The sequence below is a fragment of the Vitis vinifera genome, chromosome 4, assembly GCF_030704535.1.
Source record: "Vitis vinifera cultivar Pinot Noir 40024 chromosome 4, ASM3070453v1".
Classification (NCBI taxonomy): Eukaryota; Viridiplantae; Streptophyta; class Magnoliopsida; order Vitales; family Vitaceae; genus Vitis; species Vitis vinifera.
In genome coordinates this window covers 18,433,115-18,495,358 of record NC_081808.1, presented here as the reverse complement: position 1 = coordinate 18,495,358, position 62,244 = coordinate 18,433,115, and the positions used below count along the sequence as shown (strand labels likewise).

Genomic DNA, 62,244 nt, shown 5'->3' with positions numbered 1-62,244 from the left:
ATTGTAATTAATGTGATGACATTCATTACTTCAGTTATAACAATTTAATATATATTAACTTGATGTGGTTTTATTTGATCTTATTGGATTCATCAGGTTGACATCTTTTTAATAAAAAAAAAATGTTGGAACAATTGTGACAAATTTGTTTAGTAGCTCAAACAACCTCACTTAACATCAATTTGGTTTGATTTAGTTTTAATTTGGTTGGTCTGGAATTAGGCATCTATGTTTTTCACTTTATAATTGTCAAAAAAACTCAAAGGGTCAATATTATCATTCTATGCTCAATAATGAAAATTAGGGGGAAAAAAAATGTGTGAATGAATCTTTAGGTCACAAAATTACTAGAAAGTGATACTAATTATTAGTGTCGGTGGTAAGTATTGTGTTAGTTATCACACTCACAAATCTTAATATCAATTATTATTATTATTATTATTATTTTGATTAATTTTATTTACTTCCTATGATGAGGTTTTAGCTAAATGTACCTAACCCCCATCTCATTGCATTGCATCAATATGTAGGTGCTAGCAAAGCTCATTTATGTGTCTTGCTCATGTCTAAAACCCTACATCATGTTCCCTTGGTGTGGACAAGCTCGAGACACATTTTCCTCTCTAACTTGAGTCATGCACTCTTCTCTCTTGAAGAGCATTTTAAACCATTTTTGAAGTATATGGGGTAAACATTAAAGGTGCTTTAGGAGACAATGATTTTTCATTACTTAAAGAAAATCCACAAAAAAAAAAAACAAACAAAATTTTACTTGAAAGCCCCATCTCAAAGCTTCCTCTTCAAGGAAGAAAATAACAACATTCCAAAATTCAACATTTGAATTTTGGTCGAGTTAAGTTGTGTCATGTGCTAGATTGCATGTTGAGTCAAATGCTAGAACGTGTTGAACCAAAGCCTCGTAAGATGTTCTTGACCGCATGTTGAGACGTCGTGAGCCAAGTGTTGGGTGGTGCTCGAATGTGCCAATAACATATGTTGCACCTCTAATCAAGGATAAAAATATCAATAATTATGGATATATTGGTACTTCAATTTTACGAATATATTGGATATATCGGCGGATATTTTGGCACAAAATATTGATGGACCTCAAATTGATCAAAACTTATAAAAATGTAACAAAACAAAAACAAAAACAAAAATTCTTAAAAATGAAATTAGAAGTATAATAGATATTTTAAAATTATTTTATTCAAGAAATTGATATATGTATAATATAATTTATCATATTTCATAATAACATTGTATAAGTTGATAAAAAAAATATATAAATTTCATAAGTATACATTTATTATTAAATTATTTCAAATATTATTCGATAATAATGTTGTGATATTTGATTATACTTTGTCTAATTTAAAAAATATATTTAATAATAAAATTATAATTCATTTAATATATGTATAATTTTTAAAATTTAATTAATATATTAATGATATTAAAAACACTATGAAGAAAATTATCATGATAATTTTTATATTTTTGGTGATTAATTAAATAAAAAATCTCATTTAATTATAAAATAATTATAATTACTTTGTTCATTAAAATATTATTTTAATATTATGTTTATATGATGAGTTTTAGGTTATATATGTTTGGTGCGAAACATGTTATAAAAAGCAAGTGGCCCAATGGTTGGCCAAGTTGCAAGTTGGATCTTTTGGTTGGGGTTCAACCCCCCTAACTGCAAAAAAATCAGGTGAGCAAAATATCGCAATAAATTGTCGAAAAATCGATAAAATGACGAGATATCGACGAAATTCATGATATTTTTTAACATATATCCAATGTAATTCTTTGATAATTGATTTTATATTATCACTAATTGAATTATTGAAATCAATGATTATGTAATCAAAGATGAACTTGCATTACCAACTATCAGTAGTGTCGTAGGGGGTTGGTTTTCATGAAATCGATGATTATGTAATCAAAGATGAACTTGCATTACCAACTATCAGTAGTGTCGTAGGGTTTTCATCTCACAAACATAATGATAACCACTAAAACCAATCTAAATCAATCCAATAAAACTGAGAAGTTTGAAAAGAAAAATCATCTGAACTCGATTTGATTTGTTTGGGTTGATCCATTTCTGACTTCTTTTTCATTCTGATCCAAACAATCAAATATTCCGTACAAACTTTCTTTGTCTTTCCTGGGAATTTCTTTAACAGATATGATCCGACGGTGCCCTTCTTCAAAACTCCATTATTGAAGTAGAATCAATGATGGGCTGAAGCTACTGATATTCAACCAAATGGGTCCCCAAAAGCTAATTCAAACCTGCGGTTTCAGCAATATTTCTCAAGTTTTCATGGATTGACAGTGTGATGGAGCCTCTGGATTTTCTTTACACAGAACTGAAGCTGATCAACGATTAATCCTTTGAAGTTGCAGTACTTCTGAGGAATGATTTCCAGGAGGGTACATTGGTCAAGGACGTCTCATTTTCATAGCAGAAAACACCAGGTACGTATGATGATTGGAGACCTAGAAAATATTAGGTGATAGGAACTTGAAGAAAATCTAATAAGAGAAAATGATTAGCAAGAGGGTCACGTAAGTTTAAATGAAGATGAACTTGCTGATATTCAAATAGGGCACGTAAATGTATCATGATTCATGTCACATTCATCTCCTCTTCCCCATCTCTCATACCAAGCTCATCTCTCATCATTTGGTATGAGACAAAGTGGGACTGCTTGTTATGTTCATACGTGTCATGCTTCTTTCCTTAATACTTTCCCTCAAAGTTTATGAAACCAAACATAGTCTAATTATATTTGTTTTTCTTTAATATTTTTCATACACCAGGTCAAATATGAAAAAATTATTTTTCTCAATAATTTTTTCCTTTACTCAGTACTTTATAGAAACCAAACATAACCTTAAATGTCTATTTCGAAACTTTAGGTAGCCATTTCTAATTTACTCCCAAACATATCCTAAGACAATTTAGGGTATAAGATATTGGGAGACCCACATACTTTTTTCAAGTAAAGTTTAGCATGAAGTCTGTCCAAAAAACATTCAACTTTTCCATGCATGTTTTTTTTTTTAACCAAAAGTTAAAACCATGTCAAAGAGCATTCGATATGCTGCAAAATCTGGGCATCAACCTGATCTCAAAAGGAAAAAACCAGAGCTTTGCTAAAAGTTACGGCTGTGTCAAAGAATCCATGAGAAGGACAAAAACATACAAAATATCTGCATTTTAGAATTGGAATAAGGTGATGAGATAAAAGGCTTCCATGATAGAGACACTTGTCCTGAAAAGGAAAGAAAAAGACCACCACATTGCCTTCTTGCCACAAATCCAAGCTTTTCACATTCACACTATGTATTTGTTTCTTTACCATCTGGGTTTCAACCTGGCAACTTGAGCTGCAGCTGCACTCTATATATTAGACCACAGAGAAGTAGAAGTAGAAGAAGAAGAAGAAGAATACGTTTCCAGTCCTGTAAATGTGAAGAATGGTGCAAATACGAATACAGCAAGAGGGAAAGAAAAGAACTGGCCAAATTCCAAGTTGAAACTAAAATGGAGGCTTCATTACCACAATATTATTATCAACATAATAGGGACCAACAAATCACACAAGAAATTTGGAAGAACAAAGGCAATTAAAAAAAAAAAAAAAAAACTCGGAGAGTTGGATTTTACAAAAATTCCAATTCTACCCACGCTAGAGAGAAAAAGGACGATTTCCCAGACACACTAATATAGCCGGGTCCACCTCTCCGGTCCAAATGAGACATCAACGACCACCCTACAAATCTTTTTCCCCCTTCTGTAGAGAGAAAAAACCATGAAACAGAGATGACGATGAAAAAAAATCAACAATGAAGAAAATCAATCAAAGCCAAACTAATCCCTTCCTCTCCCTTGGGATTATTTAGGAGGTTTTTCCAGAGACTTTTTTGTCATCTTTTCCAGGCACAAACCTTGGCAGAGTCAGAAGGGTGTTTACCCGAGACACTCCCTCAAGAGCAGACCATTCTATGCCTGACTCCGTATGAAACTCTTCCTGCTTTGATGCTTCCTCTTGGCTATCTTCTGGATGGATCTCTTTGCCCGTTCGAACAGTTCCTGAGCGGTCCAATCCAGTCGGGCCTAAGAGATCTTTCTCAATGCCAGCGTCCGTTTGTTCCAATGGTGTCACCTGCTCTTTGGATTTGGTGGAAGCAGTAGAAAAATTGTTTGTGTTGGAATTGAGGAAGAGGCAAACTACAGCACAGTCATCAACTTTGGAAGTTGGGTATTTGAGCCTCCAAGCTCTTACTGCAGTCTCAACCAGGGTTCGAGCTGCAGTGGAACGCGATGAGGCCGAAGCTACAATGTCTACCACTTCTTTGTTGGAGAGCACATCCCAGACCTGTGAATAAATATTCATGTAAACTTTAGTCCTGAACAGAAATGATAAATCCACTCAGCAAACTAAATGCCTTGCTTCTTTACCCCATCTGTAGCCAAGACGACAAATTCATCCTTCTCAGAGAGGCGCCGATAAGAAATTTCAGGCACAGAGATCAGACCAAAATCCTTGAGGCAGAAATCTCCGAAAGCCCGGGCCATGGCAAGACCAGGGGAATCATTGTTTGGCAGCCAGACTCTGGCAACCTCAGGTTCATCCTGAAGGGCAAAAACACGCCCTTTGAATCTTCGAATTCTCTCTGCTTCCCCTATAATGAAAGAACAAAAAGAATTATGCAAGAACTACATAACTAGGAGAGAGTTTTCTGACCATTAATGGATAGCTTTTACAAATAAAAAATAAATGAATAACAACCATCATTTGGCTGGGTGAGAATACAGGGTTATAAGTAGATTTTTTTTTTCCCTATCTTTTATATACTAGCATGTGCAGTGTCTTGTCTATGACAGACATGATCTAACTATTGGATTCCAAGCTCCTCTTGATGCACCTTCAAGTCTCTATTAGGCTGTATCTGTAACATGTAAACTGTACATTCTTAACAAGGAACCTCTACTGTGGAGTTTTTTCTCCCAATCTGTACATTCAGCCTATAATTTTCCACATTCCTTTTCATCATGATGATGTATAACTCAAAATATTTCAACACTTAGTTGCTTTAGTTGATCGGACCCTCATTGCTGAATGATGTATCTAATGCTGTCAGGTCAAATTCTCTCCTAACAGGGAGCAACCACTCTGTTCTTTCTGTATGTTCACAAGTAACATGTGCATGTGCTACATGTGAACCAAAGTATGACCAAATCTCACCAAGCTTCCAAGCCAGACTCCAATAATTCAATTTGGATGTATTCTCTGCAAAAGAAACAACCTTTCTTTTTGTCCTTTTCTCAGAAGCAACCAGGCTATGTTTTCATATGAAAGGAAATATGGCTGTGTTTTCAATCACCAATTACCTATACTGGTTTTGAGCAGCTCACTACTTACTAATCTTTAAAGTTAAAAAAATAAATAAATAAACAGTTGCAAGCATTTTAGTGGGAGTGAAATTGGATTTTATACACACAAACAGAGAGAGAGAAAGAGAGAAACCTGGAAGATTTGGTTTGAGATCGACGGTCAACTGAATGGCAACAAGATAACCGTCCTTATCTCTGGTACCCAATACAGCCCGGGAGTCCCCAACATTTCCAATGACAAGATCCTGACCCTATATAAAAACAGCCAAGGCAATTGTTATTAGGAAAAATAAAGTCCATGTCAGAGAATCCTATCTGAATCAAGTTCGGAATGCTTATGAGATCATACCTGCTTGACCAGAGTAACCGCTGTTGTCCCACTACAGAAGCAATCTATATTTGTATGCATTCTCAGCTCCCTGTCCATGACTTTGAAAGCCTTCAGAAATGATTCTTTCAGTGCCTGAAAGATCTCAGGCTGCTTTTCTGTTTCTTCAAGATCAATAGAGGGCCTGGATTCCTCATCGGCAGATATGAAGGCAGTATCTTCGGAGTTCATGCTTCCGGTGGTGTTAAGGCTGATCTCTTTGAGTACATCCTCATTGATATTGACTTCCCAGTGTGCACTCAGTTTTAGGGGAAGGGAATCCCTCACCCTCTTTGCAACCATATGACCATATGGACCATGGCCATCAAAAACGCCACAGAAAACCGTGTCTGTTCTTGAACCAAAATTCTGGAAAATCAGTCATATAGAATTAGCAACAAACATTATATCTCACAAGAACAGCAGAAAAAGCAATAATAATAAATAAAAAATGACAAAATTTTAATATTAAAAAAGAGAAATGTAATATTTAAAATCACAGAGCTTATAGGCAAAGCCCCTTTTAGTCAAATAATATAATAATTAGAGTGAGGAGTGAAGGACAAACAATAAATGTAAGAAATGAAAGAAACCAAAGAATTCTTATTGGGCTTTACGGACTGGCCTAGAAAAAACTAAGTCATATATAAATCTTGTGATCATCCTGCTTGAAAGGAGCAGCATCTTAACAGTTGCAATATTCTCTTGAAATACCGAGCTCTATTGAAATAATGAGCCCATCACTACACTCGCCGTCTTACCTGAGAATGTTCCCTATGTTGTGACGTTATGTAAATGAGTTATACTAAAACTACATCTTACAATATATTGAACAAATCACGGTTACATCACGCTTCTGGTTTTGGTCTTTAAAACACCACATCTAAGTCTCACTAGCTCCAACATATGCTTCTTTTCAAGAATAATACATCATAATCATAAGTAATTAAAAATGAACAAGCTCAGAAAAATTAGCAGTCAACATTCCAAAGGAAGACTGCAGTAAAAAAAAGGAAGGAAAACCATGAAGAAAACTGAAATAGGATGAAGTCAACTGGTATATATGATGGGACATCATACAAACAAAGAAAAGTCCCAAATACCCATAAGAAAGCTAGTTCTATGGGAACGTTGACTCAGAGAAAAGGTATAAAATACTCATACGACTGGAATAGCTTGTTCAATGAGAACTTTTGAGTTTATATGACAACAAAGGTGAGACAATTGTTTTATCATATCAATATCAAAAGCAAACTAGAAACCAAAAGCATCATTTGGTAAAGCATTATATCTCTATACCACAAAAAAAAAGGATAAACTAAAATTGAAAAACTGCATAAGTGAATATTACACCCATACACGAAAAAATATCAGTTAAGATTATCAAAAGACACCAACCCTTATTCTATATGTCATGAGCTATGCAAGTGTTAAACATTAAAATAGTGATTTTGGGGCAAGGACAGGCATGGAACCGGGGAAAGTGCCATTAACACCGATATCCAAACAGCATCCAAACCTTGTTGGCTACTCCTAACTATGCAGCAGCAAGAACAATAACAACAATATGGAGAGCACATTATTTTATTCAACATATGGAAAAAATGTTAAATTATGGAGATTTGAACATTTGAAAAGATAAAGAGTAACTTGGAAGGAAAGAAAAGAGCTCACCTCCCAAACAATCATGGCATCCTGGTTGGTTCCTTTCTTGCCCTGCTGTGTAAACAAAGAGGCGAAATCACTCGCCCCATTCAGGAACATTCGCCCTGGAATCTTATGCAATTGTTCTTCCCTCCTGGAGTCGAAGGAGGAAGTCCGAGACCCCAGTCGTCTCTTGGAGTTCTTCCTCCTCCTGACCCCTAAAGAACCCGAGGGCGAACTGGGGAGAGGGCGACTGCTTTCAGCAGACAAGCAGGACCCCATTCTCAGGGCCCTGATTATATTTAATATGCACTCCAGACCAGCCAGACAGTCACACCCCTTGTTTTCTGTAGACGGATCCGTCAGAACCCGCCGATAAATCCACCAAAAAATTCTTGATTTCCTGGCCTAATTTGCAGGATTAACCCACTAATTTGCCTTCAAATCTTTCCAATTAAGCTCTCAATTTCTCAGCTTAATTACCAGACTAATCCACAAATCTCCCCAATTATGCAATTCTGAAATCGATCACTCCAGAATTCAACTCCCAAAAGCTTAAAAACTTAACCCAAAAACCTAACCAACAGTACTTTCCAGAACCCTTTTAAAGCTGAAACACAAGGATAACAATCATCACCCTTTTTTTTCCTTTTTTCCAATTAGAAATCTTAAAATATTCACAAAAAGCTAAAAAGGGGATACAATAAAGAGCAGATCTATGCAGAATAACAAAGGCATACCCCAAGATTGATCCAAAAGCACTCAATCTCGAATCTGCAAAAAATCATTCAAGTTCTCCAAAACCCAGATACAATTTCCGCAAATTGTCAACAAATCAAGCCTCAAATCACGCCCGAAGCACCAGAACCCACCGATTTTTCCTCAGATCAAGCTCCAAATTAACCCAACAACCAGCCAGAACAACCAAGAAACAAAGAAAACATTACAGCTGCAGCGCTTTAATGAAGAAGAGCCCAATTGAGAATTGATGGTTGAGAGAGAAATGGATGAAAAAAATGAATGGGGAAATAGGGACAACCACCACAAATAAAGAGAGGTGGGGAGGAAAAAAAACGCGGTTCAAAGAAGGCGAGCTTTCTAGAAAGAGAGAAATGGAGGCTTTTTCTGAAGAGTTGGTGTCACTTTCAAATCTGGGACGTTCTTAATAACGGAATAAAAAAAAAATGATTCCAAGCCCAATCAATGGTGGGGTTTTGGAGATAATTGGTGGGTTAATCTGCAAAATTTGAAGAATTCAGGAACAAGAAAGAACAAGGAAGAAAAAGGGAAGAAAGGGAAAATCTTTTGGGTTTGTGATGTGGGGAGATTATATAGAAAAAGGTGATTGAATGACTAGTGGATATATGTATGCATATGAGGAAGAAACAAATAAGCAACCTTAGATTTTGAGCCTTCTGCTGGATGCTTTTCCCATTTCTATCCTATGGTTTCTGTTTTTTCTTTTTTCATTCTTCATTTTTTTCTTTTTTATATTTATTTATAATTTTTTTATATAAAAATATAATTTGGAACCTTTCTCTTTCCATTCTGGTATCTGGGCTGTAATACCCCTGCTTCATTTTATTTATTTATTTATTTATTTTAATTTCAAATAATTATAATTAATATTAATCATAATTCATTATATTGACTATATAATACTCTTATTTTTATAAAAAGTATAATTTAATAAGATAATTTCATTTTTTTTAAATATAATTTCTTTTTATTTATTTATTTTAGTTTTGGATAAAGATAATATTCATGAGTGAAGTCTAAGGGAATTATCCTTATATATTTATAATATATAAATGTTTTTTATTTTATAAAATTTTATATATATATATTTTTTGGAAAATTATAAAAATAAGATTAGATAAATAATTTAATTATATAATAAAACCATTTCAACATAATTTCTTCTAGATTTAATCATGTAATAAATGCAACACAAACCCTCAAGGTATGCTATTAAATTTATTTTTAATTAAAAAATATAAAATTAATATATGAAAATAAAAAACTATTATGTGTCAATTGAAATTGTTAATTACGTGGTGGTTGAATAAAAAATGCACATTCAATAATACTTTGAATATATTTTATTTTATTTAGTTGTTCAATGGCGTACAGAGAAATTAAGAAATTATAATTTTATCTTATTAAATTTTTTTTTCAAATAAGTAATTTAATAATATAATAATTCTAGATATAAGTATGGTATTTTAATTTTTGTTTATTTCATGAAAGGATAATAATTTTTTTATATACTAAAAAAATTTACATATTATATAATTGATATAATGTTTTATTTTATCTTTGTCGAGTTGGGTGGATGCCCAAATCAAGTTAACTCAACCCGATCCAATCAAGAGATCGGGGAAATTGTAAAAAATTGTCCAAAAAGAAAGTGAAAGGCTTTTGTACTTTATTTTAGTATAGTTCCACTCATAATTTGGGATGAAGAATTAAACGGTAAAACAACTGTTTTTAGATAAAGACAATCCCAAGTTTTCCTATATTATCAATTAATACATTTTTTTAAATTTTATATTGGATAAATATACCATTTTAGATATATAATATTTTCATAGTATTTTTTTTTTAATCAAGGCCTATAATGTATAAATATTAAAAAGAATATTTAATACAAAAACTAGAAATCAGCACACTCTTCCTAAGTTTTTGTTTGTAAAATAATTAATTTTATATCTAAAATAAAATTATAAAATTAGCATATTAAATTTAAAATTTTTCATTTAGTATATATAAGATAATATTTTTAAAATTTTAGCTTATCATAATTTTTTTTTTTCCTCTCTACTTTTCTTTTCTTGAAAATTTATTTGGTTTTAGATTAAATGTTTAAAATATGGAGTTTTTGACCATAGCTTAGTTTTTATAATAAGATAACATTTTTAATAATTCAATAAATATTGTCAAATAAAAAAAATTAAAGGGAATTTTTTGTTTTAGGTAATGATAAATAAAGTTTTTTTTAACTTGGATAAGAAAAATGTCATATAAATGTAGACATAGATATTGTTAATCATATTAGAAAATTATGATTATTTTTTTAAAATTTTTTTTTATTAGCCTTTCTTTTTTTTATGATACTAGATAAAAAAAATTATCTAATAATAATAATAATAATAATAATAAATGATTAACTATGTAAAAATAAATTTTATTATTTTTAAAAAATAAATTTTTTTTCCAAGCAAGTTGGTTTGGGTGGGAGTTGACTTAAGTTTTTTTTTTTTTTTTTTTGAGTTTACTTATACTTAAATAAATTAATTAAAATTTTCAAAAATAGGTCATAATCTTAATTAACATTTTTATGTGAAGCCTTTTAGACTCAATTTGGAACATGGAAAATATTAGAAAATTTTAAAACGTAAGAAGAAAATTCAAACGACCTTATTTAGTTTTCCTATAAAAAAACTAAGAAAAATTAAATATAAAATTATTTAAAGACATGCACATTTTCAAATATGTTTTTTCATGCTTGATATAAATGAGGAAAGGAGGCAAATATATTAAAAAACGTTTCTCATATTCTTACTTATATTCCTTTTCTTGCGCTTACTTTCAAACTTTTCAATTTAAATGAAGATAGTATTTGTTTTTTTTCATTGAATAGAAAAATATCAAAATATTTTACTTTTTTTATTTAATTAAAAGTTAACTTGTTGATATCAACTAATATAACTAAACTAAACTTCTTATCAATATATTTAATTTACTTACGTTGTTGATTACTTTTAACGGTATAGAAAAAAACAAATATCAATTAAAAAACAAATATCGCCTTAATATGATTAGTCTAAATCACATATTTATTTCCAAAATCTAAACTTATGACAAAAAATAATTAAAAGTAAAACTATATATATATATATATTCTTAGAAATGAAAATAAAAAAATTTATATTTAAAATAAAAAGTTGCTGCATGTCAAGCCTAATTAGTTGGCCCCATAGGAAGGTGGCCAAGGCTTGGTGGACCATGAGCCAACTTGATTCATGAGGTAGTACATAAAATAAATTTCAACAAAATGATGATCATATATTATTACGTTTTTATTATATTATTAATTTTTAATTAGTTCACTCTACAATGAATTGAAAGATAATAAATCTTTCTTAATTTTCATGAAACATGGTAAATCTTTATTAATTTTCTTTGTTGTTTTTCTTTAATTGAAAGGATGCAAATAAGATAACTAAAGTCGTCAATCATAACGTTAATATGAAATATTTTTAATATTGGAACTCATTGGAAAATATCCTAAATTCATAATTAATATATATTCTTTTTTGTAAAGAATATTGTATAAAATGTTTTTTAAAACAACTGTTATTATAATATTAGATTTCCTTATTAAATAAGAAAAGTTATTAGAAATATCTTTATAAATATTGAATGTCATAAGGCAAAAAAAGTGATGAAATGAAGATGAGTTTGTATAGATTATGCTAAGTGGAGGGAAAAATGGAAGATGTCTCATGGAATTATTTGTAGTATTCTCTATGGTATAATTGAATCTTTGTAGTATTCTTTATGGTATAATTGAATTATTTTCTCTTATTTATTTTATCTTTATATTTTTGAATTAATATATTTGTATTAAAACTTCTATTGACACAACGAATTAGTTATATCATACAAATAGAATTAAAAAGGCATACTATAATCACTTTTTCCTCATAAGAAAATTCAAGAATAGTCAAATTCTCTATGTCACAAATGAACCCAAGAATAAGAAAATCAAAGGATATTATTATTGTCTTGTTTCAAGTTTTTCTTATATTCTATATTTTCATTGTACAAATCTCAAATCAGCAACTACGTTACTACATAGAAAACTATGAGTCATTTGAAAATTTTTGTTTGTTGACAAAAATAGTTTTAAAAATGGGATTGTTAATTATTTTGATGCACGTTTTTCTTTCTTGTACAACTATTAGGACTCGAGTCTTGTCATTATGCCCACATTATGAGCTGTTTGGAAATCTCTTTCAAGATGGATGATAGTTTGTTTTTCAAAGGAATTAGAAAAAAAAAATGCAGACAAAGAGTGACCCTTCTTTTTATTAAGTAAATAATATGTAAAGGGATGTGGATCTTTTATATATATATATTATACTTTTCCTTTTAACTTTAGGTTTTTCATAGTACAAATCATAAGACAGGTGAGATCTTTCCATAAAATTTAAAAATGATCTTTCCATAAAATTTTAAAATTTAATGCTCAGTTTGGTTTTGAATGTTTATCTAAAATGAGGAGAGAAAAAAAAAAGGGTCAATTTCATTTATTTCCCCTTAGGTTTCGACTAAATACATCTAATTAAGAATGTAAATAAAGTTGATTTAATCGATTTTTGGATAAAAAATGAATCAAACCAATATAATTAGTTTTATATGTGATAAAAACTAAATTGATCATATTTGGAAAGAAAAAACCAAACCAAACCAAGTCTTTTGAGGTTGGTTTGGTTCAATTTTTGTGTCATCCAACTTAATAATCTTTTTTAGTCTTCAACCTAGTTATAGATTTGTTTTTGTTTTGAGTTCAAATCCTATTAATTTGAGTTTATATTAGGCCTTAAGTTTAATTTGTTTTTAAAATTAATTAAAACCAACTTGGATTTTATGTTAAAAATATATTAAATGCATTTAGAATTAATTTAATCATAATATAGAAACAATAAATTATTTTAATAGAATCTAATATAAAAAAAAATATCAAATATCAAATAATTATATATAAGTTTTAGAATATCGGTTTGATTCAGTTTTTATCGGTTATGAGACAAGAAAATCGAAAACCGAATCAACAAGATCGATTTTCAAAATTCTCAAATCGAATCAATCTTTTTTATTTTTGAAAATTGAACCAATATGATCAATTTTGGTTGGTTTGGATCAGCTTGTTGATTTTTTCAGTTTTGCTTACATCACTACATCTGGTCCTTATAGATTTGAAATTTTATCAAATATTTACCTCATCATTTTTATTTCTTATTTTCACTCACCTCTAATCTCATTCAAAATATAAAAAAAAAGGTGCATGATGAAATTTTAAAACTAAATGGATTTAATCAAAACCTTAAAGAAGGGAAATGAAATTAACCCAAAACAATATTGCCATTCTTGATATAAATTTTCTTTCCCAATTATAGTATTTGATTGTACGAATCTGAAACATGCATCATGTCATTGTGTTAGGGATTATGAATTGATTGAATGATTTGATTTAAACTTGAAAACTATTCAAGTTTGATTGTAGGTACACATTGGCCCTCGAATTGTTGTCTTTCACTATATTCAAATTCACATGAATCACACAAAAACATTTGATGAAATAAGCTTTAATTTTTTGTTTTAATAAAAATATGTATTTCATTTAAAATTCACAAAATTGCTGCCAAGCAATAATTATTTGGCTCCATGCATTTAAATATCGACTAGGCTTGGTGGATCATCGTGGACTACACATAGCCTAAATTTCAAATACCATTAAAATTTTGATTTAATTACATAGATAAACTATTTAGCTAATTATAAATCCACACGAATCAATACATGTCTTCATATTTTTGTGTTGCAATGCATTTAAGTTCACATGAATCACAACATAGATTAGATTATTCCAAATAATTTTTTTTTTCTATTTAGTTTGGTATTGAAAATGAATATTTGATTTAAAAAGTCTCCACAAGTAGAGCATGCAAATATTATAACATGAATGTTGAAAAAAATATGTCTTGATGTGACAATTAGGTAGGTGACTCACTCTCACATGGTGTTTGAATGATAACATTGAAATTATAGTTTAAAGCATATGGTTTGAGAAGTCCATTATTTTAATTTGGGGGGTGGACTTGGACATTGACCATGTGAAGCATGCCTTAGTAACAATCATTGTTACTATGTAATGAATACAATTTGTGGATGAAAGAATATTACCTAAATTTCACACTACAAGTTGAATTTGTCATTTGGACATTCCTCGAAGTCGTATCATTGATAGTTTCATTCTCAAGGGTGTTCAGTATTGTATCTTAACCTCAATTCTATTGAAAGATTGACATTTATTTATTTTTACTATGTTATACCTACTCTTAGATGCTCATTTACGATGGATGTATGCCAGAGGAAAGGTTCTTTCTTAATTTGGTATAGAAATATTACTTGATATTGTGAATGAAAGAGTTATATTGCTATGGTTGAGTAGGTGTTAAACAAGGTTTAAAATATCGGTAAATACGGATATATCGATACTTGAATTCAAAATATTGGTGGATATTTTTACACAAATATCGATTGAACATAAATGATTCAAAATTAATGAAATTGCTTAGAAAACTTTTTAAAAAAAATGATAAAATTAGAAACATTTTCTAATATCACTACCAAATGCACTCAAGCAGTGCGTTTGATAGTGATTTTAGGAAGTGTTTTTAGTTTTTCTAACACTTGAAAACTTTAATTTTTCAAGTATTAGAAATACTATAAACACTTCTCAAAATCATTGTCAAATACATTCTGAGAGTCCATTTAATAATGATTTTAGAAAACGCTTTAAATCTAAAAAGTATTTTTGTTTTGGAGCATTAAAAGTGTATTTAATAGTGATTTTAGAAAACGTTTATAGTATTTCTAACATTTGAATGATAAAAAATTTCAAGTGTTTAAAATGTTATAAACATTTATTAAAATTACTGTCAAACGGGCTCTAAAAGTTCGTTTGACAGTGATTTTAAGAAGTGTTTTTAATATAAAAAATGCTTTTGTTTTGGAGTATTAAGAACCGATTCAACAGTAATTTTATGAAATGTTTTTAATTTAAAAAGTGTTTTTGAAAAGAAATAAAGTGATTTGCAAATTTTTGGAAATATTTTTAAAAAAATTTTAAATTATTTATAATATCTTTTTTTTCAAAAAGAATCACTTGATGGATGATTCTTCTAAAAAAAAACTTATAAAGAAAACGCTTTCATTAAAATATTTTGAATGGAAACATGGTGAATGGAAACATGGTCAACCACACTATAAATATTAAAGATGAAGTTTCAACTTAAAACCCTTTTTCATTTTACAAAAAGTAATGAACTTTTTTATAGAACTTTTTTACAGGACATTAATTTTATTTTTTATTTTTTTTACAAAAGATAATAATGTTAGCATGCAAAAATATTTTTTTTATTACAAACACAAATATTCTTAAACAAATATTTTATAAACATTAATACACATTAAAAAAATACCCTTAAATTACACAAAAAAAATATCGATGAACCGACATAAACCCTAAATTTTTATTAGAAAAATCCCTTAAACATATCATTTCCTTTCTAATATCAACAATACAAGAAGAATTTTGAACAAACAAAAAAAACACATCTTACATAAACCTTACTTTAAAAATATGAATACAATGATCTTCATTTTGTATTTCTATTGTGGATCAACAAAGATCATCCACTACGAAAAAATTAAATAAAAATTTATTAAGAGCCTGTGGGAAGGTATCCATAACTTTATAATAAACTTAGATTGAGTAAACTTAGGAAAAAATATATATGTATATCTTAAGATGATATCAAATGTACATAGAGATTCTCTCATGTGGTAACACATATTGATGTCCCTATATATGGATAGAGGTGCATTGGCACTACATGTTGGGTAGTATTAAATTTTAGGGTATACCCTAAATCAACTCATGTTGTGGGGTCCTTGTATAAACATTCTTGTTTTTATTGTTTGGTCTTCCCACCACCACATGGTCAACTCCTTAGCCTTCATGGCAATAATTACAACTCAAAACTACTTGTCAAATTCCACCATTTTTTACTGCAATCTTGTAATAGACTCAAGGTTTTTGGGTCATTTGAATTTGTGCCCAATTTTTATTTTTATTTTTGTTTTTTTGGTTGGAATAATTCATGGGTTTTGACTCCTTCGTTCCAACAGACAAAATTATACAATAATGAGTGAAGACTAAACTCCACTCCACAGGGTGCATTTTTATTTATTTATTTTTTTAAGCAATTCCACTTATGTTTGGTTAACAGAAAGTCAAAAATGTAAATAAGATTTCTTCCTCTTTTATAATCGCTGGAGATTTTTCTTTATCAGCACATTATCTACGACCAAACTCAAGTTCTATGATGTCCACCTTTAATTCTGGTCCTTCCAGCTTCTTTCCATCCTCTCCTGTAGTATGGTCAAGCTTCCAACCATATAAACTCCTGAAAGTTTTTTGGCAAACCTCACCCCTTAGCACCCCGGAAAAATGCAAGTTTGGATCTATGGAAAATACAAAAATAGTAATAATAATTAAAATTAGTAAAAAAAACTTTTATATCTTTAAATTATTTAATTTTTATAGAAGTGTTACATAAATTAAATGAGTTTAAAGTGAGATATTAAAACAATTTATTGATTTTAAATTTATTTTTTATTTTTTATCTCTCTATTTTCTTTTTCTTGTATATTTTTCTTATTTTTCATCTATTTTTATGAATATATATTTTTTTTTACAAACTCAAAAAATAATTTTTTGGATTTATTCTTTATACGGATAATATTTTGTGATTACTTATAATATAAAAGTTCTTGAAGTATTTTTTATATTTTCGGTTGTTTTTTTATAATACTTTAAATAAAAAAAACACCTATAAATACCTTAAATTTATTTTAAAAAATATAATATATTTTAAAATAAATTATAGAAAACTATTTTCAATTAAAAAAAATTATCAAAGGTGTTTTCTAAATTTAAAATATATATATAAATTAGTAACAATTTTTGTTTTTTGTTTTTTTTTTAAGAAAAAGGTCTAATTGCAAATTGTTTAACACAAACATTAATAATAATAGTAATAATAATAATAATTTCAAGTAATTTAATTTGGGATTATTTTTGCAAGTCAATTTTCACTCACGGTTGCCATGAGAGATATGATTGAAGTCAACAAGCCATCAATGGCAATCAACATCATCAAATAAAGTAAAACACTTTTTAAAATTAAGTCATGTGAGAAATGCAAGGCTTATTTATTGGTTTACTAATTACTATTAAACATTATGGAATCCAAAGTATGTATTTCACTTTCATGCTTGCTGAGATGTCAACATTCAAGCACTTAACTTGACACCTCCTTATAATTTTACACTTTATTAAATTATTTTAAAACCTATTAATTTCATAAATATAACAATGGTAGGCCCAAATACCTAAGATTTTTAGCTTGGTTTGAAATTTATGTTATAATAATCATTTTTTTTTTTGCCATGTGGATGCCATGTTGTTATTTTGATATAAAAAAAAATCAAATGAGAGGAAAAAATTCATACTTGAAAATTATGATGGTAAAATATAAAAAATGCATTTAATTCCCAAAAAACTTGAGGAAAAGAAAATTGAGAGAAAAAGTAGAAGGAAAATGAAAAATAGATTTAAAGTCAATAAATTATTTTTATATATTTCTTCAAACTCATTTCATTTTTTTTCCATTATATAAAGATTAAATAATTTTAAAATATATACATTTCTAATTAATTTTAATTATATTTTATTTTTTTATTGTGAAATTAAATATGAAAAAACTATTTTTTTAATATTTTCTGAGAACCAAACATATCCACAAATTAAAAATCAATATTTAAATATTATGGTTTTTATTACAAATTTAAAATCTATAATTTTGAGAACCATATTAAAAAAATATTAAGAGATTTGTAAGAAATCAAATTTGTTTTAAAGGCACTATTTCTAGATGTGATTCTTTTTTTCTCCTTAAGACTATGTTTAGTTTTTGAAAAATATCAAGGAAAAAAAATACTAAGAAAATGATTTTTTTCATATTTAATTATATCACAAAAATAAGAAAGAAAATTAAATATACTTAAAATAATAAGAAACTTATATATTTTTAAATTATTTAATTTTTATATACAAGAGTTAAATAAGTGAAACAAATTTGAAATGTGATATAAAAATAATTTATTAATTTTAAATCCATTTTTTAATTTTTTTCACTTTTTTTTTATCCTTTAACTTTTTCTCCCTATTTTCTATCTCTCACATTTTCTCCCAAACTTTAGGGACAAACATAGCCTAAAGATTTCTATAGGAAATGTATTTTAAAAAAGAGTCAACGCAAACCTGCCATGAAACCAATATTACAATGAATGAAATACTTTCCACTCATTTACAGCTAATATATAACACTCTTAAAAATCACATACCACATAAATTGTAGGTATCATGAGAGTTGTAGACTTGTAGTTGTACTTTCTATTGTAAATGTCACAAATTGAGAGTCCCCTTTGTGGTCCAAAACCACTAACATTTCTTAACCAAAATGCCCCACAATGGACCACCACCCCACCTCACCTCCTGCTTTTAAATATATATGTATATTTTCTTTATAAAAAAATTAATATTAAAAGTTTTTACAAACTTCATTAAAAATTGAATTGAATCCATTGCCAAATTATCTTCAAAAATAAATAAATAAATAAATAAAAATTCAATCTTGGAACATTAGATTCTAGTAAAAGAATTTCTATGTTAGCAAAAACATTGTTTTGCTATGAATATGCTAATACTTGTTAAGGAAAAAAAAATTATATTTTTCCTCAAATATGATAGAGAAAGCATATTTTAATTTGATTAAAAATTTTAAAATGTCAAAATTATTCTAATTTTTAATAAAAGTATTTATCTCAAAAATAAAATCAATTATATAATAAAAGTAATATTTCAATGGTGTTCTTTTTTAAAACTTAATTCTGAATAGAACTTAAAATTAAATAGTATTTAATAGTGTTAAACATTAAATGGTTTATTTTTATAATATTTTATTTCTATTAAGTATTAGAAAAAAAAATGTTAATTTTTTTCATTTAGAAAAGATCAAATATTTTAATTTTTTTATTCAATAAAAAATTTATAATAAATCATTAAAAAAAATAGAAAAACAAATAATTTAAAGTATAAAAGTACATTATGTTTAACAAAAACTTAAAAAACAAACACTCTCTTCCTTTCCTACTTATAATGCTAAAAGCAAAAGTTAATTGCTATACTAAATGGTGGTGGACATTGGTTTAGGTTAGCTTGTCATCACATGCTTTAAATAATGTCAAGGGTTCTACATGATTATCTCAAACCCTAATAAATTTTTTTATTTATGGTAATGGACTTTTGGGGGTTGGAGAAGATGGGTGGTCCATAGCTTGTATGGTTGTTGTTTTCATTTATTTAGTTCAACAGATTTTCAATGGCTGTGGAATCACATGACTGACTAGGGTTTTTCACCTACATTTCAAAACTTGACCCCAACATTTAAGATTTTAAAGGGTTTTCTGCATTAAATGATGTTAGGATGTACTCGATATTACTTAATTGCATCTGAATTTAGATGAATTGTGGTTGTCACATTATGATGTTCAGATGTCATCATTTGGATTTAAATGATGTTAAGATGAATTATTGTTTCATGGGAATTTTGACCAAAAATAGTCCATTTTAAAAATATAATCCATAAACTAGATTTACTTAGTGCATTTTCACTACATAAACATCCATATCATAAAATTGCAGTTAGTAACTATATTTTTGAATTTTTTTTAAAATGATCAAAATCGTAGTCATCAATTACGGTTTTAAACTTAAGCTTAAAATATTAATTTGTGGCTACGGTTTTGAATTAAACTAAAATATTTTAAATGAAATAACATAATTTCATATGTATAAAAAAATTTGAAGTTAAGTTCAAAACCGTAATTACTAACTATAGTTTTAAGCTTTAATTTAAAATTGTAGTTAGTTACTATAGTTTTAATCATTTTAAAAAATATTCAAAACCACAATCATCAACTACAATTTTATCACAGGGATGCTTATATGGCATAAACTTATTAGATTGGGAATTATTTTGAAACCCAATCTAGATTTCGAATTTTTGTTTTTGAAGGAAGTAATTTTTGCTCAAAACTCAATTTAAAGTCCAAAGTGAAAATGAAAAACTATTTTCTATTTTCAAAAAGATAAGTAAAATGGTACCAACCATATATTTGACAAAGTTTTCAAAATAAATCACTTTTAGAAAACCTTGAAATTTCATATTTTATGATATGAAAAATAAAAGCATTTTAATAATTAAAAGTGCCTATTGTCAAAATCAAAGTCCTGCCTTCAAAACCAATTTCTATTTTTCCTCCCACACACACCCTTAGATTCCAAAATTGTGTCACATCCAATAATAAACTTTAGCCCATTGTTTCCATAACATCAATTTCACCCATGTCTAACCCCCTCAAAAGACAATAAATTGAAATAATATTAAATACATATTTGACGATGTTTTTGAAATACATTATTTTTAGAAAATCTTTGAAAGATTGTATTTTATAATTTGAAAAACAAAGCACTTTAACCATTGTAAGTGGTCTATTTTCAAAATTAAAGTCATGTCTACAAAACCAATTTTCATTTTCACTATCAAATACATTCTTTCACATCCAATAATAGATTTTATCCCATTGTTTCGTAACATCAATTTTAGACATATGTAAGTCACTCAAAAGCAATTAATTGAAATGATTTAAAATACATACTTCGTGATGATTTTAAATAGATCATTTTTAGAAAACATTAAAATATTGTATTTTATGATCTAAAAAATAAAACACTTTAACAATTAGAAACAATTCATTTTCAAACTTGAAATCATGTCTTCTAAACCAACTTCCATTTTCATTATCAAATACAAGCTTAGATTTCAAATTGAGTCACATCCTTTGTAACATGTGTAAGCCTTTTAAAGGGAATCGAAATGATACTAGATAGATGACTTTTTTCAAAAAAGAAAATCATATTTTGAAAAAATATTGTATTTTATGACTTGAAATATAAAATTAGTTTATTTTCAAAATCGAAATCATGTCTTCAAAATCAAATTTTTTTTTTCACTATCAAATGCAACCTTAAATTCCAAAATTTTGTCACATTCAACAAGAAACTTTAGCCCATTGTTTGCATGACACCAATTTCATAACATGTCAAAGATAATTAAAATGATACTATATACATATTCTACAAAGTTTTCAAAATAAATCATTTTTAGGAAACCTTGAAATACCATATTTTATGATTTAAAAAATAAAACACTCTCACAATTGGAAGTGATTTATTTTCAAACTCGAAGTCATGTCTTCAAAACCAATTTCCATTTTCGCCACCAAATACTCCTTGCATTCCAAAGTATGTCACATCCAATAATAAAGTTTCGCCCATTGTTTCGATAACATCACTTTCATGCATAGACACCTCTCAAAAACAATTAAAATGATACTAAACACATATGTGAGGATTTTTTAAAAATAAATCATATTTAGAAAACCATCTTATGATTTGAAAAATAAAGCACTTCAACAATTAAATGTGGTCTATTTTAAAAATCGAAATTGTGTCTTCAAAACCAATTCCACTTTTCACAACCAAATATTCCAAAATTGTGTCACATCCAATGATAAACTTTAGCTCACTGTTTCCATAACATTAACTTCTTGCATGTTGATGTGTAAGCCTCTCATATCGCCTCCCTTTCTCACCAACATGTTGTCATTAGCTGGCTATCTACCCATGTGCCTATGACTTTTAGTTGAAGAAATATGCTATTTCCACTTTCTAGATAAAGCTAATTCATTTATTTTGCATGCATGGAAATATAAAATCCCCCTAACGTTTGATTTTCCATGAACTATTATTTTCTTGACGACCAAACAAATCACTATAAAATCCTAATTTAAAAAGAAAATTTTAGGTTGTGAAGAAAATAAGCATGAGATATAAGTTTTAGAGATGATGTTAAATTTAGAAACGACTTTTAAAAATGTTTGAATAAAGCTTTCGAATGTAGAGTCTCGTATAACTCGATCTTATTAATCAATATTTTGAAGAAAAAAAAAATATGAAGACTTTGTTTTGGATGTGTTTTTGAAAATAGTTCTAAAAAAACAGTTTTTTAAAACCATTTTATAATATTTTGTAAAATAAAAATTTGTTTCAGATCTTAAAATGTTTTAACCTATTTTTTCTATATTTTTAGATATATCTTAAAAATAACTTTTATGTATAGTATTTTACTTTTAATTATTTTTTCTTATTTATATAATTATATTTTAAAACAACATAAAAATAATTAAAAAATATTTTCTAAAAATACATTATTTTCTATTTTTAAGAATAAAACATTGTTTTTTTTGTATATTTTGGTTGTGGAACTTACTTTTAAATGTTTTTCATATTTTTAATTATGTGTTAAACCACCTTATAAAAAAAAACACTTAAAAATACATTAAATTTGTTCTAAAAATTAATGTATCTTTAGAATAAATTTTTAAAAACTGATTTTATTATACAATTTTTCAAAATTGTTATTCAAACTAAAAAATTATTTTCTTTCTAAAAAATTATTTTCTAAGATAAGTTTTAAACATGCGGTTAAAATTCCAGCTGCACAGCCAGAAACTTCTTTGTCTACTTGTGATCTTTTCAAGAGATCCAACAAACTCAAAGATTTAATGTTAATTTTAAATGAAATTGAAATTTTGTCACTCTCAATAAAATGCAATAGTGGACTTTGAGGCCAATTTTATTCTTTTTTTAGTTCTCTATGGGGTTTCTGCTGAAGTCTAGTCACTAGATTTGAATCACAAGAGAACATGAAAGGAAAATAAAGTCGCTTTATATGAGAGAGAGAGAGAGAGAGAGAGAGAGAGAGAGAGAGAGAGAGAGAGAGAGAGAGGTGGAAATTGGAAGATGCATTGAATTACTATTCCAGGAAAATGATGGGGGGAAAAGGAAAATGAAGATACCCATAACTCAACATGTGGCTGAGTCGGGTCTATAATTTAGGCCTTTTCTTTTTGATGGGGGATTCTCATGAGATTTTTGCTTTGCCTGCTCCACATTGATTAATTGCAGAGAATGATTCTAATAAATTGTGGATTTTTCCATCAGAAAATTCAAAGAAATGGGTTTATGCCACATGTGAATGTAGTTAAAATTTGACAATCTTAATAATAATAATAATAATAATAAAAAGAGAAAAGAGAAATGGATTTGGAAAAATATATAGGAGAAATTTGTTAAGTTTAAGCTTTTATTTTTATTTTTTCACCTTTTTTTTTTAAAAAAAAAGAATAAAATATGATTTTCCAAAGTTTAAAAAAAAAAAATTTTACTAATTTTCAACTTGAAAATAGTTTTTTTTTTTTTTTCAAGAATTTCTTTTGAAAATAGAGATATTTTTTTTAAAAAAAAAAAATTAAATTCCTTAAAACAATTGTTTTAAGAAATGTTTTCAATAATTCATTTTTAATAGTTGAGTTTGAACCATCCAGATTTGTTTGATAACCTTTTTTAAAATAGTTCTTAAAAAAATAATTTTTAAGAATAAATTTTAAAAACAATTTTCAATTACTTTTAAGAACAAAATTTTGATTAGAAATTCAAATATAAAAAATAATTTTCTTACCTTATTCTCCGTATGAAAAGTTTTTAATCATTTTTTAAATTATTGTTTAGAATACTTTGCAAAAGACAAAAGAAAAAATATTCCGTAGATAACCTTATTTCCACGCTAGTCAGAAATTCTTGATGGTATCGAGCTGGAACAACTTGCTCTTCATAAATACCCGATCCAATGCCAAAAATTTACTTAACAACTAATTTTTTTTTTTAAGAAAAAAAAAAGTCTTAAAAAAAAACCTATTTTATGCATACAGTACGCAATCCCATTCAAGCCCTTTGTTTTCATTTTCTTTCACCACAATCCTCAGCCTAGCCCACCTCAATAGACTAAGTCCCTTTTTCTTCCCCACCCTTAATTGGAACAATTTTAGTGAAGCATTGAGGCTAAGACCTTCCTACAATCCATTATAGTATTGAATTATCGTCAAACAATTTTTTTTATTATTTTGCTTTTACCTAATCAAAGGCCAAAAGCATCAAGGCAGCTATGCTTAGTTTCTAAGCGATTAGGGTTTCAAATGTGGGTCCTCATTCATCCTATTGACCACGTTTCAAGTTCTAGTTTTGATCTTTCCATGTGCAATCAATAGCACTAATCATTATGCACTAGAAAGTTTTGTGTACTCTTTTTTGGATTAATTTGTTCATTTTCCATATGATAATCAAAATTGGTTTAAGGCATAGAAATTTTGACCAAAAGTCTAATTAGATTGACATCACTAACATGTTGTGTAAACGTAAACTCAAAAAAAAAAAATATTTTGAAAATTAGAAAATAAAAGATATATCCAAATAAATCCTCAAGTGATGTTTAAATATATTTTCTATTTTTTGTTTTTAAAAATAAAAAAAAGACTTTTAAGAAACATAATATTCTTATACAAAACCTAAGTATATTTCTTGTATACTTGAAAATATTTTTAAAAATTTTTAAAATTTAAGAAATGAATTCTTATCTTCTTAGCCACGGACCATGTTTCTTAGTTTTTTTCTAATAAGTAACAAATGAAAATGAAGGGTTACAATACTGAAGACTCTCACTCTCCTCTCAATTACGATCACACTCCATTTTTTTTCCTAAAACAAAACCCTACTATATCATAAGAAGGTTAAAAATACAATAGGGGCAAATTCGTCATACTTTTTTTTTCTAAAGGGTGCTGCCCCCTTAAAGCCCCGACAAGCTAACCGGGTAGCTCAATCTCCGTGATCTCAACCGGGAGTTTGACCCCCAACATCTCCTGTGAAGCACAATAAGACTCCTCTGTGATTGGCAGCTGATCTGGGGCTTAATCAGAGAGGTCCCAAACACAGTGCTTTCTGGTACCCCATACTTCATCCCTCTAATTCTACCATGGCAAACTTCTTCAACCTTATTAACTAGAGCCTGCCCCATAAAACCATAATCCTCTATATATAATAAATTCCATTAGTTAAACCAGAAAATGCAGTCCCCTGCCATGGGGACTTCTTCTTCAACAACTCACCTCCAAGCACCAAATTCCTCTATATAATATACTCAACCTGTTAAACCAGAAAGAACAGTCCCCTACCACAGTGACTTCTTCAAACATTTTAACAAAAGCCCATCCCAACCTAACAATCTTCAATATATAACAAATTGAACCTGTTAAAACTAGAAAAAACAGTCCCCTACCATGGGGCTCCTTCAACCTTTTTAACTAGAGCTTTCCTCAGAACCCCACAATCTTCTGCATATAATAAACTCAACCTTTTAAGCTCTAATGAACAGTCCCATGCTTCACCTCTTCTATCATAGCCCTAATTCTGCCTAAAAAAGAAAAAAAAAAAAACACCCTCCTCAGATTCAGACAATTGGGCAGCTGTCACAAACAGCTTCCGTGGGCACCAAATTCTAATAGGTAGACATCAGAGGCAAAAGAATACTAATCCAACTCAAAATGAATACTAATCCTCAGCCTCAGTTTGTTTGAACAGAAAATCAAATCAAGGAAAATGGGGGTGGAAGTGTGTTGGATAAGTCATGTATAGTTATGGTTTTAGTTTTGGTACAATCACATTGTTATTGCTAACATAATGGAAATGAATGAGACAATGAAGATAATATTGGTTGCATTTATGGAATCTTTCAAAAGAAATAAAATAAAATAAAATAAAAGTTCTATGTTTTTATTTTGCAGACCTAATATTGGTTGCATTACTTCAATTAGATGAAGATAAGTTTAACATGGATTGGAAAGCCACAAATGAGCAGGCATAATGCCCCACCAATGGATAGAAGTTATGACTTGTAAGGCATGACATTTGATGATAATCATGATGAGTCAGAGATGGGTACAGAATCAGCATCCTTGTTACAACCCTGAGGCTGACATATGCATTAGGAATATGCATATGAGCAGGAGGCTACATTATCAAAACTTCTAACAATCCAGTACTAACTTTACCTTCTTTTTATTTATGTTTGTAGGAAAGATCTAGCCTATTTAGGCATTCATTTTTTGTGGGACATGGGCTACAGTCAAGATACTTACAGTCAAAAACCTACAATCTAAACTTCTGGGCATGAGTGCAGGCTGTGGTCATTGACCATTATGCCTCCCCAACTCATGTTGGTTATCCTTTCATGAGTATTGCTTGATTGACAGCGTAATTCTTTGACCAGAAATCAATTAGTTTGCTCTAACATCTAAGGCACAAGACACAATACAAGGCTTGAGTGAAGTGAAACCTGACTTAAAATGCATATCAAAAGTAATGAAATTATACAAATTTCAAAATACAATTAAAAATTTCAAGAATAAGTGTAAAGTAGACAAAGGGGTGCCTCTTCAATAAGACTAGTCTTGATAAGCAAAGCGCTATAATTACAGAGTAGTTGCGTCTTGGAGCTATGCGTGCTTTAAACATGCCTTTCAAAACTATGCAAATACCCTTGCAAAGGAACCTCTGTTATCCGTCTTAGTCAAAAGAGACTTCATTGCTTTCTTCATTTCAGCTTCTTCTCAATTATTGTTAACCACTCAAAAGGAAAACCTTCTTCCAGACATTGAGGCGGCCCGGCAAGTGGTAAAGGGTTGGGGAGGATTTGTTGGAGGTTTTGTAGGAGGCTTCAGGTTCAAAGTCCAAATAGAACAAAAATTTACCTATGAAAAGAAGGGAAAACCTTCTTCTACCTATTTTTTGTAGGCACTTTTATATCCATCTTTTCAAGCAAACTTCATTACTTTCTCCTGCTATGACTTTGTAGTTGCACCCTAATCTATATTATTAAATTTACAGTCAACTTTGGAGGTCTCAAAAATTTCAAGTGTTTCTTGAGCCTGACTTTTCCCTAAAACATCTGGTAATACCACCAACCATTCTTCAGAAATGACACTAGTGATCCTGGACTAAGCTCTGGCCTAAGCTCTGGCCTAAGCGAAGCCAATATACATATAAAGCTCCTTTGTGATTGGCATGTTCAGTGAAGGTCCCAAACACAGCGCTCTCTAGTCCTCCATACTTCCACCCCTAATTCTACCATGGCGACTTCAACTTCTTTAACTAGAGCCTACCAGACACCAAAAACCTCCATATATAATAAATGCAACCTGTTAGTCCAGAAAAAACAGTCCCCTACAATAGTGACTTCTTCAACCTTTTCAAACCAGAGCCTGCTCCAGAACACCATAATCCTCCATATATAATAAACTCGACCTGCTAAACCCGGACAAAAACAGTTCCATGCTTCACCTCTGTTGTCATAATTCTACAAACAATATCCTCAAAGATTCACACAATTGGGAAGCTGTCACAAAACAGCTTCTATGAGCACCACAAATCTGATAGGTTGCCATCAGAGGCAAATGAGAATATTTTCTTAGAGGGTTAAGTGAATAGATGATTTTTAGGACAGAAAAACCTGAGTCAGGTTTTTTTTTTTTTCTCAATTGAGATGCAATGAAGATTAATCCTTAGTAATGATTAGGATTTTTATTGAAAAACATCTCATGAAATTACACTAATTATTTGCATAATGATAATGTTACAAAAGGGATCTACAGATTATCAGGGTTAAGTTCTCATTATACTGTCTCTTTCTTCATATATTATAGAGCTAGGAAAGAGCTCTCACTTGATGTTAAGGACTCGCCTAGGAATTCTGACCTCAACTGCATGAGAAGCCTACCCAGATAATTTAGGCCTTCTCCATCCCGACCTCCGCCCCAGAAGAGATCATGTGGGGAAGCTTCAACGAGAACTGACCCAGCAGTAGAGACCAGCATAGAATTCAAATGAGGATAAATTGAAAATTTGCATTTCAAGGCCCTGTACATGACATCAATCTTGACAGCGTCCCAATCAGATCTTACCTGCATTAGACACAAAAAATAGTGGCATCAGATTGCAAAGTAAATGCAAGCAGTTCAACTCAACATTAATGCTAATCATAAGCCTCAGTTTGTTTGAACAGAAAATCAAATCAAGGAAACTGGAGGTAGAAGTACGTTGGATAAGTCATGTATTCTTATGATTCTTCTTCGGTCATAGTTACATCTTTATTGGGAACATAATGGAAGTTAATGAAGAATGAATAGACATTCAGCATCCAAGTAAATAACATCCCAAAACTAAAAATAAATTAATTATTAGTAAATGATGTAAGATTACCTCTCCTTGGACAGTTATGGAATCTGTTATTAAAACATAAAATAAAATAGAAATGTATGTTTTTGGGTTGCAGACATGATACATGATACCAGTTAGCACTTTGTAATCAGATGAAGATAAGTTTGATATGGAAGGGAAAGCCATGACTGAGCTTGCACAACTTTCCACCAATGAACCAAAGTTGGGAGGCATGAAATTTGATGATAAGGTAACAATTCAGAGATGGGTCCAGAATATTCCCAATCAGCATCCTTGCTACAACCCCCGAGGGTAAGATGCATTAGGCATATGCATATGAGCAGTAGGCTACAATATCATAACTTTCTATTGATCCAGTACTAACCTCACCTTCTTTTTGTTTATTTTTTCATGAAAGATCATTCTTTTTTAGGTCCACATTTTTGTGGGACATGAATTACAATCATGATATTTACATCCAAAACCTATAATCTAATTTGTTGACATATTTTGAATCCAATGAAATAATGGTTTCTTTTATAAACTATACATTATAGCTGGAAATTGAAACATGTATTGTGAAATAATATTTTTATACAATGGTACACCTTAAAATCAAGAAATACAGCCAAAGTTCATAACCACCGAATTGTGTGATTATGGCCCCCATAACCTCATGAAGTAGTTCATAGTAAGTAACTTATTATAATTTTGTTTGTTTTCATGTCAACTTTCAACCATATAATCATATCACTTATTAGTGATTCATATTTATTTTAGTAGTTGCAAAAGCAACTATGCATGTATAATCATATCACTTAGTAAGTTGTTCATAGCTCTTTATCTTTGTGCATGATTTTATGAATGATGTGCCCATGTACCCAAATGTAATACATGGTCCTTTGTGGAAGTAGATTTGGGGGGGTTGGATGGATTGAAATCCTGGATTTTCTCCAACCACCTACACCCACATCAACAGTTGACACCCACACCTTTGTGCTGGGGCAGCCCTTTTTTTGTTTGCACAAAAGCAGTTGACATGGTAAAAAGCAAAAATCGTTGGAGAAAAATAAATAACACCTATTTGTTCTCCTTCATGATGGATCAAAACGATGGAACTTAAATTTTACATAACTTTTCCAGAAAAAAAAAAAAAACTTTGAAATATAGCAATAACACCCCACAAATTTAGGAAAAGTTTACCAGTCAAGGAAGTCAAAGCTGATAATGTTAGGGATCTAATAGTTTAATTAACCAAGTTTCTGCAGGGAAATATTTTTAGACAGAAATAAATGAATATTAGAAGAAATTGTAGTCTTTTAACTGGGTTTTGAGTAACTAGACTAGAAAAAAATCAATTGCATGAGAACCATACCAGATCAGGATGCTGCCTCTGTATTGTCCTTCCCATTCTTGCTGCTTCCTCAGGACTTTTTGCAGATTTTATGTCCTCGACAAAATCTCTTGGTACAGGGTCATTAACCCCAACAAACTTGTGTGCCTGCAGTTGGGAGAATGCTTTGACATATCTTAACCAAAGTTGCAGCAAGAATAATATAATTTATGCAGCAAAAGTAGTAACCTGGTAATAATGCTCTACGCTTGACCAGGTCTGATAATCACCATTTTCATCAGGCATTTGTATAGGGTGAGGAGAGAAGTTTGAAAAAGCTCCATAAAGATCCCATGTTTTATAAAAGAATATGATGATTGATTCATAAGGAGTAACAGAAGGATCAATTGCATAAGTTTCATCCACTGATGGGATAACAGGAGTAGGATCAGGAAAGGGCTGAAGAAATCCACTAATAAGCATGTCAGGTCCAATCTGCAGTTCATATGCAAGAAGTAAGAACCAGTACAAACCCAAAAATAAATGCAGACAGAAATTTCAAAACAAAGCACATGCATTATAATTATATTTCATGGTCATTGCAGCCCATCCGAAGTCTAGTAGTCTTCCCCATTTAGCTCTGCTCATGAAGATTGCACTTTTGCAGAAATCTAATTTATCCATTTTTTTTATTAGACAAAACGATACCCTCACATCATGCATACAATAGAAATTCTAGAGTGGCCAATTTTATCATTTGACTTTTAAGTTGCAATTGAAGTTTATATAAAAGGTTTACTGATAACCAGTACAAAGGAGTGATTTAATTTATTTTAAGATTTAATTGATATAAAATATGTAATAAAAGACAAGAAGTAGCACAAACATATTTAAGGATAATAAGTATACAAGAAAGCTATTAAAAAGTTGGACGGCATTTTTTCTCTCCTTGCTTTCCCCACAGAAGTGCTGTTACAGGTGCATTGGTTTCTTGGGTGTTGTTGGGCTTCTGGTTGTCTTTCTTCTTTTTTAAAGAACATAGTTTCCTTCCTTGTGTCCTTTTTTCTATTGATAGAATTATGCTTCTTATGATAAAAGATTTAAAGTCTGCGAGCTGCCAGTAACAAGTATAGTCTAAAAAAAATTTGCCTGTAAGTTATTATATAGCATTGAGAAGTAAATACAATAGGCACACAGATATTAAAAATTAAAAGGAAAGATGAATGATAAAAAGATGCAATCAATCAGACGGACCCAAACTTAAGGCAATGAAGAGATATTGTCAGTGTGAAACAAATGTAGTGTCAAGTGCATACAGAACCACCACCAACCTGCTCATAGGAAAAATCGATTAAATCTAGTGCTTGCGTCATCTCAACCATTCCCAGTTCACCAACAGGAGTTGGTGCATTCTTTCCACCTATAATTTTAGGGGCAACAAATGCAAATACCTACATTAACAAGAATCAGTTGAACAACCATAAAAAAAGCCAAAACCACAAGGGAGCCCAAAATGAGGAAAATATTTACAGTAACATTTATCACCTAAACTAGCAAAAATCCTACTCTTATTGAAAATTTGTAAAGAGCTTCACCTGATAAAATAATAGGCCTCAATAATACACGAGGATATACAATAAACCTTTCAATGACTTTTCCTTATCAATTGGCTAAAATTTAACAAGAGAATGAACAACCCTGTCGACACATTTGATATAAATTCATAACTAACAAGCACCTTGTGTATGATGCCAGATGAAATAGCAGATGCAGCCAATGTTCCTCCGCATTCCCACAAAATTGAAAGGTACCCACGATCATAAAAATATTCCATAACATCTCTAGTGTTTAGGATGTCAAATTCAACTACTTCAACACCTTTTGAAGCAAGAAATTTCTGGAAACTCTTCCTTGCACCTCTTTGTGTTACAACTATAGTAGGTACACTTGATACATCCCAAAGATTGGCTACCTCAGGAAGATTAAGTGTCCGTGACATTACAATCCGAATGGGCACGTGTCCACCTCCATGTCTTGCAGTTAGCCGTGGATCTATATTCAAAAGAAAATGAAGAAAAGGAAGAACTTGTAACAGCAACCTGAGCATCTTCATAACTACATCACTGGATAAGCTTCAAAGCAACAGAAAATGAATACATACTGTCTTTGCGCACAGTGTTTCCTCCCACAACTATGGCATCACTTCTACCCCGCAGTTCAAACACTCGATACCTAGATTCTTTGCTGCTTATCCATGACGCATGCCCACTACTAGCAGCAATTTTTCCTGTTAGAACCAAAGAAGACCATCAGAGAATAAACTACTGTTTATTTCAAATTTTGAAGTCCTCTTTAATTAATTGGAGGTTAAGATTACCATTAAAAAAAAAGAAAGAAATTGGAAGAAATAAAAAAAAATTAAAAATTAAGAGAGAGAGAGAGAGAGAAGAGGGTAAAAATTTTATTAAATTCATAACCCTCACCATCAAGGGTCATAGCATACTTGAGAACAGAAAAGGGAACTCGAGAAGCAGCTCTATATATCAAAGGAGCATTGACGATGAGGCACGATTTTAAAGCTTCCTAAAATAAAATTTTGAAATGTCAGCCAAAATATAGCATTGAATACTGAAATCACTTGCAATGAGTGCTTGGAAGGCAAACAGCTCAGATCACTTTTCCCAACAAAATCAGCATAGAAACACAATGTATAATGCTCATTACACATTGATTTTTGAGCACCTTCCAAGAACCTATTTTTAAAATATTCCCATACTATATATCTAGTCAATAGTTCTAAATGTGATGCTTAATTTATATATCTCGTAGTAAGTGTTTAAGAGACAAACAGCTCAAAACACTTTTTTCCCAATGAAATGAGCATACAATGATAATGTTACTCATGATACAGGTTTTTTTTTTTCTTTGATAAGCAAATAATACAAATATAATAAAATGCACCAAAAGACGACACACCAAAGTACATAGGACGTATACAAATAGCACCTAAAAGCACATCAAACAAGAGAGAACATAAAAAACAACACCCTCTCTTAACAGTAAGGCTTTATTGGGAAGTGTTTTTGAAAACGATTCTAAAAACAGTTTTTGAGAACAATTTTTAAAAATTGTTTTATGATGTTTTGTAGAATAAAATTCTGTTTGGAAATCTAAAATGCTCTTAACTTATTTTCTATGTTTTAAAAAATAACTTTTACATGTAGTGCTTTATTTTTAATAATTTTTCATATTTGTATAGTTATTTTTTAAAACAACTCTCAAAAAAACAAGTGAAAACAACTACAAAATGTTCTCTAAAAACACTATTTTTTGTTTTTAAGAATAGAAAAGTGTTTATATTCTCTAGTTTTCTAATAGCCAAACGCGTTTTCCTTTTTTTTTTGTTCTAGAGAAAAGAAAATTGTTCTAAAAACCAGTTACCAAACAAGGCCTAATTGTTGCGCACTTTTTGAGACTATATTCTTAAAATATCCTGATGCTATAAATCTTTCAATAGTTCTAACATGTGATGCTTAATGAATTATATGTATGCACACTTATGTATATAAATGTGAGAAAGAGTCCCTAACAACTGAAATCTAGAACAAGCTTGCATTCATCTAATGAGTTTTCCATTAATAATAAAGGCAGTCACACCATGCCCACATTTATGAACCAAATATTCAGTACTGCAGAAGGCATTGTGGCAAGAATATAGCTTCTGGCTCAAGTGCTATTAATGTTAAGAAGATTGGTCACAGGTACTGAAGCGTACATATAAGAAGGTAATACATATTCATATTCTTCCAATTCTAAATTCTAATCTAGTACAGCCAAAAATTTTGCTAAACTCTTGAACTTCAAAACACCTAACCATATGAAAAAATAAACAGTCAAGGATGTTGAAGTACCAACTTCATAAAAGCTTAAGCTGTGAGGATTTGAGCCCAAAATGTATATCATACTCTCAACTCTAGTACCCCCTTCCGTGTAGTCCCATATTCACACATGAAAAGACATACAGTGAGCAGACAAGAGGGAGACAAATCACAAATGTTAATGACATTGGCAACCAATTTTCCTCACAGCTCGAGCTGTTAGGATTTAACCCATAATGTATATCATGTTCTAGCATCCCTCTCAAGTACGGCCCCATAATTGCAAAAGGAGAGACAAAAAGGCAACTAGCAGACAAATCACAAAATTTCATGATCACAGATAGGGATAGTGAAATGCCCACTTTGTCACGGTTAGGTAATAAAATGTAACCAAACAGTCTTCAAGAAAACCTATGAAGCACATCAAACAAACAGGTCGAGAATGATAGCATCATAGACCAAATTTAATGAAGAAATTGTCACCACCTCAACAATTTTACTTTTCAGATCCTCTCCAAGAACATCCACCTGCAGTCCTTCACTCCTCATTGCCCGTAGAGCATGGCTGCGAAGATGTTGCAAAGGATGCCTGATCCCAACAACAGCTCGTGTAATTCCTGCCTAATGTCAGACATATGTCAATGCTGAGCTGACACCAAAATCAATCATTTAACTATTTATGCAATTCGTTAAAACAATGGACTATAAATTTCAAGCCTCAATCATCTTTAATTATTAAAGTGTTTGAATTTTTTTTTTAAAACTACGGTAATAGAAAAATGAAAATTACACCAGAGATGTTTCTGATAAAAATAAATGATTTCTAGAACATGAGAAAATAACATTTTCACCACTGCCAAACAGTCTCATATTTTCTACGGCTTTCTTTACTGAAAACACTTCAACATTATTCCAAAAACAAATCTGTTTCGAACACATTCTCAAAAAAATTGTTTTCATTTTCCAAACCTGTTTTCTAAGTTATAAAACTGTTTTTCATTCAATAGAAAACTGTTTTGAAGAACATTAGTGTTTTCATTTTTTTCAATTCCCTAAAACAGAAATCAGATCACTTCACTCATAGCTAGAACTGCACAATGCGATGAAGAATTGAAAGGAATCAAAAAAACAAACAAACACATTCAAAAAGAAAAGAGAGACAGAGAGAAACTCGAGGCCAAACCTTGACAAGAGCAGAGACCGCCGTACGGTCACCGTGACAATCGCCGGGCTCCATGTTGAGATAAGCAGTGGCGCCTCTGCACAACTCGCCGGCGGCCTCCACCGCCTGGACCTCCGCCGGCTTAGTTCCTTGAGCGTAGAGGTAGCCCTCCCCGACGACTTTCCCGGCTGTGGCGATCACGCAGCCGAAGTTGGGGTGCGGCGACGTGAATCCGGCAGATTTGTCGGCGATCTCAGCGGCACGTCGCACGTGGAAAGAATCGAGCGCGTGGGGATGGTTGTTGTTGGTGGTGGCTTTGCAGATGATGGGCGAAGGGAAGGACGCCGCCATTGATGCGAAGGTCTCGCTTCTCTCTATTCAAAACCCGGCGTTTTGGCAAACTACGCAACTCTTCTTCCTCACGATCGCGTTGGTAACCATAGAATGAATATACCATATCCAATGCAGATGATTAGAAAACAAAAGGGTAATTTTGAAAACTATACCCCACTATTTTTACCATAAATCGAATTTTGGGGTGTGAAAAACTATTTTGGTTTTGTTCCTACATGATGCTAAATGTTTTTAGATGAGGTGAGGCTTTTTGACAATTTGGAGAATATATTTTGAATTTTAGTTTTCCTTTTCATTCTTCCTTCTCTTTCTCTATCTCTATTATTTATCATTTTCTTGGTTACCAAACAAAGGATGGAGCCAATTCTCATCATATTTAATGGCAAAACTCTTTTTCATGAGGAGGATTGTCTTTTAGGAGAGGATAACACTAGAAGTGCATCAATCTCGAGTATAACTCAGTTCCTATTGTAAGATTTTTCAATCTCTCATATATAGTGAAAGTTCTCTTGAATATTTAGATTCATTGTGGTTCATTTAAATTTCATGTGTGGATTCTTGAATAGATCTAAAAGATGAATAAGTCAGACTTTGAATTATGAAAATGCATTTCATATTTGTGATAGATCTTGCTTAATGATCTTCTATCATTTGAGAGATCCTAATTATTTTGTTTCAAGTTTTCATCATTATCCAATATCATAATTTTTTTTAGAACCATTAATCTTGAGTAATTAATATGATGAAAACTTGATAAGGAAGTAAAAATTAAATTTTCTCACTTTCTCAAATTTTTTAAATTTTCTAAAGAATTTTAAGAATAAAAATGTAAACTTCTCTGGTTAAAATATTTTCTCTACAAATATTTTTGAGAAAATCACTTCACTGGTTTTTCAATTTTTGAAAAACGCTATTTAAGTTTCATCAAAAGTATTTTCTTTATGTTAGAAATGTTTGCAAATTTTATGTTTTCTAAAAACACTCTGTAACAAACTTTATCATTTACAAAAATGCTTTTAGAAAACATAAAATTTAACCAAAATCATGAGAAAACTCATTTCATACTTCTGTTTTCTCAGCAACCAAACGCAAGTTCCACTGCCAGAAAAGAAAACTCCCATGCATGAAAATGTAACCAGAATAAAAGATGAAACCGGTTGCTTCTCCATACCTGGTTAAGGCTGGACAATTAGGAAAGTAGAACCCACCGATCTTGTTAGTCTTAACTGGAAATTTTGGGGTTTCTTTCCCCCCAAACATTCAAGCATATAGAAGATCACAGAGCTAAGACACAAAGTTTAGTCGATTATTGCAGATATTAAAAGCATTAAGGTTTGAACATCATCATCATCATAGTCATCATATCATCAAACACACACCAGATGATATGGAAATTTTTAGTATCACAGTAATGGATAGTAGAGAGAGAAGCGAGGTAGATTGCAGCATGCTGCACTCATTCTTCTTCCTCGGCCTCCTCCAGCCAATTCACAAAGGGCTCCAGTGCCTTGACGAAAGTTTGCCTGTTGCATTCAAAAACCAACACCGTAATCATAAGTTTTGTTCACAGTTTAAGCATTTAAGAAAATTGAAAAATCAAGCATGGTATCAAAGCTCTGGTTTAACTGGAGGCCTTGGGTACCCATGATATTTATCGAATTGAGATTATTCTCCATTCTGGAGAATATATTTGTGTCTATAACTGGCTAAACCAAATGAAATTTTGCTTGCTTAGTATCGGAATGAAACGGATTTCAAAACACTTTTTGATTCTCACCATAGAAAAGGTTGAAAATATTCACTTTTGGGATCTGTTTTGTGAAAATACTTGCATTTTTAAAACAGGAATATACAATATTTTAACATTTTCCAGGAATAACCCGTTTTGGTGAAATATTATTGAAAACACAGTCCAGAATGCATTTTCTGCTTTCAGTTTCATATCCCTGTTTTTGAAAAGGAAAAGAGAGGAAAAAAAAAAAAAACACCTCATTTCCATTACCAAACAGGCCCCGATATTGATTGCACCCTTATTATTCAACTTGGCACCACAAATAGAAACGGAAATGATTATTAGAACCCATCAGTTAACAGAAAGCAATTCTCGATATAATTAAAAAGGTGTCTTGTGTATCAAGTGGCAAAGTAATGAACATACGTACCGGCCCTTAGAGTTTGTTCCCCTGCGGAACCAGACAAGAATGGTGTCTTCAGCAAGCACATCTTGGTCATAGAGAGACCTCACAATTTCAGGAAACAACTTCATCAGCTTGGCATCCTCATAGCATTGGATCTGAACTTTGTACAACAGCTCTAGTTCGAGCTTCCCATTGGTGCAGAAGGTGTTCAGAAGTTTTGCCCATGCTTTCACCTGTAAAATAGGAGACTCTCAGCAATATAGAGGGCATTTCTTTAAAACAATGGGAAAAGAAAAGAAAAGAAAAGAAAAGAAAGGTTCCTCTGAAACAAAAGAACTTCATATGCATTTCTCATATAATGAGACAGAGGCATCACACAGAAATTCCTGATGTGGAGAGAACCTGGTTTGAGCATATGAGCGATCTCAGAGGGGTATGTAACTTTTATAAAACAACATTCAATTTTTTTCCTTTTTTTTTTTTGATAGGAAAAACAACATTCAATTCAAAGTCCATCCATTAGTAGCAAAGCATTTTCTTCACCATTAGATAGTCTAAGAATCTCGAGTCATCAAGGTCTAAAGCTTTATCAGAGCAAATTCTAAAGACACCCTCTTGCCTCTTGATTGAACTTTCTACAATCACCCAACATGTATTAGCTAATGAAACAACATCTAGAATTGGGTAATTCTAAGACAGGTTTCTTATTCTTAAGATCATGAGATTGTTTCATGGTTTCCCCTAAAAACTATTTCAAGCATCCTAAAAGATATTTGAAATAAATTTTACTATTCAAAAAGGATCTCTTTTTCTAACTTCTCTTTTTTGGGGGTGGGGAACAGGCTTCACTTATTCTTTTAAGTAAAACATCACTTTTTTTTCTTTTAACAAATAAAACGGATAAAGCATTAAGAAGAGGCAACCACCAAAAAATATCAATCATGTAGCCAATATCTTTGGCTCAATCACTCTATACAAGCAAATATGAATATAGAACATTTAAATGTTTTTGGTACAGAAATAAAGAAATAATACACCAAAAGCATACCTGGCGTAGAGCTGCATTGGCATTCTGCTGCTGGTTTTTCCCAGACCACTGAACTGCATCCATTATGACATCCCACAAGATTCGCACAACCTCAATGTCTGGTAGCTTAGCATCTTTAACTCGTTGTTTCACAGTTTCTATTACTTCAGATATATCAGTATCATCTGCAATCTGGGTTGTTAATGCAGATTTCATTTCCTTCAGTTTCACCTCAAAGATCTTCTTTTCATTGTATTCAACCAAGGGGACCAGCCCTTCTTTGCTGAAAAATTGAAAATAATCAGACAGATATAAATTCAAACTTACAGTGACGCATCAAAGAAACTATAAAGTATTGAAAACTCCACATGCTATTGTTCACATCCAGTGACATACGATATATGCAACACTCTAAAGACTTGAAATAGGAAATCCACAAAGAGCATACTTTTGCAAATACAAGTTCATTTGAAAAACCACTCAGACTGAACTTAATTTTCTCATATGTTTGACTTAAACCCCAGCATCATTCCAGTATTTATATGTAAATGTGGCTAACATTTACATGCAATCTAGATAGAATAAGCTATCAAAAAGGTCTTTGGTGAATACAACTGAATGTTGCAAAAATTAATGTCCAATAATGTATCAATCAAATACACACTATCTAGGTTTTCAAAATTGTAGGAATCTGGATCATTAAGAAATGATTTGTAATGACATTCCCTCATCTTTAAAAGGAAACACTCACGTGAAATGCTCAGAGAAACCTTCAGCAGAACGCTTAGCAGAAGGGAAGAAGATAAGAAGATTGTCCTCCATTTTTCCCCTTTTCAGGAGGGAAATCAAGTCATCAAGGCTATTATCAACCAGATATTCCTTGAAGAAGTCTGTTATAAAAGAGAGAACTAGCCCTTTGGCCACAAGATTATCCTTGAGCAGTGGTTGGAGCACTGTCTCTGGTGGAAGCCCAGATAGCTTCTGAGAGAATGTAAGTGCTGTGAAAATAGCCAGCTTCTTCCTCTCATTTTCCTCAAAAAGCTCCAATGACTGGAGGAATCTTCGCATGACATTTTCAAGATTCTTTATGAGAAATGGTCTCCGCCTTAAAATCTTCTGTATGTAGATTACAGATGGTAAAACAGCTACACGATTAGGTTCACAATCAATTATAGAGTAAGGATGGCGCTCCCCCTCATCAGACTTTGTTGTGCCAGGTTGTGTGCGACCTCCGGTGAAGACAACCTGCAGTAATAAAATAATTAAATCCCAAATCAAAGTATATAATAAATGTTATTTCACCAGCAAATGACAGGAAAATAAAAATAGAATTGTACAAAACCCACAAACAATGAAAATGTCACAACAATGCCCTCAATCCCAAATAACTGGAGTTATATGCACAAACACTAATTTTATTTCCATGCCAACCATAACCTCCTTGAAATGGAGTACATAAAGAAAATAAGTACATAACACCAAATATCCATCAAGGTAAGAAAATCCTATACAATATAGACAACCCTATTGAATTTCTTTTCCTTTAATTTTTTTGCCATTTCAGAAATATAGGCTATTGCAGTCATGAGTACAGCCTCTGAAAAATAAACATGGATAAAGGCATCTGTTTCCACTTATGACCAGTGTTAACAGGAGCAAGATGGTTCCATGTCTTACAATATCTACACACACAAACGAATGTTCCATTAAAAACCATATTTCAGCATTCAACAGACATAAAGATAATGGACATGCTGAAGGAATGAATCATATAAGTCAAATAATTGAACCTATTTTCACCAGTAAATGGGTATGGTATGATAGAGAAACAGGGCTCAGATTTTAAGCATAAATTTTATTGCACAGAAATTTTTAGAACCCCTCTATCATCAAGATATCAGCATCTTGAAAGCTAAACTAGTAAATAAGGAGACTTTTTCTTTTCTTTTTTGGTAGGAGTCACAACAAGTTTGAATAGCTCTCAAAATCCATGATAAGTTTTAAATCAATCCATGATAGAAGATTCAATGAGCTACATCTTAGGTAGATCAATTTCAGAATAATAATAACAAATCAGTTGGTCCATTTCCATTCTAGCTTTTGGTAATGTACTCCACATCCTTTTTGATTTATACATAATATGTTCACACAGATAAAATCAACATGAATTGGATGAAGAAGTGTAAGGTTGCCTCAACCTTGAAGAAACCCGAGATGAGCATAAAAAACATTATATGCTGTTGTTATGACAAATAAATGCCCATATGCACACAGATCTTAGGTTGATGCAAATAAACTAAGGTGAAGAATGGTACAAGATGAATAATGCTTTACTTATGGAAAATGTGTGCTACATCAACCTTGAAGAAACCCAAGATGAGCATAAAAAACAATTATATAGTGTCATTATGACAAATAAATGCCCATATGCATACAGATCTTAGGTTGATGTAAATGAAATTAGGTAAAGAATGCTACAAGATGAATAATGCTTTGCTGATGGCAAATTTATGAGTTCAGGTGTACCTCTTAAAGAGTTGGTTTTGTGCAAGAACTATATCAGAACATTGATGGATTTGACTAAGAGAATGTTCTCCAAGTACAAAGACTTAAGACACATCATTTATCAAGTAATAGAAATGTGATTCTTATCTTGTATGAATTACTGAAATTCCAACAAAGAAAACTTAGTTGAGTAAATTGATCAATTTCAGATGGTGCATCAGATAAGGGCACTCGCCCAAATAATGGAATTTATCATTGCAACGTCCACAATAAATGAAATCATGCTTCAGAAGACATCATACGGAAGACATTAAAGAACTTCTATAAAGAATCAATGCTTGCCTCAAAAAAGGTGTCACCGTATCTAGAGAAGTTAAGGTCTGAAGATTCAATGCTTTTAGCGATAAGTTCCTGCATTTAGAAATTGCCATATTAGCTGCACCAAAATGATAAGGTGAAACACAAAACATATAGGATTTCAGACACAGGAAAAATTACCAGATCACCAGCATTATCCAGATAAATCTGGACCACTGCATCTGCAAATGTTGCAGGGTCCAGCGGCGCTGCAATATTCCGTTTGCGGGTCTTAATCCGCGTGCCACTGGAAAAAAATAGAAACAAATGACAACAGGCTTATGTCAACAAATTTGATAACAAAAACACACGTCAAGAATGTTCGCTACTGTAGTTACTTTCCACCACTTACCAGGCAAGTCATTCTAAACAAAATAACAATAATAATAAATCAAATACAGCTAAAACAGGGTGGGGGTTTACTATCCCGCATACAACTTGGCACCAACAGCAAGACCAACTCATGAAGAAGGGTTGCCAGTTAGTTAATCGGCTAACTACATCCTTATTCATTATATGAAAGCTTGCACCTTTTTCTCTCTCTTAGCTGTTACATAGGTCAAGGATATCCTACTTGGTTGGGAGAGGGAGAGAGAGATTTGAGATACCCTAGCCCTGTTTGGTAACTATTTTCAAAAAAAGCACTCAAAATTAGTTTTTAAGAACAGTTTTCAAAAATGATTCTCTAATATTTTGTAGAGCAAATATTTGTTTGAGAACTTAAAATGTTTTTAACTTGTTTTTTATGCTTTTAAATATGTTTTAATCATTCTCCATATTTTATTTTTTGATAGATAACACAAATATATTAAAGCAACCCTTAGGAAACAAGTGAAAGCAAGTGAAAGCAATGGAAAACAACAAAAAGATGTTCTCTCTTATTACCAATGTGTTTTCCTGTTTTTTTTCAAAAACAATTACCAAATAGGGCCTAGGTAGCTCAAATTCCTGACATCTTACATTGAGCTCGCTAGGAAAGGTCCCAAGCTACAATTGGAACGACAAATTGAGCAAAAAGACTTACTGCATTTCTTTAAACATTCCTTCCCCATGTCCTCAGCCGCCAACCCTAAACTCTAACACTAAAGCTTCCTAAGCCATATGTGGTTAAGTTACCACCACCATCTTCATCGTGGTTCCATGTGCAGATATGCACACTGACCATCCATTATTAATGGAAATGATGACGATTGAGGAAATTAAACCAACAATTAATTCCGCACAAGAATAGCAAATAAATTGCATTAGGGGCAGACCCATTTTTTAATCAACTTAGGCTTCAGAATACAAAAGTTGAAAAAACCGAATATAGGGGAACAAAAAGAGCATATTCAGAAATAAAAGCAGCAGAGCACTCAAGGAAAACAGAACAATATCAAGAATAAAGTGCCCAACTAGAAACTTAATGGCCCAATGAACGCAATTATTCAGGAAAGGTAAGAGAGAAAAACGAGAAAAAAGGTTAAAACTTTGTAGGGACATACTTCAATATACCGTTGGATAACAAAAAAATATAAACATAAAATCCAAAACTTTATTTTCTTTTCTTTTCCTCAGTTTTTTCAGCAACCAAACAGGTAAATTACAAAATAAGGATTGTGAATATCACAAAACTTACCCGAGAGTGGGTCTCTCCTTCGAGCTGCAAAAATGAAAAGAAAACACTTAGAATTAATCAAAATTAAATAAAAATTTCAGAATTACCCAACAAAAAACTTCATACCACAGTTATCACCAAAGGAATGATCTTTCTTACATCACCAAATTATCAATTTAAAGAAAACGAAGATCCAATGATTCAATCAAGAAAAAGCCTAAAAATTAGAAGTAATATTCAAAGATTATAAAACAAGTCTCAGATTCAAACCCCAAAAAATGTCATCAAAAAGGGATAATTTTTTCAGGAACAAAAGTAGAAGAAATCAAGAAAGACCCACAAAAGGTACCTCGAAAAGATCAAATCAAAACCCCACTTCAAGGTTTGAAAATCCATCAAATCAAATCATATCATTTTCCACAAAGTAGAACCCAGCGGTAAAATCAAGAGATCCAGTGATTCACCCATCCCCACAAACAAAACAACAAACCCACATCTTTAATCCAAAAAACCAACCTCGACCTACAAAATTTTGCCCAAAAACGATCACAAAAGAACTTTCCTTTCTGGAACAACACAAATCAAATCAAGAACAACAGATCTACGAATAACAAATTTTTATTTTAAAAAAAAAAACAAAAACTGATGCATGAAAAGAAGAGAGAAGGAGAAGAGAACCTCATAAACCAAGACCGAAGAGGGATCGAAGGAGAGGTGAGGCTGAGACTCTGCGTTTGGAGATTGCGAGAGAAAGAAAAGAGAGAGAGAGAAAGAGAGGGCGGTTCAATTGTGTCAATGGATGCAGATATTTACCTTTTTGGAGAGAGAAAAAGTAGAGAGAGAAAATAAAAAAATAAAATAAAATAAAATAAATTTAAAAAATATTAAAATAAAATAAAATTTTAGGTGCCCTTATGTTCTCTCTTCCTTAACTATCTCCGGATTGGACTCAATTTTAAAAAATTAATAAAGAATTGTTTTGTAGAAAAAAATATATATTAATTTGATAATTCTTTAATAAATTTTTTCTTTTAAAAAATTTGTTTTTAAAATAGGTTATTTGTTAGAAGAAAAATAAATTTGAGGTATTTTAATTTTTTAAAAGTGTTTTAAAATATAAAATATTTTACAAATTGTGACCTTAATTAAGAATATATCAAAAAATTTATTTCAAAATTTGAATTCTTAAAGGTATTTTAAAAAAATATTTAAAATTTAAAATTATTCTAAAAGTGGTTTATAATTGTTGTTTTTTTTTTTGTAAGAAACACTAATATTTGTTCGTATTTTTAAATAATTTAATTAATACAAGTAAGAGAAAATATTTTAAATTTAATTCCTACTTTTGGTGAAGTGTAACCAAAATAAATGATGAAAGATGAAAATTTTATAGTTATAATGAAATTAAAGAATTAAAGGATATGTTTAGAATTATTTTTTTAGAACAGTTTTTAGTTTTTCAAAACAAAAAACACATGTTCAACAATTGAAAAACCGTTTTTTATTTTCTGTTTTTAAAAAATTTTCAAAAAATATCTTTTATATTTTCATTTGTTTTCTAATGGTTGTTTTAAAAAATAATTAAAAATAAAACATTATATATAAATTTTATTTTTAAAACATATTTTAAAATAAATTAAAATATTTTATATTTTTAAATAAACTTTTATTTTATAAAATAAAAGAACGATTTTAAAAAATTGTTCTCAAAAATCATTTTTTAAAATTATTTTCAAAAATAGATACCATCAATCCTAAAGTATTTTATTTTTTCTAATTTGATTTTAAAAGGAAGATAAAAATTTAAAAAAATTAAATGATGCTTTAATTATTATATTATTACCAAAATAATGAAATAATAATGAAAGAATTTATTTAAGTACATAAAAGTTTCTATTTATAGAAAACATTTAAAATAAAATTTAAAAAAACTCATGCAAATTAAGTAAAAACTCTCTCTACATTTTTATCACATGAGGTAAGATAGTTGGGAAACAAGGAAACGTGTTCGGTTTGCAGCATATCACGTGCAGAGCTGCTGGTAAAATTGTAATAAAAAAAAAAAAAAAGAAACTTTCCTTTCCCACAACATTGGGCCCTGCCGCACGGGGGGCCCAGCCCAATTATAATGGAGATTTTGGGCTTCAAACTTTTGGATGTTTTACACTTTTTAAGGTACTAATGCATGAATCCCAGCCCACTCAAACCCGCAGATTTTAGATCTCAAATCTTTGGATAGATTTTTTCGAGTTTCAAAAGTTTGGAATTACATTTAATTTTTATATTTAATGAAAAGATTTTAATAAACTAAAAATTTACTTCCTACGTCATATTTTAAAAAAAAATATTAATATTTTTTGCTTTTCTAAAATCTGGATAGATCATGTTTGGAAGTGTGTTGGTGAGCTCTGATATGTTGTCATGCCACTTCAACTATATTTCATATTTTAAGCTTGATTTGTGTATTAAACAAATTCTTAAATTATTCAATTATATGTTACCTTATGTATGATTGGTTTTTTCATATTTTTGATGAATTGTTAATATTTACAAACTATTATCATAAATAATGATGATTGGGAGATCTGAAATACAAGAGTGAGGTATTAGTGGAGTCGAACGATCAAAGTTACATGAAGTTCAATGACAGTTTTATTTCGACTAATCAAAAGTTTGAGGATAGTTGTGGGGTTAAATATATTTAAATGAACGAAAGTAAATTTTATTAAATTCTATACTCTTTTTGAAGATCAATCTTACCAATTTTTAGAATATTTGGACATCATTTGCCTATGCAAAAAAATTAGGAAAGATTGGTGAAAATAAGAAAAAATCTAAAGGAGTTGAGGGCCGTTTGAAACACTGAAAGCACATGAGACCCACATTTTTTTTTTTTACTTTTCCTAAGCTATTATTGAATTTCCTACATTGTTTTTTATGCCCCTATATGGTATATCACTTAGGGCAATATGGAAGCACCTATTTAAAGAAAATTTGTAGCTAAAGAACTAGGATTTTAAGGCCCTTTAGTAAGAAACTCTTTTTCAACCTCTAACCTTGGGACTTGCTGCAACTTCAATTTTTGTAATGTTTTTCAACTTTTAAAAGTTTTTAATGAACTTTTTTTTTTTTATCTTGTCCGTGTTTATATTTAAGTATATTAACTTTGTAATTTTGTATAAATTTGAAACTTAATCTTAGATTTCAACAATTCTTATTTTACACTTTTTATTTTTTATTTCCATTTTGATTCAATTTTTGTGTCTTTTGAGTAGTGGTTTAGGCTAAGAAAAGGGGGCCCTTAGGACCTCCATTTTGGCCTTGAAATGACCCTTAAATCTTAGGTAATTAATGATTTATTCAACTTGTATGTTAGATCTCTCCATTTATAATTAGAAATCCATGCCTTGATGCTTGGAAATTGGAGTTTAGGGATTCATTTGAAGTTATCTTAAGGACTTAATAGTGAAAGCTATTTTAACTTGAGACAACCATTATTGAGCCCTTGATGCTATAATTTGGCAAGCAAATGGATAGTGGATTTAAAGATTTCACAAGAGGTTCAACTCACCGGTTGAGAATACCTATACGTAGTCTTGATTATGTTAGCTTAATTAAGGGTCTTTTCATGAAAAGAAGGGAGCTCAAGGGACCCCCTATCCTTAGCACACTTGTAAATCATGTTAAGCCAAATTTCAATTTAAGTTCACTTGTTTGTTTTTTCTTGTTTTTCACAAAATTCATTAATCTTCTTTTTTTCAAGCAATTGAATTGAAGTGTTTGCCTAAAAATTTGCCATTCATATTCTAAACCTCTTTATTTCCTTGTACACCTAAGATTATCTCACTGGGGTTCAACATGCAACTCATCGAAATTTTAAACTACAACTGACTCTTTTTACCTGGGAAATGATATCGACTCTTTATACTTAGGGTAAAAGGGTTAGTTGTAGTTTTAAAATCTTAATAAGTCAATTGTTGAACCATAGGGAAATGATCTTAGGTATATAAGAGAAATGGAGAGGTTTAGAATGGATACAAATTTTTGAGGCAAACTCTTTCACTCAATTACTTAGAAAAAAAAAAGGTTAAAAACCAAGTAAACTTAAATTGATATTTAACTTAACAAGATGCGCAAAAGTAAGACTTTTTTTCCCATGAAAATACCCTTAATTAGCTAAAACAATCAAGACTATATATAAGTGCTCTCAACTGGAGAATTTTCAATACAAGTAAAATTTAATTAAACTCAATGCTTCAAACTTGTGAGTTGAACCTCTTTGTGAATTCCTTAAAGCCTCCAATACCCATTTGCTTGTCAAATTGTAGCATTAAGAGCTTAATAATGATTGTCTCAAGTCAAAATAGTGTTTACCATTAAATGTTTGAGATACCCTCAAAAGGGCCCTTAAACTTCAAGAGATTCGCATCAATGCATGATTTTCTAATTAAAAATGGAGAAGTCTAACTTACAAGTTGAATAAATCATTAATTACCTAAGATTTAAGGGTTCTTTTAAGGGCAAACAAAAAGTCCTAAGGCCCCATTTCCTTAGCCTAAACTAATACTTAAAAGACATGAAAGAGTTTTTTCATGTCTTAAGGACACTAGTTTTTTCTTGTTTTTCACAAAATTCATTAATATTTTTTTTTTTCAAGCAATTGAATGAAAGTGTTTGTCTAAAAATTTTTCATTCATTTTCTACACCTGTTTATTTCCCTTGTACACCTAAGATCATCTTCTTATGGTTTAACATCCAAGTCACTGGAATTTTAAGACTACAATTGACTCTTTTTACTTGGGAAACCACATTTTGAAATACACATTTGAGAGTGATCAAGTTTTTTAAGATTTTAAAACTACAACTAACTCTTTACACTTAGAAAACTATTTTTTGACAACTTCATGAATTTCTTCCACTCTCTTCACTAAGTTGTCAAAAAGTAGTTTCCCTAAGTGTAAAGACTCGATTGTAGTTTTAAAATCTTAGTTGCATAAACCATATGAATCATCTGTTATAAATGTTATAAATTTCTATTCTAAGCAATGTAGGTGTACGCACAAATTTCGTAAATGATCCTACGATGTAAGCAAAACAATAATAAAAATAATGCGAACAAAATATTTATTGAAATTTAAAATATTGTGGGTACAATCTCAAATATAATATTCTTTACAAAAGAATTTTTTCGCTTTGACCACAACTTGAAGAATGACAATGATTTTTTCTTAATTTCAAAGATCAATCGAGGGCCACAAGTGGCTTATCCTTGAATGAACTCGTTGAATGACGAAGAATGCGTGTAACAGTTCTTTTGCCGTTAACCGAACTTGTAGGGAAATTTGATGAAGCTTTTTTCCTTTTGTTGTAAAACTTCTTTTCTCGTACGAAGTTGCCTTTGGATTTTCTCCCTAAGATTTTCCTTTCTGGATTTTTTTGATTTCTGAATTTCTCTCCCTATCTTGAAAGAAGACACCTTTATTTATAGGTGAAGATAGAGAATTTGAATTTCAAATTCTCAAATTTTAGTTGCTTAATTCAAGGAATTTAGTTAATTGATTTTAGCAATTTTTCTTCTCCTGAGATGTTTTACCAACAAGATAATAATAATAATATTTTTCTTATTATTATTATCCTTTTTATAGTTGGAGATTAGTTTCTTTTGTTTTTTTTTAAGGAAACTTATCCATAAGAGGATATCTATTTTTTTTTACTCATTTTGAAGACCAAATTAGTGGTAATTTAATCCACTAAAAAAAAAAGTATGTCAACAAATGCTCCCACTTCAAGACGCATCACCTACATGCATTGTCATGTGGGTAAGGTGAGTCTTGAAGTATTTTTTTTTCAAAGAAATATTTTAATAGGAAGTTTCCTATTTTTTTTTTTTAAAAAATATTTTTTCCTATTTTTTTTTCCAAACTCCACTTTGTTCCCTTTTTTGCTTTACACTTTGAATCCTCTTCCAATTCGTTTTCCTTCTTACTTTATACTTTCAATCATCTTCCAATTTGTCATCTTTATGTACATTTTTTTTTCATATAAATGGGACAATAGTTGAGAAACTTGACTTGAACTTTTTCAAAGAGCTCTTTTGATCTTTGGGTGTTCTTCAACCCAACTTGAGAAACCTAACTTGAATCCTTTCAATTTTTTATTTTTGTCAATTTTTGGGTGATCTTCAACCCAATTTTAAGAAACTTGGCTTGAATTCATTGCGAGAAGTCTTCACCCTTTCAAACCTGTAATATATATATATATATATATATATTTTGGAGCTTGTGTGGGTGTATGCCGAAGTCAATGGGGATGGAGCCACAATGTTGGTTGCGTTGGGAGATGTCATCATTAGGCTATATATCTATATATTGGTGTAAGAGTGAGGATTTAATATATATATGTTGACACATGATCTCTATATTCATTTTTTTTTTTGTGTCAAGAGATAAAAATACTCATATTTTTCAAACATATGTCGACCTTCATTATTCATAGAGATGAATTTGATTTCAGTTAATTTAATTAATTAATTAATTTTTTAAATTACCTTAATACTTGAGGGGGAATTTTTAATAAACTTAAATATCCATAAAAAATATAAATATTTAAAGTTTGACCCTCATGTAATCAAGTTGTAGTCTTGACGCGAAACGGTGTCATATTTTTGCCACTTATGTGCTAAAATCTTCACCCATGCAAAGTGCCTTGACTTGAATGCATAGTGGTGTTCAAGTTTTAACATTTAATTAAAATTACAATAATACTTGGTATCTATGCAAACAAGTTAAGCCCTGAGGCATGACTTTCAGTACTTAATACGACTTAAGTGATAAAGTCTTCACTCATGCGAATTGACCTAACTTAAATGCATAGTGGTATCTAAAAACTTAGACCCATATTTTATTATTCTCTCTCTCTCTACCTTCCTTTTTTTTTTTTTGTGTAGGATGACGTTCTTCAAATGTTTTAAAGAGAAGACTATAACCATTTTTGAGAATGATAGTGAAGATTTTGAAGAGGAGACTACCTTGTCAATGCATAAGTCACTTACTGACCTTCAATCTTTGTTAGTGCTAGTGACAAAGGATTCATTACACATTTCTTCTTGGTCTCGATTTGTATCTTGCAAGCTTACAAATATCAGCAATTCAAAACTCAATAAGGTGAAACTTGTTTATGATGTTCTGTTGTCGAATTCCTCTCACCCAACTATTGCTAAAGTTCATGATGAATTTGGATTGTTGGGTTCTTGTGTTTGTGACGGAGAAACCAAATGATGAAGCTCATTCAAAGTACTTGGGGAATCCTTCTTTAGCGAAGGATATTGGGAATGGGTAGAGGAGGTGTTGGGTCGACATTGGCTATTTCTTAAAGGATGCAAGCTTTATGAAACTATTTTTGCATCCTTATTCAGCTATGATTGTCATGCCTCTATTATTAGAGCCTTTTGCGAACGTTGGAGTCATAACACTAACACCTTGCATACTTCCATTGGAGAGCTTTTCATCTCTTTTTGGGACGTGTATCGTATTGCTGGACTACTCATCATTGGATATTTTTATGATGACATGGTACCGAGCGCGGAATAGTTATCTAATGATGCAACAAAGTCCTCACTCCCACCAAGTTGTCGAAACTTTTTTAAAGCATATCTTCAAATTGGCTCTAAGATGAAAGGGAATTCTTCTGTCAAGTAAGTCTCTTGGGTGTCATTTTGGTACAAAGGCTTCATGAAGTATGAAAAACCCCTAAAGAAAAGTACAAGGAATAAGGCACATAGGCCTAAGGAGACTCATAACCCCTATGGGGATATTGATCCTGTTAAATCTCGTACTCAGTCGGAGATGGAAGTTTTTGATGACCTTGGTGTAGCTGAGGTAGATGTTAAGGAAACTTACTTGGTCACTTTCTTGGCATGTTGGTTATGCAAGTTCGTTCTTCAATGAGTGTCAATTTGATTTGTCCTGGAGTCTTCAAGGTAGCTACTAGAATGACTCAAGTTGAGACATTTAGTCTTGTTGTTTTGATGTTAGCAAGCATTTACAACGACTTAAATGAAATCGTTTGTTCTTCGAAGCCTGGGACTAATGCATCTATTTTTCTTATTCATTATTTATACGGATGGTTAGGTGAATATTTCAATACCCATTTCATTTCTCCTTCTTGGAACCATTCCCCACAGATGACTTATTATGCCGACGAGTTTTTTGCTAAGTGTTTGGATGATTTGCAAGCTCAAACTTTGATAATGTCTTACAAAGGCATAAAACTGGATCACTTGGCATTGCGCCACAATGAGCATGTGCATTGGACTGATAATGAATCTATTACTGTTACCCAATCTTCTTATTTCATAAGTCTTTCCTCTAGCTATTTATCTTTGCGACAAGGTAACCCTCGGGTAATCCAACCGTATTATCCTCATCGGTTTTCCAGGCAATTTGGGTATTCTCAAGACTTTCCGAGGGGTTTGCCAGAGATCTTTTGCATTGAAACCTTAGAGGCGGTATATCAACATTGGGAGTCATACACTAGGCTTGGTACTTACTCCAAAGTTACTATACCAAATTATCATAGTCTTAAAGAGTTTTCAGTTACCAAGGCTTATGCGGATTGGTGGATCAGAGTGCGTAGTCCTAATAAGGAAATTCTTACTGCTGCTTGTGTGGAGTCCTCTCCTGATTATTCTCGACAAATACCCTCAAAATCTTTAAAGAGTAGAACACGCAAGGTTGACTCAAGTGTTTATACTAAAGGGAACATTAGAGAAAATGTTGAGAAGAATTTTGATGATTTACCTAATGATTCAAGAGCTTCTTTTAAGCGCTCAATGGGTGGTCATCAAACTAATACCTCTAAAAACTTGGAGTATGAGGAAACTATTTTCAATTGTGGTAGTGCTCACTGTCACAAGACTTTTAAGCAACATAACAATCTACAAGGTCTTTATGTATCAGATGACTACTCTGAAAATACAAGTGAATGTCACTTCAAACACCGAAAGATTAGACCTAACCTTGTGTACTATGATGAGACTAACTCTCATCCTCTTGATGCAGATGTCTTTTTAGCTAACGTCCCAACTTCTACTCAACCGATGGAACTTGATGGTGAAGGGGTAATTTTTTATTTTATTTTATTTTATTTGCATTGATACTAACAAAAATAAATATTTGCCTTAGGTGGTGGGTGAAAACCAATTTGTCGATGAATGGGATGAGTCATCTTCTAAGGATCGGTTTGAAAATGTTGTTGCTACTAGGGGATCAACGCACTTTACCTTGACTATACAACAAAATGATCACTCTATCATCCCATTACCTTTGTCTCATTCACATTTGGGTGATGAAGGTATTACTAACATCTTAAGTGATGTTCTTATTGAATCTCAAGGTCAAGAAACCATAATTGGAGATATAACATATGATGAATTGACATTTTTAACAGTTACAGGTTTAATTGTTGAACAACAATCTCTATGCCCTATTATTATGACCCTTTCTACTTCCATTCACACATTCGATGTCGAACAAATCATCCTTAAGGCCCAACGCCAAGCAACACTTATGATAGGAGAAGACATTAAATAAAAGATTATCAAAACTTCCAATGAGTGTCTCCTATTATTGAAAGGAAAAATTGATGAGTTTTTCGATGCTATCACAAAGACTGAAGTGGACCCTTCACCATTAAAGTTTCAGATTGAGAAGTACATAGAAAATGTAGATCACCTCAATGCAATGCGACACACCCATTCCATGAAGATATCTCTAGAAGTACAAAGCGAACATTTAGCTATTGTTGCGTCTCAAATTGTGGATGCTTTAAACTCTAAGGTTGTACAGGCGAACTATCGTCAATCATTAAAGGTTGACTTAACTACTCTCGATACTAAACAGGAGGCACTTAATAAGGAATTATAGTAATTAGGTATACAAAAAGAGCACCTTCATAACTCAATCTTGGAGATCAATGAGATTATAACCAATAAATAGAATGATGTTTCTCATTTGAGGAAAAAACACGTCATTATCACCCAAACCCCTATGCTTATTGATGTCGATGTCAAGACTCTAGAGACACTTCAAGAAACCTTAAGGACTCAACGTGACAAGCTTGCATGCTTGGTGTGGATGTGATCGTTGTACCTTCTTACTTAATTTTAGCTCTGATTCTTTTGCTCCATTCATTTATTAAGATGTAATAAAGTCTAACATTTGTTAGCCATATTTATTTATTAATAAAAATGAGACTTGTTTTTTTTTAGTGACTGAACTCAAGTAGTTTCCCCGAATTGCCTACGTATCTTTCAAAGAGAAGGGATCAAGTCAAACGTAGTTCTATTTTTTTTTTCACGTTTTAACTTTTGTCAAGACTAAAAAGAAATATTTAATCTTGTGAGCATATGTTCTAACTTTTGCCTAAGTCGTTTTTTCAGGTTTTGACTTAGTGGATTTTTTAAAAATTTTTTTTATGCTCTAACTTTTGCCAAGACTAAAATAAAGATTTAATCTTGCGAGCATATGTTCTAAATTTTGCCTAAGCCACCTTATCAGGATTTCAACTTAACGAACTTTTTTTTTGGTGCGTTGTCTGCAACTTATGCTTATGCAAGCCAGAAGCGCAATGTGACTCAAGCATAGTAATGCTTTAAGAATTTCCCATTGATAGGGTCAATTCTTAATTCGTCTTCAACGGCGATCTTATAAGCACCATTGGTGTAAACTTCTTGCACTACATAAAATCCATCTCATTTTGATGTAAATTTGCTCTCAATCTTATGTGTGGTGATGATGGGTCTACGAATGACAAAAAGTAGATCACCGACTTGAAAAAATCAAAGGCGCACAAACCTTTTTGTTAAAAGATTTTGAAAGGCGTGCTTGATAACACTCTAAGCCTTGCTATGCTTCAAGTCGATTTTTGTTTAATACTTCCAACTCTTGAAGACGTAACTTGACATTCTAGTCTTTCATGTATAGCAATCCTTAATAAAGGGATTTGATGCTCAAGGGGCAATACAATTTCTACACCATAAACGAGGGAATAAGGGTTGCTTGTATAGGCATTCGATATGTTGTTGAATATGCCCAAAGTGCTTCTCATACGCATTCATGCCAATCTCTCTTTGACTTATCAACAATTTTCTTCAATAAGTTGCCAAGGGTCTTGTTGAATGCTTTTGCAAGACCATTGGCCGACACATTGTACATTGATGAATTGTGTTGTTTGAAATTGAACCTCTCACAGAGATTGTTCATCAATTTGTTATAGAAGAGTTTCTCATTGTTAGTGATTATGTACCGTGGTGTCCTACACTTCTTTAAGTGGCAAAGCTTCTGCCCATTTAGAAAAATAATCTATTGTTGCTAATATGTAAGCATGCCCAATAGAGGATTTAGGAGTAATGGGTTCGACCATATCAAGTCCCCATGCATCAAATGATCATGATGCAATTGTAGAATGGAGTGGCTTAGGGGGTTGGTATATAAAATTTGAATGGAATTGACATGATTGACACTTCTTTGCATATTTCATACAATCCTTAACCATAGTTGGCCAATAGTATCCCATCATTTTAATTCCAAAATGAAGTTTTGGCCCTAATTGGTGAGCTCCATAGATCCTAGAATGAGCTTATTAAATTTCTTGATTTGTTTCTTCTCCTTCTAGGCATTGAAGAAGTACTTCATCAAATGAGCGATGATAAAGTGTTTCTTTGTAGTAAATTAAGCATGGAGCTCAACGTCGTATTTCTGTTTAATGCCTTAGTTCATCAAATAATTTCTCATGCTCTAAGTAGTTAATTAATGGTTGTCACCGATCTTCACTATCAATAGTGAATATTGATGTAGCGTTTACCTCTTCTTGTTGTAATATTGGCAATGGTGGTAGTACCCACCTATGGCAAAGAGGGACATGTATAGTCTCATCCTTAAGCAGTGTTAAACTTACAACTAGATTAGCTAAAACATCTACCATTTGGTTTTCTTTTCTTGGAATACGAACTAAAGAGATTCACTCGAACTTTTCCATCAATTGGGCAACATATTGGAAGTAAGGAATCAAGTCATCACTTTTAACCTCATACAGGGCTAAAAGTTGATTGATTACCAACTTAGAATCCCCACATATCTCAAAGCTTGTGATTTTCATTTCAATCGCCATTTGTAGCCTGATAATTAAGGTTTGGTATTCAGCGACGTTGTTGGAACATCTCTCACTAAGAACAAATGAATATGCTATATCTATCTTTGTGGTGAGACAAATACAACACCTACACCTGTTCCTTGATAGCATGTTGACCCATCAAAGAACATCATCCATTAAGGAAAAACATCAACATAAAATATCCCTTCATCAGGGATGTCGTCTGAAATTTCCTATGTTGTAAAGATAGGATGATTTGCCAAGAAGTTTGCAAGTGTTTATCATTTGATTGCCTTTTGAGGGTTGTAGATTATTTCATACTCAATGAGTAGCAAACCCCATCTTACTAATCATCCTGAAAGAACTGGCTTTGATAGCACATACTTAATGGAATTAGTATGTGCTATTAAGTGTACCGTGTATGCCTATATGTAATGTCTTAGCTTTTTTGTCAAGAAGATTAAAGCCAGACAAGTTTTCTTTATTGGGGAGTAATTTAGTTCTGATCCCGTTAGAGTTCGACTTAAGTAATACAATGTCCTTTCTTTATTCTTCTCATTTTCTTATCCAAGTAATGCTCCAAGAGAGCATTCTTGTGTGGTAATGTAGAATATTAATGGTTTCCCTGCCATAAGAGCACCTAAGATTAGTGGATTAGCCAAATACATTTTTATGTTCTCAAAGGCATTATGACAAGCCTCGTCCCAAACAAATGGGACATCTTTCTTCATAAGTCGGTTGGAGGGTTGACATCGTCCTTTTGAGAACGTGTCATGTTGAAAGAAAAGAACACTTGTATTTAGAGAAGTTGGAGATTTTAGTTTAGAATATCCGAATTTGACTTCTTTAATTCAAAGAGTTTGTTTCTAGGTTTAAGAAGTTTGCCAAGAATGATATATATATATATACACTACAATTTAAGCTCTTGTAGAGTAGGAGCAATATACAGTTTAGGCTCATGCTTTAAGAAACATTACTAGAATACTGAGGTTTGAGAACAATTGTGGTAAAATTTGATGTCATGCTCTCTTCATCATCACTAGTGAAGGTGATGGTTCCACAACATGTCGCACAATTGTGGCATTGGTCCTCAAATCGTTTTGCCCCATTTATTTTTGTGGCATAGAGTGATGGATTCTTAAGTGTTTGGATCAATGCAATTAGTGTTTCCTCAGGAAGCTTTAGCATTTCATGGATACTAAAGAGCGAGGGTAAGCACTGTAGGTTTGCTACTACCTCATCATCTTCTTTGGTTTTGCTCGACTTCGCACCAAGAACACTTTCTTCATCTTCACTTGGTTTATCTTCTTTCGAAGTCTCATGACAAAAGACCATATGAGTTGATGTCATCATCCCTTTATCAAAGAACTTTGGAGATAAGTATTCTCTTAAGGTGATAGGGGTGATGAGCTTTTGTACCAATAGGTTATCAACCTGTACAATCTCTTGTTTTTGTTTGGGTTTCTTTTCTTTTTTCTTTTTCAAATATCGACGAACATTTTGCTTATATTGTTCATTCCTAGGAAGATTTGGGTATGGATGATTCTTGCTTCTTGTGAGGTTTTCTTCATGTCACCAATGTCCAACATTCTCTGTTATACGACATTGATTCATTATCAAAGTAGAAGTGAAGGATGGTGTCATGACATGACACTTGTGTTTGCTTTGGTTTTAGTGACTCGCATTGGATAGTACCGGCGCATGCCCCTCGTGTCTTAGGTGGAACATGTAACAGAACAGGATCAAATGACCCACATGTGACTTTAGTATGATTTGACTCTACTATTTCCTTTAGATCTAGATGAATTCTTCTTTGATTTACAAGTTTCATTATGAGATATTTCAAGATGAAACATTTCTTCACTGGGTGATTGGTGATTTGATGGTAATGACAATAGTTTAGATCATTAACACGACCCATTTTTTCTAGACGTTTGCACTCAGGTAGCTCAATAACCTTTTTATGGAGCAGGTCTTCCAACATGCTAGGCACATCAGAGTTAGGAAAATGATACTTCTTTTCTTCTAATTCCTTCAAAGTGAACCGACACCTCTCATTTTCCTGGGTTGGTCTAGCCTATTTTACTTCCTTCTTTTTATCTCGTGTTGAGATTTTGATAGGAGTCATATTTACCGTCATTGATTCCTAGATGGGTTTTATTGAAGTCTTATACTTTGTTTTCCCATCATGTCGCTCTCCTTACAGGTAAATGATAAATTCCTTTTTAGCATCATGGTTAGCTATATTGAGCTTCATGTCATGTGCTTGAGTAGCTAACTCTTCAAAAATGCGAGGTTGTATCCCTTAGAGGATGTACAGAATACCCTAATGCATTCCTTATATGCACATTTCCACAGCTGACACTTTAGATAATCTATCTTTGTAGTCCAAGCTTAAGGAACGCCAACGATTGATGTAGTCTACAACCGACTCGTCTTTCCATTATTTAGTATTAGTGAGTTCCATCATGCTTATAGTTCACCGAGTGCTATAGAAACGGTTGTGGAATTCGCATTCCATTTGGTTTCAACTATCGATACACTCAAATGCAAGGTCTATGTACCAATAAAAAACATTCCCTCAGAGAGAACGAACGAATTGTTTGACTAACAAGTCACCATTTGTACTTGCATTGTTACAAGTTTCAATGAAATGGGCAACATGTTATTTTAGATTTCCCTTCCTATCAAATGATTGAAACTTTGGAGGTTGATAACCCACAGACATACGTAGATGATCAATCCTCTTAGTGTACGGTTTATAGTACATGAGTGCACTCTGTGAGGGTTTACCATATTGCTCTCTAATGGTGTTAGTTATCATGTCCTAAAGTAGTTGGACAGGTAATGACACCATCGAGGTAGATTTTTTTCATTTGTCTCCTGACTTGCATTGTCCTAGACGCATGTGGTGCATCATCGAGAGGAGATGCAACATTTGGAAGGTGTTTGAGTCCTTGACTTGACTCACCCGTATTTTGTACTTGTGCTTCAACCTTGTTTATGAGAAAGATTATTTGCATATCCTTCTCCTTGACCATCTTAGTGAGTTTGGTGATGGCATGAGCCATCTCTGCTAATTGTTCCTCTACGGATGTAGTATTGGTTGTCATTATCGACATAGTCATCGAGAAGGGAGAAGTAAAAGAGTCAGAACGATTATAGTAGTTTTCCTCCTTTAACATTCTAGTTGGCAATTCGGAGTGTGATCTGGTGTTGGAGTTGGCATCGGTAACAGAGCAAGGAGATTTATCCCCGAAGTCCTTTAATGTTGAAGGGAGTTTTCCCCTACTATGAGGACTATGGCCCTTTGCCCCCAAAGAGGCCAAAATAATGAATGGTTAGTGTTCATCAAACATTCTTACTGGTTTTAGTGAACAAGTAGACTCACTTGTTTGTTTTGTTGAGAGTGAAAATGTTGATTTTGCTTTGCTACAAGTCATGGGGCTCATATTGGTGTTGTGTGTCGATTGCACAATGACAATATTGTCATTTCCCTTGTTGACATGCACAACTTGAGTTTTTTTGGATGTCATCGATGTAATAGTGATCAATTTTATAACGAAATAGATGAGAAGTAGAGATATCCCATTGGGTGTACTAGAAATTTGTACGCACAAATTTCGTAAATGGTCTTACAATGTAAGTAAAACAATAACAAAAATAATGTGGACAAAATATTTATTGAAATTAAAAATATTGTAGGTACAATCTCAAATATAATATTCTTTACAAAAGAATATTTTCCTCTGATTCTTTCGCTTTGACCACAACTTGAAGAACAACGATGACGTTTTCTTAATTTCAAAGATCAATCGAGGGCCACAAGTGGCTTATCCTCGAATGAACTCGTTGAATGGCAAATAATATGTGTAACGACTTTTTTTCATTTACTAAACTTGCATGGAGATTTGATAAAACTTTTTCTTTTTGTTGTAAAGCTTCTTTTCCTGTAAGAAGTCGCCTTTGGATTTTCTCCATAAGATTTTCCTTTCTAGATTTTTCTAATTTATGAATTTCTCTCCCTATCTTGAAAAAAGACACCTCTATTTATAGGTGAAAATAGGGAATTTGAAATCAAATTTTAGTTGCTTAATTCAAGGGATTTAGTTCATTGATTTTAGCAAATTTTTTTTCTCATGAGAGGTTTTACCAACAAGACAATAATAATAATAATATTTTTTCTTCTTCTTCTTATTATTATTATCCTTTTTATAGTTGGAGATTAGTTTTTTTTTTTTTTTTAAAAAAGGAAACTTATCCATAAGATGATATCTATTTTTTTAATTCATTTTGAAGGCCAAATTAGTGGTAATTTAATCCACTATTTTTTTTTAATGTCAACAATAGGGTATCACAATTAACCAATCATGTTAGGTTGTATAGAGCTCAAGTTTATTCTTAGGGTTATTTGATTAAAAGAGATATTGAAAATGCAAATTCAAAATAATGACCTCCAATTTTGTAAAAATGTTAAATATAACCTTTTTTTTAAAAACAAAATTACCCTTTTAATAATTTTTTTATCCATTTTTCATGTTAAAGTTATGTTTAGTTGACGAGATAAGATATGAGAGGATATGTACATTCAAGTTGTTACGTTATGCTTGACGAGATAAGATATGAGAGGATATGTACTTACTATCTTAAAATATCATATCCCATTGGAAATGATATCTTAGGATATGCATTTCATCTAATAGGATATGATATTATTAAATATTATATCCAATGGATATGATATTTTAAGATAGTAAGTACAATGAGATATATTATGTTATGTTATGCTTATATTTGGTTTGTAAAATGAAGAAAAATGATATGAAATATATATTATTTCTCAATGTTAGATATTTATTTAAAGTAAACATTTTATTGTATTTCAATATTGAATACTAAAAAAATTCAAAATTTCTTTTATATTTAAAAATATTTATGATTAAAATATTTAAAATTTATTATTTTGCCCACAAAAGCTTAAAGGTAAATAGTTAATTCAAGAACAGAGATAAAACAATACACACAATGGTATACGAGATTTTAATGTGGTTTAGTCAACCATGTTTACATTCTTGGATGAGAGAGAATCTCCCACCTAAATACAACTATTGGATTATTAAATTTTCTTACTTTTTGTATCCACACATCCGACGTCTTATTCTTTCCCACATCTCTATCCACCTTGTATGACTATTTCCATCTGATAAGTTTTTCTCCTTATAACTTATAATAATTATAAAGATATTTCTAATAACTTTCTTTATTCTATAAGAAAGTCTAATATTACAATAATATATCAACTTCGGAAATATTTTATATAATATTCTTTACAAAAAGAATTTATACTAATTAGGAATTTAAGAAACTTTTCAACAATAAAAAAAAAAATTGTATTATGTTATTCAATAAATACAAATTATATATATATAACACAAATATTTATTCACAATGTTTTACTTTGCAAATAAAATAATATGAAAAATAAATAAAATTGATAAAATAAATAAATTTATAATAAATATATCATATTTTATATTTTACTTTAAAATTAAGATATTTTATGTATTAGGGATATGAAAAAGATGGTAGTAATATATCTCATTATTTATCTTATTCAATGTTTGATTGAACATAGGATAAGTGATAGGATAATATCCTATACCATTATTGATCAAACATATGATAAGATATGTTATTCTTTCTCTTATCTTATTTCATGTTATATCCAACCAACCATACATGAAGTGAGTGTTTTTCAATAAAAAGCTCAAGGATAAAAATCTCAAATGATGTTATATGTGTAATTTCTATAGTAAAAATTATTTTTCCATGGATATTATTTCATCCATTTTAATAAAATATTTTTAACTTTATTGAAAAAGGTTATTTTCAAGATTTAAATGAAATTTTTAGCATTTAAAAAATTTACCAAACAAGTCTTCAAGACTTAAAACTTATTTATATCAAATAGGCCTCAAGCAAAGATACTTGTCGAAAAAGATTTTAATTTTAAAAAATACCTTAATAACTATTCAAGTGATATTTTAACTAATTATATTAAATTAAGTAATTTTTGGGAAAAAAATAGGGAACAATTTTTTTTATTATAAATCAAATAATATTTTTGACAAGATATGAAATTACAATTTAGCATAGTAAATATTTGAGGATATTTTAAGTGTACAAATTTATCTTTTCACATTATTACTTGTTATTATGCTATACCATGTTAACAACTTATCTGTCTTACTTAAGCACAAGAAAGTAAAATGAGAAAAATATTTTGATAATTTATTTTTAATTAGAAATTTGAAAACAATTTTAGAAATTATATTGAGTTATTCTTTTGAAATTGACACCAAAAATTAAGTCTCATTCATTTGTTGCCTTAATACATTATAAAAATAAATAATATGATGTCAAAAAATAAAACATTTCATAAATTAGCATTTTAAAATATCAAAGTAAAAATAACACATCAATATAATTGCCATTAGAAAATTTATTTAAAAGAAAATAAATAATTTTTTTTAATTTGCATTATAAATACGGATGAGAATGTAGAAATAAAAAGAAATTTTTTTAGATATAAGTGAAAAAATGAGCTTTATAAAGATATTTTACCAAAAAAAAAAAAAGACATTTTTTATTATATTTTGTGGTAATAATAAAAAACAAGTTAATAGATAGGGTATAATATATGTAATAAAACTATAAATTATTTTAAAAAAATTATAAAAAATAATATATTAAAAAAATATGGAAAGTTAGATAAGAAAAATATAGAGATGGAAGAATAAATAAATAAATTATTTAGGTCAAAGGGGAAAAAAGAGATTCAAAGTTTGACGGTTGTTTGATACATGAGAATGAAAAGTGGAAATAGGCATCTGTAGATCCCATTTGGGGCTCATTTTCATGCAGCTCGTTTTGCCAGGTGTCGCAATCCTAGGAGACCACGTGCTGTCTCCTGATTAGCTGGTAAGGAATTAGTGGATTGAAGAGGTAATAAGGTGGTGATACGTGTCAAGAATATTATGAGGAAACCTTCAGGCCGTTGCAAGGGAGGAGCGTATTCTGTTACCTGCAGAGAGAGGAGATATTTTGGAGGGTGGTTTTCTTGGAGAGGAGGGGGTTTTGAGGCTAGAGGGGGGAGTAG

General features: G+C 31.0%; 3 protein-coding genes across 5 annotated transcripts; all 3 read right to left on the bottom strand.

Annotated features, from left to right (window-relative positions):
* Nucleotides 1-3,557: 3,557 nt before the first annotated feature.
* LOC100246183 (probable protein phosphatase 2C 33) lies at nt 3,558-8,853 on the bottom strand. 2 transcript variants are annotated; one of them, XM_019219509.2, is made up of 6 exons: nt 8,174-8,852; nt 7,464-8,043; nt 5,772-6,158; nt 5,556-5,673; nt 4,487-4,710; nt 3,558-4,403 (listed from the first exon to the last, which is right to left on the bottom strand). In XM_019219509.2, the coding sequence occupies exons 2-6, from the start codon at nt 7,713-7,715 to the stop codon at nt 3,924-3,926; spliced, it is 1,461 nt and encodes a 486-aa protein (XP_019075054.1). In that variant the 5' UTR covers nt 7,716-8,043; nt 8,174-8,852; the 3' UTR covers nt 3,558-3,923. The 2 variants fall into 2 exon arrangements, with proteins under 2 accessions (XP_019075054.1, XP_019075055.1); XM_019219510.2 differs by lacking the exon at nt 7,464-8,043 and having other exon boundaries at nt 8,174-8,853.
* Nucleotides 8,854-27,922: 19,069 nt separating this feature from the next.
* Nucleotides 27,923-35,845, bottom strand: LOC100264997 (riboflavin biosynthesis protein PYRR, chloroplastic). Of its 2 annotated transcripts, none has more exons than XM_003631816.4 (9): nt 34,979-35,845; nt 34,282-34,416; nt 32,401-32,500; nt 32,079-32,204; nt 31,656-31,969; nt 31,249-31,368; nt 30,167-30,412; nt 29,960-30,085; nt 27,923-28,328 (listed from the first exon to the last, which is right to left on the bottom strand). In XM_003631816.4, the coding sequence occupies exons 1-9, from the start codon at nt 35,306-35,308 to the stop codon at nt 28,065-28,067; spliced, it is 1,761 nt and encodes a 586-aa protein (XP_003631864.1). In that variant the 5' UTR covers nt 35,309-35,845; the 3' UTR covers nt 27,923-28,064. The 2 variants fall into 2 exon arrangements, with proteins under 2 accessions (XP_003631864.1, XP_019075163.1); XM_019219618.2 differs by having other exon boundaries at nt 31,656-32,002; nt 34,979-35,810.
* Nucleotides 35,846-36,596: 751 nt separating this feature from the next.
* LOC100259803 (uncharacterized) lies at nt 36,597-43,808 on the bottom strand. Its single transcript, XM_002270645.5, has 8 exons — nt 43,614-43,808; nt 42,957-42,980; nt 41,480-41,585; nt 41,324-41,392; nt 39,228-39,721; nt 38,498-38,759; nt 37,474-37,682; nt 36,597-36,834 (listed from the first exon to the last, which is right to left on the bottom strand). The coding sequence occupies exons 1-8, from the start codon at nt 43,616-43,618 to the stop codon at nt 36,768-36,770; spliced, it is 1,236 nt and encodes a 411-aa protein (XP_002270681.2). The 5' UTR covers nt 43,619-43,808; the 3' UTR covers nt 36,597-36,767.
* Between the last annotated feature and the right edge of the window lie 18,436 nt (nt 43,809-62,244).

Bases quoted from the DNA above. Each gene is read 5' to 3' on its own strand.
- LOC100259803 (XM_002270645.5), bottom strand. The intron at 41,586-42,956 runs GTAAGTTTTGTG...ATTTTTTTCCAG, and splicing joins AAGGAGAGACCCACTCTCGG to TGGCACGCGGATTAAGACCC. The intron at 38,760-39,227 runs GTGAGTGTTTCC...TCAATTTTTCAG, and splicing joins GGTTTCTCTGAGCATTTCAC to CAAAGAAGGGCTGGTCCCCT.
- LOC100246183 (XM_019219509.2), bottom strand. From the start codon at position 7,715: ATGGGGTCCTGCTTGTCTGCTGAAAGCAGTCGCCCTCTCCCCAGTTCG. The intron at 5,674-5,771 runs GTATGATCTCAT...GTTTTTATATAG, and splicing joins CGGTTACTCTGGTCAAGCAG to GGTCAGGATCTTGTCATTGG. The intron at 4,711-5,555 runs GTTTCTCTCTTT...CTTTCATTATAG, and splicing joins TCTCAAACCAAATCTTCCAG to GGGAAGCAGAGAGAATTCGA.
- LOC100264997 (XM_019219618.2), bottom strand. From the start codon at position 35,308: ATGGCGGCGTCCTTCCCTTCGCCCATCATCTGCAAAGCCACCACCAAC. The intron at 34,417-34,978 runs GTTTGGCCTCGA...GTCTGACATTAG, and splicing joins CGGTCTCTGCTCTTGTCAAG to GCAGGAATTACACGAGCTGT. The intron at 32,501-34,281 runs GTGGTGACAATT...ATTTTATTTTAG, and splicing joins TGAAAAGTAAAATTGTTGAG to GAAGCTTTAAAATCGTGCCT.